Here is a 72,089-nt window from a genome sequence, read left to right as displayed (position 1 = left end):
CTAACTGAAAACCAACAAACGAACCCAACTCTCATAGACAAGAGTCTCTCTCAAATGCAGAATTTTTCTTATTCGACTAGGATAGGATAGGATAGGATCTAGCAAGTAAGATTTCCATATATATCTAATTACCTAGGATTTTGCCTTCTCCCATTATGTTCTAAAAGGGAACCAAGAAGGATGTCAAACTAACAAACTGTGATTTATATAAGGAAAAAACAAAAACAGGGAAACAACGAATTCACACTGGGTTATACTCCTGATAGTAAGGTTATATGCGGGAATGTGTGATTTGTATCACACTCCTTCCTTCGATAACAACATGGTTGAAGCTTCATGCAGATGCTTTAACACACATATCAAATCAGAGATAGATATACATCTTAAAACGATGGCCATGTACAGAATTATCATCCAACCTTAAGCCACACTAGGTCATGGTGAGCTTGTATTTCGCCTCCTCTACTCGTAACTAAAAAATTGCACTTAATTTGATTACATACTTTCTTATTTGGAAAAGGGAAACTATCTATTCCTCAATATATTGGATTAGTTAGCAACAAAGCTATCTTCAAAATTAGGGTAAATACATAACTCATACAAAATGTTTCACTTTTGTTTCATATTAATACAAAAAGTTCGAAGATTATATAAATCATATAAGAAGTTTCATCCATGTTTCAATTTAGTATATAAATAGTTATATGTGTTTAAACGGTGTTAACTTTTTGTCTATGTGAAGTACAAACTATAAAACAACGAATAAATTTTTTGTATCAATATGAAACAATCATATCTTTTTGTACCAACATGAAATAATGATGAAACACTTTATACTTCACATAAACAAAGAGTTAACGCCGTTTAAACTCATATAACAGAATGTACTAAATTGAGAGAAAATCGGATCTATGGGGGAGTCTACTACTACAATAACAAAAATGTACCCACTTTGTTAAGTGTTCCATATATGGGGAAAATACCAACCGAGCTGGCGTTTTATTAAGTGAAAACGCCAACTATGATGGCGTTTTACATTTAATTTGTGAATTTAAAAAAATATGGTACTTATTTAAACTCGCTAACTAGGTTGGCGTGTTTGTTTAAAAACGCCGTCAACGTTGGCGTTTTCTTCTTGTTTAAAACGGCATCCACGTGGGCGTGTTTAGTTTAAAAACGCCATCAGCATAGGCATTTTTATGTTAAAAACGCCATCCAGGTGGGCGTGTTAGCGTTGAACCAGATATCAGCAAGATTTCTCACAAAAATGCGAACCCTAATCACTTTCCCTCCACAATTGCGAAAACTCTCCCCAAATGCGAAAAACCTTAAGGAAACCCTTGTCGGGGTCGACACAATCGGTGATTTGAGGGTGAAGATTTCGATTTTGGCTCATTCTTCCAACCATTAGTCTTCCTATTCGGTTAGTATATCTAAATTTTGACCAATATTTGATGGATTTTTTTGATAGTATATATTGTAGTGTAATTAATAGAAATATTTGATAGATTGTTATGATGTTATATATTCTAGTATATCTAATTTTTTATCAATATTTGATGGATTGTTATGATAGTATATATTTGATGTAATTAATATATAATTTTTTTACCAATTTTTGGCTTACTCTATTAAATTTTTGGTTTGCATACTAAATTTAGAACGAAGTTGGAATTGAAGACAGCTGTGACTTTTTGGCATTTGGAAAAAATCCGACAATATACAGTTGCTGAAAGTAAAGGAAAGAGATGGCATGCAATTTGCAAGTGGCCACAAGGAAATCTGAAAGATAAGTCATTACCGAAATGTTTGTGGGAGTGTCAAGCAACATTGAGAAGGCATGATGAACACTGGCAAATTAGAGCGTTTAGCACTGCTCATACTTGTATGGGGGATCGTAATTATAATGGGCACGCTAATCTTTCGTCGTCGATGATATCATTGAGTGTTCGACATCAGATAGAAAACGATCCTACCTACAAGGTAAAAGCTATAGTGGCGGATATTGAAAATAGATTTAATGTGAAAATTAGTTACAAGAAAGCACGATATGCTCGGAGGACAGCTATTGAGCTTGTATATGGTGGATGAGAGTGGTCATTCAAAGTTTTACCGACTTATTTGAATGAAATGCAAAGACAAAATCCTGGTACAATTGTCGAATGGTTGCATGATTACAGATTAAGCCACGGTATGAACAAGGTATTCAAGTACGTATTTTGGGCTTTTGGACCAGCTGTGGAGGCTTTTCAACTATGCAAACCAGTTTTAACAGTTAATGGAACTCATCTACGTGGACGATATCGAGGTAAAATTCTTATTGTCGTTGGATTTGATGCTAATAAGAAATGTTTGTATGTTGCATATGCCATTGTTGATGAGGAAATCAAAGAAAGTTGGAATTGGTTTATGGAATGCATTAGACTTCATGTAGCAAAGCATGTGTCACGCCCGCATTTCCTAAGGATAGGAAGTACGGTGGACCGCGACTAGGGGAGGAATAAAGAAGCGGGGAAGAAAGGGGAGAACAGGAATATTTGACCCAAAAACATTTAATAAGAGGGAGTTCACTTCAAACATTGTACTAAGAAGACATTACTAAAGTTAATGTAAACAGAGTTAAATAAAAACAAAGTATCGGATTACAAAGCAGCGGAAAAGACCAAAAGACAGATGATGCCGGGTATGACGACACGACACCATCCAAAAGACCAAGTAAAACACTCATTTGGCTTTCACTGCTCAACATCCGTCATCCCCATCGCCGCTCAACCTGCACATTAAGAAAACAACATGCAGGGCTGAGTACTTATTGCACTCAGTGGACACACGCCAAAATCATAGTTTGTCATGCCACATCAGTGTAACCTTGGGGTTTTAAGTGTAAGAAAATAACCCAAGTACACAAAATATATTTCATAAATTCGACTGCGCAGTCATTTTCAGATATTGCCACCCTTATTCCCACCATCATACACTATCTGATCCAACGGTGACAAGGGGCGTGGCCACACCCCAGGTCAACTAGACCGGCCAACTTGCTCTCAGATGGCTCCCAGTCTCGTGTACACTAGCCTGAGGGTTCGCAGCCCAACAGACCCGAATTCGATTAAACATATGTGGTAAACCACTTCAGATAGGTTTCAAATCAAAACAATTGGCAAGACAAACAGTTCACCTCCATAAACATTTCCGGAACAAAGTCCGTATTTAAAGATAACCCACATAAAAGTAGGGTAGAAAAGCCCACCTCGATTGCTTAGCTTTTAAAATAGTTCCCTTCAACCACACTTTCCTCGTAAAAGATCACCCTTTTGAAAGATAAATAAATATCATAATTAGAGTCAGGGTAGACGATGTTTAACGACAATGCATGATTCCTACTTGGACGACTTCAACATCTAGCACGTTTCACGTACACACACTTAACAACATCTTATAAGTCAAACACACAAAGTCACACGTTCGAAACACACCCCGCACGCACCCGATACGCAAACGACGTACCCAAAACGCGCACACGTCACACACACACAGCACTCAAACTCCTGGCACCCACACTGCACAAACGGCTCACCTGGCTCGGAACAGGTTCGGGAAAAAGGCTCGGCGTCTCGGCCTGGCTCGGTACCTCGGCCGGCTGTCTCGGCCGCCTGTGTCTCGGCACCTCGGCCGACCATCTCGGCCGCCTGCTCGGCACCTCGGCCGACCATCTCGGCCGTCTGCTCGGCACCTAGTTTACACCCCTTTTCCTCTGACCCCCGATTCTCAAACCCTATACGACAAACACACCACGCATTCTACATCCCAAAACGCACCCAAACACCTGGGATCATCCCTTCCAGACTCTCCACAAAACTGCCCTAGGCTGAACCCTAAAACTCTCGGCCAACACACACGAAAACTCTCGAACCAAACACTGATTTTCCCGAGCCATCTCTTGGCCAAACACACCCACATACTTCACAAAACACAACACTCAGAAACACACCCAAAGCACATGAAAACATCTCCCAAAAACATACAATTCGTGAATCTGCGCAGTCTACTTGCAAAAATCATAATAAAATCATACGACATCCAATGAAGCTGAAATTTACACACCACACCGAAGACGCATCCAAGTTTATACGGTTAAAATTTCGTACCAAAAGGAGATCGTTTTCTCAGTCAAAACGGGGTCGGAACCCACTGTCAGTTACTATCAAAACATGCTTGACAACAACACATAATCACAAAACCTATTCAGCATCTAAACCTTCCCAAAAACGTCCTACATGCATGTTTTTTCGAATTTAACAAGGGTTAGGGTTTGGGTTACCTTTCCCGGATAGTTCAAACGTAATTCGAGCGGTTTACTTCTTCCTCCGACTCCGATTCACAACGAGCGAGCGTAACACCTTGAAGAATTCAAGATGATGATGAGGGGGAATGAATGGGGAAAGGTAAACCGAGAGGGAGGAGGAGAGAGGGAGCTTACCGGTGAGAGAACACTTCGAGAGAGAGATGAGAGATTGAGAGAGACCGAAGAGAGAAAAAGATTGGAAAAAGGGGAATGAATCGGTTAAGAGGGAGTGGGGGAGGTTGAGAAATTAGTGGGGAGAGAGGGAGGGTTTTCGAAAAAGAGAGAGGGAGAGGGAGAGAAAAACCGAGAGAGAGGGGGGGTTTAATTTATTAATTAAGATATTAATTTGCTTTTCAAATGACCATAAAACTAAATATTCACACCCATAAATAATATAAAACAAATAAAACATACCACACCATATCTTAAACAAGATATTCACAAAAAGCAAACACCCCTTAAATAAAAAAAAAACGGACATTACATTCCTCCCACCTTAAAAAAAAATTTCGTCCCGAAATTTGTTAGATTACTCAAACAGTTCTGGAAACATCTCTCTCATCTTATCTTCTAATTCCCCTGTTGCTTCCTCGACTCCATGATTCCTCCACCGTACCTTCACCGAAACAATTGACTTATTCCTCAATTCTTGCACCCTTCGATCCAAAATAGCCTCGGGCTTCTCCTCATAACTTAGATCGGGATTTAGGACCATCATCTCTTCTTGGTGAACTATGTGTGTGGGGTCAAACACGTACTTCCTCAATTGTGACACATGGAAGACGTTGTGCACATTCCCAAAGCTTGGTGGTAAGGCCAATCTATATGCCACCACGCCGACTCTATCCAAAATCTCGTATGGGCCGATAAATCGAGGTCTCAGCTTTCCTTTCACTCCAAAACGGGTTATTCCCTTAGAAGGGGAAACTTTCAGAAAGACCTTTTCCCCGACCTCGAACTGTAAATCGGTCCTTCGAACATCCGCATAAGATTTCTGTCGATCCTGTGCCTCCTTGATCCTCCCACGGATTTGTCGGACAATCTCTATCATCTCTTCTACAGAGTCTGGTCCGAGAATTCTTCTCTCACCCACTTCATCCCAATAAAGTGGCGATCTACACTTCCTTCCATACAATGCCTCGTATGGAGCCATCTTGATCGTCGCCTGGTAACTATTATTGTACGCAAACTCAACCAATGGCAACACTTCTTCCCAACCCCAGCCTCGATCAAGCACCACGGCTCGTAGCATGTCCTCCAAGGCTTGTATCGTTCTCTCCGACTGCCCGTCGGTTTGCGGGTGGAACGCTGTACTGAAACTCAACTTAGTCCCCAACTCGCGCTGCAGGCTTGTCCAAAATCTAGAAGTGAATTTAGCATCACGATCAGATGTGATTGTCGCTGGAACTCCATGCAAGCGTATAATTTCCCGTACATATACCTTAGCCAACTGATCGGATCCATAAGTGGCACGAACCGGCACAAAATGGGCAGATTTGGTGAGGCGATCTATAACCACCCAAATCACCGTGTTCCCTCGCTGGGATTTTGGCAGTCCTACCACAAAGTCCATTGCAATATGTTCCCACTTCCATTCCGGAATCTCGAGGGGTTGCAATTTCCCATAGGGCCGTTGGTGTAGCGCCTTTACTTGTTGACATGCCAGGCATCTCTCCACAAATGCCGCAACATGCTTTTTCATACCGTTCCACCAAAACTGTCTTTTCAAGTCTTGATACATTTTGGTGCTCCCTGGATGAGCAGCGTATGGGGTTTCATGTGCTTCTCTCATGATTTCCATCCTCAGGCCTTCATCCTTAGGCACACACAACCTTCCCTTGTAGGTGAGACCGTTATCCGCTGCCTCACGGAAACTTCCGGGTTCACCCGTCCTCACTTCTGAGCGAATCTTTTCTAGTAACGTATCTCGCCGTTGAGCTTCTACAATTCTGGCTCTTAAGTCGGGTTCCATTACCAACGTGGCTACTATTCCTTCCACAGTCTCGGGTATTCTCACTACTTCCAACCGCATCTTACTGAACTCTTGGATTAAACTCTCCTCGATAGTAAGAAAGGTGGCCAGCTGAGATTGAGACTTCCTACTAAGAGCATCGGCCACTACGTTTGCTTTTCCCGGATGGTAATTTATACCACAATCGTAGTCCTTTACCAACTCGAGCCACCTACGTTGGCGCATGTTCAACTCCTTTTGCTCAAAGAAGTACTTTAGGCTCTTATGGTCCGTGTATATCTCACAACGGACTCCATAGAGATGGTGTCTCCAGATCTTCAAAGCATGTACCACGGCTGCCAGTTCCAAGTCATGCGTCGGATAATTCAGCTCATGGGGCTTCAATTGTCTCGATGCATATGCAATCACTTTCCCCTTCTGCATAAGCACACATCCAAGTCCCACCTTCGACGCATCCGTATACACCGCATAGTCAGTCTCTGGCTCTGGCACGGCTAGGATTGGTGCGGTGGTCAATTTCTCCTTCAACAACTGAAAGCTCGCCTCACATTCTGGTGTCCAAATCATCTTGACTCCCTTTTTCAGTTGTTGCGTCATTGGCCTTGCTATCTTCGAGAATCCCTCGATGAATCTTCGATAATAGCCCGCCAGTCCTAAAAAGCTTTGGATTTCGTTTTGTGTAGAAGGTGACTTCCACTCCTGCACCGCTTCCACCTTGGCCGGGTCCACACGAATTCCATCTGAGGTTACTACATGTCCCAGAAAATTCACTTCCTTGAGCCAAAACTCGCATTTACAGAACTTGGCATATAGTTTCTCGTCCCTTAGAGTTGCTAGGACGGTTCTCAAGTGCTCTTTGTGCTCCTCCTCGTTCTTTGAGTAAACAAGCACATCATCGATGAAAACTAGGACAAACCGATCCAGAAATGGATGGAACACGCGGTTCATAAGGTCCATGAACACTGCCGGGGCATTCGTCAGTCCAAAAGGCATCACAACGAACTCATAATGACCATATCTTGTTCGAAAAGTCGTCTTGGGTACATCTTCTCGCCGAACCCTCAGCTGATGGTACCCAGACCTCAAGTCCATCTTAGAGAAGACTCCTGCCCCTCGAAGTTGGTCAAACAAGTCGTCTATCCTTGGTAGCGGATACTTGTTCTTCAGCGTCAGTTTGTTTAGCTCTCGATAGTCGATGCACATCCTCATCGTTCCATCCTTTTTCTTTACAAACAACACTGGTGCTCCCCATGGCGACACGCTAGGTCTAATGAATCCCAATTCCAGTAGCTCTTGTAGTTGCACCTTAAGCTCCTCCAACTCTTTTGGCGCCATCCTATAAGGTGCTTTGGATATTGGTGCCGATCCGGGCTCCAGATGGATCGCGAATTCTACCTGCCTGTCGGGTGGGGGTCCCGGCAATGCATCGGGGAAGACATCGGGATATTCACTCACTATCGCCACATCTTCTATCTTCCTGTCTTTCTTCTCCTCCCCATTCAAATAAACAAGGTACGCTGGACATCCCTTCCTCATCATTGTAGTGGCTTGCAGCGCGGAGACAATGGACTTGCGTCGGTTCAATGGGATTCCGTGAAACTTCGTCGGCTCCTTTCCGGGGGTTTCAAACGAGATTTCCCTTTCTCTACAATGAAGGGTAACGTGGTTCTCCGCTAACCAATCCATACCCAAGATTATGTCTACGCTACCCATCGTCATTATTTGCAAATTATGAGCCACTAAACTGAGTTCACCTATTCCAAAGTTCACACATGCACAAGATCGGGATATATCTATAGTCCCGCCTACCGGTGAGGTCACACTCATAGTGGGTTCGGTCTTAACAGTAGGTAATTCCAAAGTATCCACACAAGACGTTGATATAAAGGAATGCGACGCACCCGTATCAAACAAGACAACTATAGGCATATTGAGAAGTGTGCCCATACCTGCCAAGTTTCCTTGCCCAAAGGTTTCTTTCCCGTTTTCCGGCTGCTTCCCCTTCAAGGCGTAAGCCCTTGCTTGCGATGGTAATCCTTGGCGGCGTTGTTGCGGTGGAGGTGCAGGTAGTGCCTGAGATTGTGGACGGAAGCCTAGCTGGTTCTGTCTCGTTCCCGTTCCCATGTTCTTATTTGGGCAATTTCGGAGGTAATGCCCACTTCCACCACAGTTGAAGCACCTAGGGTCTCGACACTCTCCGGTGTGGTACTTGAAGCACCTTCCACATTGAGGGTTCCTCGGCGGAAAGTTTGCCCTCGGTTGAAAAGTATTCTGTCTCCCGCCATTGTAGGGTGGGTTCCTCATGTGTTGTGGCCTCTTACCACCATACTGAGCCTGGTCACCATCCCACCTCCTCTTCTCTTGGTGGCCTGACTGAGCTTGTAGGGGTGTCGCGTTTGTTGTTGCCACAACTCTTGGCTTAGGGAGTGCATCTTCCACGTCCAGTGCACAAGTCAAGATCTCCGAGTAGGAGAGTTCTCCTCGACAGGCCAATGCGGCCTTTATCTCATCTCTGAGCCCGGCCCGGAACTTCACCGCCCATTTCTCATCGGTGTCCATCAACTCGGGCGCATATCGTGCCATCTGCGCGAGGGCTCGGTCATACTCGGTTACAGTCATTCGGCCTTGGCTTAGTGTGTGGAACTCTACCACCTTGGCCCGTCTGCACGTCTTTGGAACATACTTGTTATCGATCTCTACTTTAAACTCCTCCCATGTTAGCGCTTCCAGGCGTGCAGGATCCATAGTTCTCTGCCGAGTCTCCCACCAGTAATCGGCAGCACCTGATAATTGAAAGGTAGCGCCAGCAATGCGCTCCCTATCTGTGCACTCCATGACCCTGAAGATACGCTCGAGGCCGCGTATCCACTCTTCCGCTTTTGATGGATCTCCTTGTCCATCGAATTTAGGAGGATTCTGCCTGGAGAACGTAACTATGAATCTTTCTTGTTGAGGCGGGGGTGGAGGTGGTGGTGGCGGTGGTGGTGGAGGTGGTGCCTCCACGTTGGGTCCTTGTCGTGGTTGGCGTGCACGTCTTGGCGGCATTCTGATTCAATATCCAAAAAGTGTTACTACAATTCTCATCCAAAATTACCACTTTCTCAAAATTTTCTTATAAAATCTTCATGTAGTATAAGATGCAACACATAGGATATATATATCAAAATCCAAATTCTCATTAAAAGAAAGGAGGTCAAACGTTGTTCTCAAGAGCAGATCGTACTGAAAACAAAAACTGAAAAGACAACGAACTATTCTAATTCTCGACTACGACTCTATCATCCTCATCCATAGGCCCTTCCTCTGGGTCTTCGTCATCGTCCTCCTCGGGGTTCTCTTGCAGAGCCACCTCGGGATTCCCTTGCGGAGCCTCCTCGGGTTCTTCCCCGTAGTCGCCTTCAAACCCTTGCTCATCCTCGTACATGCTCACATACTTGTCCTGATACACAATCCTCTCTGGCACATCCTGTGGGGGCTGTTCCTCTCGGGAGTCTACCAGTGCACAATACACGGCCTTCCGAAAGCCAGCCATGTCACCCACCATGTCATCGGTAGCGGGCTCATGCCACGTATACCTCCTCGCCGTTCTTTCGGCCCACTCTTTCCAGCTGTCGGGGAGCAATTCTATTAGCTTCTCAATACCGTCATGCTCTGTCACTCCGAACTCCTGAGCTGCCCTCCAGAGGGTATCGAAGTGTGCCACGAACTCGATCAACGGTACGTGATCCTTCTTCCGGTACACTCTATAATCTCTTAGCACCCTCTGTGCCCTAAGTCTATCGCGATCACTCCGTCGCGGGGTTCGGAACATACGCGCCATCTATAGAAAAACAGAAATAACCGCCTCGCGTATAAAAACAGAGTGCATAACCGAAGAAGAGAGAGATATGTGTATGCAGACGTATCGATGTTCTAACTCCCAACCCGCTGGTGTTCAAAGGCCAAACGTTCTTATCTACTATAGGTCCAAGAAGCACTAGTGAAATCCTATCACGTCTAAGTTCAAACATTCAAAAGGCCAACACATTCTCCCATAAAAGCTCACATCAACAATCACGTCATCAAATCATCATACATCAGCTACATGCTTTCAAGTACATTCGACACTCAATAACAGTTCATAATTCAAATAATTTCCAACTTTCCACATCACTTTGTACCCTTCCACATGTCTCAACATTTACTTAAACTTTACACAAAAACATTTTCGAACCCAAAATCACAATTTCCTCCACCTCCATATACTTTCCAAAAATTCAAAATTTTCATTACCTCATTTCAGGTTGAGTGCGATGAGTCGGATGTTGAGCCAATGACACTTTTGAAAACTTAGTCAATTATTTATTTTGATACAGGGATACACACTAAATCGAGACAGAAGAGACTCTTAGGTCCAGAGCAGAAAGAAAAACCTAGGCTCTGATACCACTCTGTCACGCCCGCATTTCCTAAGGATAGGAAGTACGGTGGACCGCGACTAGGGGAGGAATAAAGAAGCGGGGAAGAAAGGGGAGAACAGGAATATTTGACCCAAAAACATTTAATAAGAGGGAGTTCACTTCAAACATTGTACTAAGAAGACATTACTAAAGTTAATGTAAACAGAGTTAAATAAAAACAAAGTATCGGATTACAAAGCAGCGGAAAAGACCAAAAGACAGATGATGCCGGGTATGACGACACGACACCATCCAAAAGACCAAGTAAAACACTCATTTGGCTTTCACTGCTCAACATCCGTCATCCCCATCGCCGCTCAACCTGCACATTAAGAAAACAACATGCAGGGCTGAGTACTTATTGCACTCAGTGGACACACGCCAAAATCATAGTTTGTCATGCCACATCAGTGTAACCTTGGGGTTTTAAGTGTAAGAAAATAACCCAAGTACACAAAATATATTTCATAAATTCGACTGCGCAGTCATTTTCAGATATTGCCACCCTTATTCCCACCATCATACACTATCTGATCCAACGGTGACAAGGGGCGTGGCCACACCCCAGGTCAACTAGACCGGCCAACTTGCTCTCAGATGGCTCCCAGTCTCGTGTACACTAGCCTGAGGGTTCGCAGCCCAACAGACCCGAATTCGATTAAACATATGTGGTAAACCACTTCAGATAGGTTTCAAATCAAAACAATTGGCAAGACAAACAGTTCACCTCCATAAACATTTCCGGAACAAAGTCCGTATTTAAAGATAACCCACATAAAAGTAGGGTAGAAAAGCCCACCTCGATTGCTTAGCTTTTAAAATAGTTCCCTTCAACCACACTTTCCTCGTAAAAGATCACCCTTTTGAAAGATAAATAAATATCATAATTAGAGTCAGGGTAGACGATGTTTAACGACAATGCATGATTCCTACTTGGACGACTTCAACATCTAGCACGTTTCACGTACACACACTTAACAACATCTTATAAGTCAAACACACAAAGTCACACGTTCGAAACACACCCCGCACGCACCCGATACGCAAACGACGTACCCAAAACGCGCACACGTCACACACACACAGCACTCAAACTCCTGGCACCCACACTGCACAAACGGCTCACCTGGCTCGGAACAGGTTCGGGAAAAAGGCTCGGCGTCTCGGCCTGGCTCGGTACCTCGGCCGGCTGTCTCGGCCGCCTGTGTCTCGGCACCTCGGCCGACCATCTCGGCCGCCTGCTCGGCACCTCGGCCGACCGTCTCGGCCGTCCGGCTCGGCACCTCGGCCGACCATCTCGGCCGTCCGGCTCGGCACCTCGGCCGACCGTCTCGGCACCTCGGCCGACCATCTCGGCCGCCTGCTCGGCACCTCGGCCGACCATCTCGGCCGTCTGCTCGGCACCTCGGCCGACCATCTCGGCCGTCCGGCTCGGCACCTCGGCCGACCGTCTCGGCCGTCCGGCTCGGCACCTCGGCCGACCATCTCGGCCGCCTGCTCGGCACCTCGGCCGTCTGCTCGGCACCTAGTTTACACCCCTTTTCCTCTGACCCCCGATTCTCAAACCCTATACGACAAACACACCACGCATTCTACATCCCAAAACGCACCCAAACACCTGGGATCATCCCTTCCAGACTCTCCACAAAACTGCCCTAGGCTGAACCCTAAAACTCTCGGCCAACACACACGAAAACTCTCGAACCAAACACTGATTTTCCCGAGCCATCTCTTGGCCAAACACACCCACATACTTCACAAAACACAACACTCAGAAACACACCCAAAGCACATGAAAACATCTCCCAAAAACATACAATTCGTGAATCTGCGCAGTCTACTTGCAAAAATCATAATAAAATCATACGACATCCAATGAAGCTGAAATTTACACACCACACCGAAGACGCATCCAAGTTTATACGGTTAAAATTTCGTACCAAAAGGAGATCGTTTGCTCAGTCAAAACGGGGTCGGAACCCACTGTCAGTTACTATCAAAACATGCTTGACAACAACACATAATCACAAAACCTATTCAGCATCTAAACCTTCCCAAAAACGTCCTACATGCATGTTTTTTCGAATTTAACAAGGGTTAGGGTTTGGGTTACCTTTCCCGGATAGTTCAAACGTAATTCGAGCGGTTTACTTCTTCCTCCGACTCCGATTCACAACGAGCGAGCGTAACACCTTGAAGAATTCAAGATGATGATGAGGGGGAATGAATGGGGAAAGGTAAACCGAGAGGGAGGAGGAGAGAGGGAGCTTACCGGTGAGAGAACACTTCGAGAGAGAGATGAGAGATTGAGAGAGACCGAAGAGAGAAAAAGATTGGAAAAAGGGGAATGAATCGGTTAAGAGGGAGTGGGGGAGGTTGAGAAATTAGTGGGGAGAGAGGGAGGGTTTTCGAAAAAGAGAGAGGGAGAGGGAGAGAAAAACCGAGATAGAGGGGGGGTTTAATTTATTAATTAAGATATTAATTTGCTTTTCAAATGACCATAAAACTAAATATTCACACCCATAAATAATATAAAACAAATAAAACATACCACACCATATCTTAAACAAGATATTCACAAAAAGCAAACACCCCTTAAATAAAAAAAAACGGACATTACAGCATGAAATATGTGTAATATCTGATAGGCATGTGGGAATCATAGATGCAATGAATTCTCCCATATGGAAAGAAGAACCTAAAGGTCATCACAGGTTTTGCTTGGTACATGTTAGAAAGAATGTTCTGCAGAATCACAAAGGTATCATGGTTAAAAGATTGGTTTGGAAAATGGGTATTGCTACCAAAAAGCGCAAGTTTAAGAAAAGACGTATTTACTTCGAGACGTCAACAACGAGGCTTTGCAGTACCTTGATATCGTGGATAAAGAAAAATGGAATTTGGCGTACGACAAACACAAGAGATGGGGTGAGATGACTACTAATATGGTGGAATCTTACAACAATGTGTTGAGAGGCGCAAGAGAACTTCCAATCAAAGCTTGCATTGATATGACATTTTGGAGGACAATAGAATGGTTCAATGAGCGGGCAATTGCATCAAGACAGTGTGCGACACAACTTACCCCGTGGGCGCATGAAAAGGTGTGCAAAAATGATGCAAAAGGTCAGTTACATAATGTGAGAGAACCAAGCTCAATTCGAGGGATTTATGTGGTTCGAACAAGACGTCGAATTAAATCCCTCGAATTGGGAGAAAGGGGAGTAACAAGTGGAAGGTGTTGTATTTGGAGTCGAACTGCAAATGTCAAAAGTGGCGGATGTGGAGACTTCCGTGTTCACATGCAGCGGCAGTTGCGCGGTTTAGAAACGACAACATGATATCGCTTGTTAATCCCGTATACCACACAAGTGTTTGGGTACACCAATATTCTGGGGTGTTCAATCCACTTAGACACCCAGATTATTGGGACGTGCCTGAATGGACTTTGCAGTGTTCACGAACACAGTTAATGCCTCGAAGCCGCGGTCGATACCGTACAACTAGGATTCCTAATCAGATGGAAGTCCGTGAAGCTGACCAGCCACGAGCCAGACGCCGTTGCAAACAATGCCGTCAACCGGGTCACGACAGGCGCAACTGCCCAACTGCACGACAGGCGCAACGCTCAATCGTCTCGCCTTTTCCTCATAAACAGGCCACAGATTCCCTTCCCGATTCTGGAGGTAGGGAGTCTAGATGGAGGAGTATCTTGAACAACAACATTCTCTAAATCAACCCCAAAAAAATCGTCTCGCACAGAAGACCGAGGTGGAGAATGGTGGACATCACTGAGACCAATATCTTCACCTGTACTACCAGTGTGGCTGACAGAATGACGACCTCGAACTGCAGATCTTGGTGGAGGTGGGGGCATAAAATCGTCATCGGAATCATCTACCAAATGAGCATCCATCCTTGAAGATGACGACTCTCCACCAGTTTTCTTCTTTCCACGTCGCTTCCCTTTTTGCCTCACGAGCATGTCAATGTCCAGCTCAGAGCGCTGGGAAGGATGGTAGTCCATCATCTCAGCTTCCCCAGATATCTACAGACCATCTTCAACCATCTTTGAAATTGTGAACAAACCCGGTCGTCCTGTCATGTCTTGCCCACTTAGAAAGTGACATATTTTTTGAAGCGTCTCCACCTACAATTTTCAAAGTTAATTACATTTCATCATATGAATTTAAATAATTAATAGTTGTTTCAATTTACCCCGTAGCTATGAGAGGATGCCGTTTCATGGAAGCCCTCTTGAGCATGCACGCCAGGTTTTGTTAAGCACACCACGGTTATCCGGCGAAGCCAATCCATATACTCATCAGTTGCAATAGGCTCAGTTGAGTACTCCACATCAGTCAACACCATGTTGTGCCTATTGTCCCAATCCTGTATATGATTGGCGTGGTACTCAACCCAATTCCGGCCAGATTTGCCACGACGATCCTGTTTCACAAAATCAGTTCCGTGGAACCGGTTGACAAGCGGGATATACGGTTGGACAATCCCAAATTGTCGCAACACTCGCTATGGCAAGTGTGGCTCAATCAGATTCCAGCAAATAAGGGTTGTGATCGACGTCCATATAGGACGACCGTCAACACAAACATCCGGCAGGTTTCGCATGACATAAGGCATCCAAATAAACTACATATGAAACAAATTTAGTCAAAACAAATTCAATCAAAACAGGAAACAAAAAATAAATTAGGTTACGTAAATTACTTGGTTGGCGTGAATTCTGGAGAACTGATCTCTGAAATTTTCAATGCAATGCTCGGATGCTTTTACATATGATGTCGGACTAGTCCATCTAAAAAAATTAAATTATGAGCGAATAACACGGAAATTAATAAAAATTATGCTTAAAAAAGTAATTAGTGAACAACTTAAGCGACTGTACATGGTACGTAGTCTATAGGCACGGGATTTAGCATATGCGGTCTAATATTTGGGATTCTCTCCCAAGCCCACAATTGTAACAAAGTAAGAGCTCCCCCGACATCGGTCCTCCTAGCAAGGGCAGCTTCACATAGATTGTGGTACAAGCAAGCAAGAGTTGCACCACCCCAGCTGTAGCTAGCACATCGTTCTACATCCATGAAAAATTGCAAGTAGAAGAATGGAATTTTATTTCCGGATGCGTTCGGGATCTTCAGACCACCAAGTAACAGCAGACAATAAACACGAGCACGTTGAACATATATGTACTGGTCGTGTTAATCACTCAACTCAATCCTCAGTTGATTTGATAAGATTGTCTGCTTCCAAACCATTTCTTTCAAATCAACTGCATCTGGAATAAAGTCAAGATAATTCAGAGAAATTTGCTTCCAATAGTTGACATCCTTAGTGGGGATGTAACCCGTCAAAGCATCACCGTCAACTTTGAGGCCCCATAAGACCTCCACGTCTTCTAATGTCACTGTCGCTTCACCGACTGGAAAGTGAAACGTGTGAGTCTCTGGCCTCCATCGTTCAATCAATGCGGTGATAAGATGGTGGTCAATGTCTTTTGGTTGACCACACCTCAATATCCCGCCGAACCTCATCTCGTCTATTACTACCAAAACACGAGGATGTATGGGAACATCCCAAATGATTCCTTCGTATCTTCTGCAGCGTACGTCTTCTGATGGAACTTCTGCCCACATATTATTAGAGACGTGTTGTCTCTGAAGATATAATACGGAAGGGTCCTCAGGACCACATAAGAGTCTTCGACGAGAACTTGAAGATGATGTCATAGTTCACATACACAACATTCACAATTCAAATTAAACAATTCACAAACCTAAATAATTTCAATACTTGGATACTATTTAAGTCAATATCACAAAATGGAACACCAATATCAAATAATGTAACACCTAAACCCAAATAATGCAACACCACTTTAAAACTCATATAAACCAAATCAAGTTGCCCAAATTTTAAGCTAGAACAACACTAGGGTGTAAGTTTTTAATCAAATTTATACCCTAACTAAAGACCAATATATCAACTATTAATCAACTATAATGTCATTCAAACAAGCCAATATGCTAAATAATAATTCAACACAATATTTCAACTCAATTCACAACCCATTACAAACCCTAACTACTATCCAACAATTACTCTAATAATGTAAAAGATAAGCATACTAACCGAAAAGTATACGAAAATAGGGAAGAATAGCACCGATTGATGGAGGGAGGGCGAAATCACGGAGAAGAGGGCGAAATCGTGACGAAGAGGCGGTGCTTTGGATAAAATCACGAGGTGTGTGGTGTGAGTTTCGCGATTTGGGGGAGGAGAGGCTGATATATTATTCTGTCTAAACACGCCAGCCTTGTTGGCGTTTTTAAAATGAAACATGCCACCGTCGCTGGCGTATCTTCTTTAAACACGCCAATCTTGTTGGCGTTTCTAATTTGCTAAACACGCCAACACGAATGGCGTTTTTTATTTAAACACGCCAACCAAGTGGGCGTGTTACACTTTAAGCTGTATTTGTATAAAATCAGTCGAAATTGTAAAACGCCGACCGTGCTGGCGTTTTTACTTAATAAAACGCCAACGAGGGTGGCGTTTTTCCCATAGAATGAAGAAATAACAAAGTGGATACATTTTCGTTATTCTAGTTGTATACTCCCCCACGGATCCGATTTTCTCCTAAATTGAAGCACGAATGAAAAAAAATTATGACTTATGTAACCTTCAAACTTTTGTACTAATATGAAACAAATGTGAAACATTTTATATGAGTTATGTATTTATCCCGCAAAATTAACAAACTCAAGTATAGATGACAAAATTATGTAGGCGTATGTACAAATTGTAATCACTTTAAATATAACTCAACAAGCACCAGTGGTCTAGTGGTAGAATGGTATCCTGCCACGTTAGGTTCGATTCCCAGCTGGTGTATATAATTTGTGTGTTGCGGTGACGAGTCATCTGCGCCATCAGCAAGAAAATACTATAATAAAAATAAAAAGAACAAAAGAAAAAAAATCAAAATTTATCCCAACCGCATATTACACTATTTGAATTAAAATTTGATCATCCCATATTAAATTTTCATATTACTATATCTCAAATTTAGGTTTTCTCACCCTATCAGTTTTATTAAAGCATTGACACAGAAAATATATGAAGTAGTACTACTAAATTTCAGTGACTGGTAATTAGCAAAAAATATTAGACATTAATATAATTAATTTTGAAAAAAGTGAGTACTAAAGTAAAATGAGCAGTATATTCAAATACTTTCTTATTCATTATAAATAGCCATATCAATTTGTTTATAGTAAAAATCATGAATATTCGTAGCAGCTAGCATCGAACAAATCACATACATGTGCAATAGTCTTAGCAACACACAATATTTTAAATCTTAAAAGATTCTTGTAGGATTATGAGAAGTAGAGAAATTATGGAAAGTTGCAATAGATAGAAAAATAGTGATGGAGTTGAATTAAGTTAGACTTGGAAGAAATTTGAATGGGAATTGCGCTCCAACGTTACAAAGCAGTTCACAATACTCGTGAACAGCTCGCTCTACTACCACATCCAAACGCTCTAAAATTTTACATGTGATCCACTTCAATTTCACTACCAAGATTACAATTTTTACCACAATTTTAATATTTCACCCCCACTATAAATATGGGAGTGTTTCTTTTTCTGTCAAACCACATCATTTCATTTCATTTTCCCACTTCCTTTCCCAACAGATTTTTCCTACTACACTTATTTGCAACATAAAAAATTCCAAAAAATCCAGCTTTCAAGAAAATGCAGTTTGTGATGTGGCTTGTACTTGTGCCGATGATGCTGACATTCTTGAAATCAGCTTCTTCACAATCAGGAATCCCAGGTTGCTCACCTGCAGACAGAGCTGCTCTTCTTGGATTCAAGGCCAGCATTGTCAAGGACACCACCGGCTTCCTGTCCACGTGGACTGGCGATGACTGCTGCAGCGGCGGCTGGGAGGGCGTGGAGTGTGGCGAGGGCGGGAGAGTCAACAGATTGATGCTGCAGAGCCATGGTGGTGGTGTGTTGATGAAGGGAGTTCTCTCTCCCTCTCTCGGCACCTTGCATTTCCTGGAGATCATGGTGATCAGCGGCATGAGACGGATTGCTGGGAAGATTCCTGAGAGCTTCTCCGGTCTCACACTCCTCACTCAACTGGTTCTTGATGACAACTCACTGCAAGGAACCATCCCTTCCAGTTTAGGCAAGTTGAGGAATCTTCAGATACTGTCCTTGAGTGGTAACCGTTTTAACGGCCAGATTTCACCTGCATTGGGGAATTTGAGGAATCTCCTGCAGCTGAATCTGGCTAAGAATCTGCTCACTGGTCCAATTCCTCAGGCTGTTGGGAATCTCAGAAGCTTGCACTCTCTTGATCTCAGCTTCAACATGTTGTCTGGATCAATACCAGATTCTCTTGGACAGCTGCAAAATCTGACATATCTTGTGCTTACAAGGAACCAGTTCTCTGGGCAGATACCGGTTTCTTTGTGCAGTTTAGTTCGGCTTTCTGAGCTGTCGCTTGATCAGAATCGCCTGGTAGGAAGGATTCCTGCACAAATTAGGGATATGAAATCAGTTTCTGTGTTGAGACTGGGCTTTAACAAGCTCACTGGTCAAATCCCAGGATCCATTTCTGAGCTGCACAGCTTGTGGAACCTTAACTTGTCGAGAAATCTGCTGACTGGATCTTTGCCTGATGCAGCGTTTGCAAAGGGGCTCCCTTCGATTCTGTCTATCGATCTTTCCTACAACGATCTTGATTTAGGGGCGGTTCCTAGTTGGATCAGAAACAGGCAGCTCTCTGATGTCCATCTAGCAGGCTGTAAGCTACGTGGAGTGCTGCCAAACTTCACCAAGCCGGACTCCCTGGCCACATTGGACCTATCTGATAACTATTTCACGACTGGGATTTCGAGTTTCTTGGCAAGCATGGCTAGTTTGCGGACTGCAAAGATCTCCAACAACTTGATCAAGGCTGATGTCTCCACAGTGAGGTTACCTGGTCAGATTTCGTCTCTTGATCTCCATTCAAACCTCCTCTTTGGCTCTCTTTTGAGGATACCAAGCAGATACATGGAGGTCGTGGAGGTGTCCAACAACCAGATCTCTGGCAGGATTCCTGAATTCGTGGTGGGGATGAAATTGAAGGTGCTGAACCTGGCAAGCAACAAGATATCAGGTCATATTCCAGATTCAGTTTCAAACCTTGCCAAGCTGGAAAAATTCGATATTTCAAGAAACCTGATAACGGGCACAATCCCAGCTAGTCTAGGATCATTTGTGCGGCTGCATTGGTTAGATCTGTCGAGAAACGAGCTTACTGGAAGAATCCCGGACAGTTTGCTAGGAGTCAAGGCGCTGAGGCATGCAAGCTTCAGGGCAAACAGATTGTGTGGGAAGATCCCACAAGGAAAGCCATTGAACATATTCCCACCAGTTGCATATGCTCACAACTTGTGCTTGTGTGGAAAACCATTGCCGCCTTGCAAGAGAAAAATGGGCCAGTGATATGCTGAGTCTCTGTGCTCATTATCCCATGAGCTCAAGTTAAATTATCTTTTTTTCTTGTGAGTTTAGGTACACATTTTCCTACCTGAATAATTGCAGTAACTTACCATATTCTTCATTCAAAGGACTCCAGCTCAAAGTTAATCCAGTTTTCACATTAACCAACTTTCTACAAATAAAGATCAAATTATGACTTACCATTTTCTTCATTCAAAATTGATACACTGGAAAGATAAATGATACACAGGCAAAATTAACCAAAAAGCAAAAGTATATCAGTAGAATGGGGCAAAACACCAAATGCACCATTTCCCTTTCACAAAATTTCCTCAAAACAATATCAGCAGTGCACAAGTGAAGGTAGATATACAAGAAGCTTGCTTGAAGCAAATTGAGCATCATAAGGCCTAAAAAGCTATCCTAAATTGCCTATATTTAGCATTCAACTGGCCAGGTGGACTATTCATCATCTTCTATTTCTTCCTCTTTGATCTCTTCATCAGTTATATCATCCTTAATCTCTTTCTCAGATGTCTCCTTTGTTTCATGCTTGACCTCATTTTCAGCTTCATCATCCTTGACCTCATCTTCAGCTGCATCATCCTTTACCTCATCTTCAGCTGTATCATCCTTGACCTCATTTTCAGTTGAGTCATCATCATCCTATATATAAATAAACACCCTCATCAACAATGGCAAACCATATAAACATATCTACCACATAAATAAACCTAACCAAGGACATACATGCTCATTTTCAGCTTCAGTTGCCTTTTGATACTCTGCTTTAAGCTCTGCAGCTCTATCAGTATACACTTTCTTCTCCTATATATCAAGTAGGAAATACAAGTCAGTGAAGAATCTCACATTAGTTCACCACAACACACTAATACTTGTGAATTCTGACTTACACCATCATTCATTGATTTCCACTTCTCACCACCTTCCTTTGCAACCTATAAAACAAACAAAACAAATTCTTATGGAACTCAAATGACTGAAACCAGAATCATGTTTCTCAGATAGTTCACACAGTAATCACGCTCACTACAACATTACCGTGGCAACACTCTTGCAGTCAGGATTAGCCTCCTTGAACGATTTCCTAAAGTCATTCCTACAAATCATTCAAATACTAACATATTAACAACAGCACAAGACCGATTCATTTATACTCATAAAACAGATTCAAGGCAGCTGATCAGTGCATACATGAACAAGAAGAAAGCAGTGGGAGGACGTTTCTTCCCATTTGGATTTTTGGCCTTCTTTGGCTTCGAATCAGTTTGTTTTGTCTTCTTTCTGCATCATTTTAGGTGTTAATTAGCATCTATATCTGTATTCTCAAATCTCATACATAAAACAAAAAGACATAATTATAGCTTTGGAAAATTACTTCTCTGCTGATGCCTTCTTCTTCGTCTCAGCCATTTCCACAACCTGAGACTCTACATAAATAGAGATCGATAAACAGCAATTCACACCACAAAATAAACTTAAAACCAACAGCATAACGCCATAGATTAAATTTTTTGAGCAAAATAACTACAATAGGAAATAAAAATACAGAAATTGGAACTACCTAGATTCATCTTAATCTTAGCATCAAGGCTACAGTTGTGGAAGCTAATCAAAGCCACCGCCACATCCTTGTGGCATTCCTCGCTGCAAAACGATCTCTCGTATCAAAAAGTAGTAGAAAAACAGAATAAAAGCTACAGATTGACTTACAAAAGTAAGATTAACGGAGCAGAAGAGTACCATTTAGTAAAGGCGCTGCCGTCTCTAGCGCGTTTGAGAGAGGCGGATTCAGCCTCCACTCTCTTCCTCTGTCTCGAGGCGTTGGAGGATGCTGCGCCGCCCGCCATTTACAGATCTGTAGTTTCCGAAAAATGAAGGAAAAAATTGAAGGTGAGATTACAGGTTTGGACTTAGACAGACTTAGATGTGTGTATTTATACTCAGTGATAGAAGACGGAGAATCGGGAGGGAAGGCTGCAAAAATTTGTTTAGTTTTCAATTTTAGAGCCAATCTTCAATTTGAGTATTTTTGTGGTTTCGAATTGGCGCCAAATTTTTGTATTTGGGTTGGAAAATGAAAAAATTGATTTCGCGGATCGATGATTTGGGCACTGCCACAGCCGTTGGATATGATTGTAACTATGACTAAATAGTAGTATCCTTTAATTTTCACTACTGCTTCATATAAAAGTATACTTATATACTACTCTTTCCATCATATCCACTTTTTTAGTTTCTCTCGTTCAAAATGTAAATTTGGAAATAAATCTCTTTCTTAAAAATCATTCTCCCCAATAAACCTCATTCACTCCACTAATAATATTTCAATTACTACTATTTTTTCCTATTTTTCTCTTACTTTTTTTAATTATACTTTATTAGTTATGTAGTCGTATTACAATTTATATCATTCAAAAAATGTCTTTTTTATGAGACTGCAATTACAAAGCTATGAGAAAACTACAGATTACGAGCAATAACATTTCTAAAAAATGACACAAGATCTGGATTTAGCAAATTGCGAAAATTCCAAAAGTTTCAAGTAGGGATGTCAATGTAGCCCGCAACCCGTGGGCTGACCCGAATAGCCCGCCAAATTTATAGGGTTAGGGCTGAAAATTTCTAGCCCGATAAAATTAAAACCCGATTAGCCCGCACCCGATTAACCCGCGACCCGTTAGGGCTAGACCCGAAAACCCGATGGGTTGGCCCGAAAACCCGATAAAATTTCTATTATTCTATTTTTTACTCATAATTCGACATTTTATTGATTAATTTTATAATATAGATAACTAAAAAAATAACTTTCAATTTTATATTAAATATACAAATTATATATTGAATTTTTATTAATATAATAATTGATAAATAAATTAAAAACTTCAAATTCACTTAAAAAAATATTTAAATTTCTACAACATGCATTAAAATTTCTCGAAATATCTCAAATATTAGTATTTGATCATGTTTATGATTGAGTTTGACCATATATCTCAAATGTATCATAATTAAATATTTTACATTTTATGAATATAACTAATTTTCATCGTTATTTATTGGATTGATTGCATGTAAATCTTATCGGTAGCAACCCGATTAACCCGCTGGGCTAGCCCGAAACCCGAGCTTTTAGGGTTAGGGTTGAACTTTTACAACCCGAAAAAATTCACAACCCGATTAGCCCGCACCCGATTGACCCGCAACCCGAGTAGGGCCGGCCCGAAACCCGATGGGCCGACCCGATTGACATCCCTAGTTTCAAGTGTTGCTAATGGTACACGAGCTAGCCATTTAAAAAGTCATAAAAGAAAGCACAAGAAGGAGTAAATCTAAAGGTCCCATCTTTAATTGTTGGACACAATACCCTATATATGTTCTCTACCTCTACCATCACGTGCAATATGCACCACAAAGCCGCCTTTCAAACCATCCAACAATCCTCAAATGATGTCAGTTTAGTCAATCAACTCATAAAGACTGGGCCTCAATCATCGCATTACTGATTCTTTCACGAAAGAACGGCCACCAGATCTGCGCGTAGGTGAGAAGCTCATGTTAATATTAAGAAAGAACCATATGGGAAAGAGAGGGGAAGCTTGGCTTACGAGTACTCTAGATGAACATTCATGAACCGGGCATTTTCCAGGCTTTGTGTCAGTGTTACAGAACCTTCAATCACCTGATCTTGCTCCACCTCTATCGGGTCATAGAAGTAGATCAATGTCTGCCAATGTCAAGCATGTTAAATAAGTTCTAGTGCAAGACAACGATGAAGTAGTTAAGTGTGATGATGAAAGAAATAAGTTCTAGGTGATTCGATTTCAAGGAATTTGACAGCGTCAGCCACCAACCTATCCCTGCATATTAATTGCAGATGGGATAGGATAAACCTAGAGAAGGCTCACTTGCTGGCCAACCACAGTGGGTCGAAGGTTGAAATAATACAAGCTGTATATACTGATACTGGTCTCATGATTTGAAAACATAGTATTAGCAGGAGTATGCATGATAGGAGGAGAAAAAAGTGCACGATATATGGGACACCTGTTGCCAATGTGTTGGGGGAGCCTCAGGGGCGGTAGACAGCACAAGCCCTTCACTGGGATTGGCTCGCTTCTTTGTTTTATCAGTTTCCTTAGCTGTATCATCTGGAGCCGCAAGAAGTGCAGGTTGTGCATTGTTGCTCTTGGAAGTGTTTACCGAAGAAGTACCAAACTCCACATCAAACCAGAAAGCAAACCCATGAAATGGTGCTGCAAATGAAGAATAAAATTGAGGCTTTAATAGAAAATACATTACTCGTCTCTACATAGTTATAAAGGTAAACAAAGAATAGTAGTAATTTTATAGGAGTAACTATTTATGTGCTCAGAAAACAAAAAACTTAAAATATCAACCATAAGAAAATGCTCGAACCAATCAAAAGGGTTAGCAACAGAAAAGTATTACTTGCACATGCAGGAGAGTGCATAAACAAATTAACTCAGATGGGATCCAAGAAACAATGGAAGACTGAGAATGAGAATTTTACCCCGCATCATTGATTTAAATGTAAATCTTGTTGAAACAGTCTGTAGCTCCTCAATTGTAAGGGTCGAACAATCAACATGCTTTACCTGTCCCATAATCAAAACAAAGTTGCATAACTTATGGTTACTGATTGGTTAAAGCAATTGGCAGCATACACAATATTTTTGGGAATTTCAGAATGTCACAGTTATAGAAATTCATCAATGCAAATGGTTTCCATAAAATCAGAACGGACAGCAGTGTGTTGCAGATAGATTCTCAATATCAGTGCTCCAGAAAATCAGGGAAATCAGCATATGGTATTATCATTATTTTCTAGTACTCCCTCCGTTCCCTCATAGTTGAGGCAAAACTTTTCGGCACGGAGTTTAAAAAAGTGATGTTGAGTGTGTTAAATAAATAGATAAAAAAGTAAGAGAGATAAAAAAGTAAGAGAGATAAAAAAGTAAGAGAGATAAAAAAAGTAAGAGAGATAAAAAAAAGTAAGAGAGTGAATAAAGTAGAAAGAGTAAAGTAAGAGAGAGTAAAGTAAGAGAGAGTAAAAAGTTACTATATATGGAAATGACTCAACTATGAGGTAACTTCCCGAAATGGAAAAATGACTCAACTATGAGGGAACGGAGGGAGTATATTGTTAGTTGAGTATGTTAGTCCATAGATGGGTTATGGCTATTTTTGTGAACTCATCCATTTGATGTTTCTCCAGATTTCCTTGTTTTTTTATTGTGGTTATTCCTTTCCTTTAAACAAATCATTGTTTGTTGGTTTGAGTCCATTTTTGTTCCCTTTTAAAAACATAATGGGAGAACACAAGATACCCAGGTGATAAGTGGAACATGAAATCTTAGTGATGGCAGTATAGCAGAATCTGAATGCCAGTGAACCATTAACAAGCACTCTTTCATTGGTACAAACTACAAAGCTTTTCGACACGAGCATTTTGATAAGCATAAAGGAGATATAAAACACACTCAGAAAATATCTTCAATAATAACATAAACAACATGGTTGAAGTTTCGTGCAGATGCCATAACACAGAAAATCTCAAAGATAGATACATAGAATAGACAAGACATCAAAGACATGCATTGAACGACTTACCACATGAGGCCATGTCAATACATTTTCACCACTGATCATCTCAACAGACGGTTCTTCAAACGCACACTGCTTTGCTAAAGGCATCATTGCAGACACTACACATAAACATGAACCTTAACTTTTGCACTACAAACTCAAAAGATACATAAAACACACTTAACCATTCAACAACTTAAAGTGGACAACACATTCATGAATATGATCTTTGTTTTCGCATCAGAATTAATATAATAAACCTATAGAATGTTTATGTAACTCAAAACAAAATTCAGAAGGTCCGTCTAATTATAAGGCATCATTTGTAAAAATAGATTCCCCTTAGCAATGTGCCCTCAGCTTGCTTAGCCCTTACAAACTAAACTGATTGACTAGAAGGTCACAATTCATATTGTTTTGGAGGAAACCCTAGATTGCTGAAGACGTGTGACTGTGTGAGAATATGGGATCAAGAGTTGATGCAAGCTCATTGGTTAATATATCTAGTTTGCATAACCTGGTTTGATCTGGTGATGCACTGAATTTCTTCTGAATAGTTCACATGAAAATGAGTCTAGTCATGAAGTAATATTTTAATATAATTTCAATTAAGAACAGAACTACTACTATATTTCATGCAATTGGTAGAACCGTCACATTTGCAATCTGATGTTCTACCATATTAACAGATGACTGTGACTTCAATTATGAATTAGTTTTGAATTGGAACGACAGTTTGTGTAGTAAAGAAGAACTATATCTATAGTTCTATACATGTACATCAAATTACATTTGTATGACATTATACAAAGGGAGCACCTTAAGCATACCAAGAAAGTTATCTTAGCCTAGCAAATGCAGCAAATAACTAAATGTTTCGAAAAAAGAATTCAAAAGCACTCACTGTCAATTCCATAGACATTGCGCCAAAAATCAACACTTTCACTATATCGTTCTGGATAAGAGACAGGGGCCATGTACAACTGCAAATGTTCAAAAGACAACATTATACCCACTAATCCAGTGAATGTAAGCATAAGAAATCCCCACTAACTGTAAAATGCCTAAGATGATATTGATGCACATCACAATGTGATTGTGTAGTACACTATATCAATAGAAAGTTCTTGCATACATATATCAATTCATGGTAACAAATACAATAGCAATAAAATAAAACAAGTATAACAATAAATTAAGCAGAAGCTATAGCCGAAATCCAATCATATTCCATGCCATATTCCATCAATGGACCACATGCAGTTTGGGTAGCAACTAGCAAGAGAAGGGATAGGAAGAAGTAAAGTTATACCGTGGCGTATGATGGAAGGATAAGACCTCCAGGTTTCAACCATCGGTCTCTGGCAGTAATAACACTCCCCAGCATGCTCTGATGGTAGCGCAAAGCATATACCATGTTAGTCCAAAGTTTACAGTTTACACAAGTAATAGCTGAAGACTTAAATTTAAAATTGAAATTCATATCAATTGACATGTCTCGACTCTCAAGACAGTGCAATTATACGATTTAACCCAGAAAAAACTGGCAGATGTCATATCACCTCATAAAGAAGCATGTAGCCCATCCATTCAGAAACAATTACATCAACTTTCTCATCGATCTCGACATCCTGTAGTTGACAGCACAATGTAAATGCTCCTACCAACAATACATAATAATAAAAAGAAAAATTTTGAAATTCAAGGACATGATATGGTCACACTAAGAATTTATCAATTTATGGATCAATTTGGACAATTACCTACAAGGATCTAAGGATTATGAAACATATTGGCCTTTGGTGTTGATAAACATGGAATACAGAAAATTTTTGTATCACGTGATAATGTATCCACCCATACCAAGTACACAAAGTCGCAAAAGCTATTTATTCTGAACATTCAAGTCAATATCCTCATGCTAAGACCTTGTTACTTACTCCCTCCATCCCGCTTTAGGAGTCCCGGTTGAGTCGGGCACATGTTTTAAGAAAGTGTTTGAGTGTGTAATAAATAAATGTTGTAGTGGATGTTGGGACCCACTTTTAACATTTTTTTAACTTACTTTGTAGGCATTTTTTATTAGTTTATCCCAACTGGGACTCCTAAAGTGGGACGCCCGAAATATATCAACCAGGACTCCTAAAGCGGGACGGAAGGAGTATTAATTACCTCCTGGTATCACTTTCAGCTGGAGATATGTTCAAGTTATCTATTAGTACAAAATTTATGTAGTTTGATTCAGCTGTTATGAACACTAAGAACAAGATATAGCATACTTTAGTAAATAGCCTACCTCAACTCGTCCATGCAATACAATAACTGTGTCAGACAAGTTGTTAGCCTTGATTACTTCATTTGCCTGGAATGAAGTTTCAATAGTTATCATCAATCAGAACCACATGGAAACATTTAAATGAAGAATAGAATAAGCTTAAGTAAGCTTCACAACATGTCAGGAGCCTTTTTTGTAAAAATGAAAAGGTGTCATTGATGATTGATATGCATATACTTTGTTCCCCAAATCATAAAAAGCCAAAGGTCTATTTCGATGGATGCTATTCTACTTTCAGTTTAGTACTCCATCTATTATCCACATTATAAGCCATCATCAACAGCCTTTCCTCTTTTAAAGCCATCATTGTCAAAGTATATGCATTTCAAATTCTCCCAGCACACTGCTGGGATTTTCTGAATTCCAATATCCAAATTCTGCCCTCAATAGCAGGCAGTATGCCAAAATCTCATTGGGCGAAGACCAACCAAGCATATCTATATAGCACCAGATTATCATCAGTCATCACATAATGTTTCTGCTTTCTATTCGACACCCTTTCTCCTTTAACAGCTATATTCTGCAAACAATGGTATTTCAGTGTTCACCCAGCGCAGCTGTACAAAAAATTAGCTTCTGTATAGTCTTCCCTTGAAGATTGAGGGGAAAACAAATTTTCAAAGGTTGAATTCCTATAAATATAATCTGCATATATCCTTGAACAATCAATGTAATTACAATTGAGTTGTGGTCATCATTAGACAAGTTTCATTAGGTTAGTTAACTAATTTATAAGCTTATGGCTGCATCAAATAAAATTTTATTACAAGGCTTGATTTAAGAATGTATCTTGATTAATTGTCAGTTATATCCATTTTCTCATACAAAACTCTTTAAGAATAATCATACTTGACTTATCTAGTGTGGCAATGTATAAGGATTAAGGACATGAAACACAGGAAGCAATTGCATCACACCTTAGACCTATAAATCATTTTCTTTTTTAACCCTGCAATGGTGCAGGAACACCAAGAAGCATGCCATTTTTCAAGAGATGTCTGACATGTTCATTTATAAGGTTGAGTGGTTTAAACTCATTATTGGTTGGTAGTTAACCCTATTTCTGGTCTATTTGTTGCACAAAGCTAAATTTGGCTGGTCTTTAATAATAAGCTATAGATTTCGTTAATAAAAAATAGAACTAAGATTTTATTAAAAGATATGATACTTTATTGAAAGCATTCAAAGAAGTATGAAACGATACAAAGGACCCATCCTATCTTTAACATTCAACTCCAGTCTCAAGTTTCTTCAAACAGAAAGGGTCTAATATATAGATCTGAAGTTCTAGTTAGGATGGAAGAAGTTGAAAATTATGACTGTCCGAGTTCTGCACGTAATGCTTTCATTATTAAATAGTCCCGTAACAAGAAGGGATCTTTGCATGAAAATCACAGATTTGTAAAAGAATAACACAGTATTCAACAATACAATTTGATTGAGCATGTCTCAACAAGTATAAACTATAAATCAACAATCAACTATTAAGACAAAAGCACCTGAATTGCGATATTACTGGCATCAACTGCATACACCTGGAAGCAAACATGAAGAAGATATTACAGTCAAAATCTACTCAGAAAACGGAATCTCGGACAAAATACCATTCCTAGTATAGCGATCTAAGGAACACTTACCGATACCCAATTTCCAAGTAAATTGAAAGTGCAAAAAGTTAAAAATAAAAAACTAATTGAAGTGAATTAGTTTGAGCCCCTATCTCAGAAATATTTGGCATGTATTTCAAGGTTAACAACTGGAGTATGATTTATGAAGCTTGTCCATCTCATGGATCATTGCCGCTTTGAAACAAAAAGATGCTTGCATGGAATACTGAGTACAATTGTCTGATAAACATGTGTTAATTTTGCAGAACACAAATACAATATGAGAAGTATATAAAGCACTACAAGTGGCATTATAGACGTTCATTTTTATAAATCCATGCTAAATGTCCAGGGTTCTATTAGAGCATTTAAAAATCATACACTGGATTTAATCTACATATATGAATATCTGGGCTCGTAGAAAAAGCATAGTACATGATCACAACTTGAAGGTCGCAGTTCTTTCCAGCAGAATACCCATATATATGACAAAATAACATTTTTCGGTAAGATCCAGTGTCTTGACAGGGTCAGTAAATAGTAAGAGGATCATACCCGCTTTGCTCCAGCCTGGGCACAAAATATAGAGAGAATTCCGGTGCCACAACCAACATCAAGAACAACCTGAAGTACAAGAACCACCATTCAAGTTGAGAATATTTATAATTCAGCAATTAAATACCAGGAGTTGATAACTTTAGCCAGTATATCATTTAAGAGGGAACATAGAAATTAGTTCAAGGAGACATTATACACTTCGTCTCTTTTTCTCCATCAACACATATATCACTAAATTTTTAACTAGCAACTGTATAACAGGCATTTTCATTAATCAGAACGAAGCAGATACCAGCAGTGATGTGTCAATATCAGGATTAAAACCTGTCACAGACAATTTAATGATCAAAACACTTTATTGGCCACCAATCAAATGCTCACTTTTCCTGCAATTTGATCTTGATGCTGAAATATTGCATTTTTGTATGTATCAGTACGTGTACGGTCCTGCAAGATAAGATAGATATGTTCATATAGGCTCAACTTAAATATCTGCATAACTGTATTGACTATTTGACCGATGAAATCAGAGACATTAGATGCTAACAAGGTTTAAGGTGGACAAGAAAAATGATTGAAAAACTTCAAAGTACCATATGAGAAATTCCAACACCAGATAGACCCAAAATTTTCACCATAAGAATATGAATATAGACCGCAAAAAGCAAGGAGAAAACCCTCTGAATACGATAGTTTTTGTCTGACGATTAAGTTGCCAAAAATCTCTTCAGTTTTTTATTTATTCAAAGTATTTCTAAAAAGTAAAACCCTTGAGCTTTCAGCAGCATCTCTCATCTTCTCACCGAGCCTATGAACTAGTCAAAGTGAAACTGGTCTGGGCTTTTTCATTGATTAGATAAACGCTTCTATTGTTGAAGGTAGAGGACAGGTACTTATAGTGGTACATCATTGGGGTAATATACTGATAACTATCCTGCACATAATTTCCCTCCTTTCCTCATTTTTAGAGAGTTATAAGCAGAAGAAAGAACTCAATGGTCAAGGCTAAAAACTAAGTTAGCAAAACAAGAGCTTAAGAGTTCCACATCAACAACAAAAATGATGGTTATAATACCAGCACATATAAGTTCAAAACCAGTATTAGGACTCACACTTAGCTTATCTACTAATTAAGATTATGTGCGGAAAAGGAGCTTAGAATTGGACTTAAATTCAGTAGGCTATCAGGCCCAGAGATCTAGGCTTCCAAAGTACCTAAATGAATGGAGAATCAAATCATATACGGCCGTTGTGTGCGTGTGCCAATGTAAATGAACACATAAGATTTCCTTTACCAGTTAGGCTATTGCTTTTGTAGATTAACTAAGACACTAGAGATGGCTGTACTCAGTACGACTATGACATAAAAATGGTGTTCAATCTCGAACACATAACTCCCCAAGTACGTCCATTCTAACAAAATCACAAAAGATATTTCATAAAATAATAAAAGAGCAACAAAATCCTGCACAATGCAGCCTATACCATAGCATGAATGTTTTCATTTGATGCTTTACTTCCTTTTTCACATCTTTCCTTCACATAGTTCAAAAGTTCAAAACCAAACGTTGGCGCAAGGCGCACGTGCATTTGATTACAGTCCAAAGACCAAACGTTAACACCAGGAATCAACAACAGAAACGCAGTATTGATCACACGCAGAAGCCGTACCTTGATCATCTCTTCGTGAATGCCAAGGTGAGCGTAGGAGTTGAAATAGGCGACATCGAAGTCCGTACAAGGGCGAGGAGGCCGCTCTGTATCGTTGTGCTCCTGCAGCTGGGAAACCCTAGGGTCGGAATCGCCGCCGCCTTGGTCATGTTGCCTGCGGCGGGTGCCCCTGCGCGGGCGAGTTCGAGTCAATTGAGCGCCGCCTCCGTGGAGGAAGCCATTGTGGAATGCGGCATCGCCGCCTAGTCCAGCGCCGCCTCCGCTGCCATTGCCGCCGCTCGTGGACTGAAACATTTGGTCGACAGAGTTGAAGAGGGAAATACGAGGGCGTCTTCTCTACAGCCTTTACTTTAAACTACTTCTATTTCAATACGATTGCAAATCACAACTCAAGATAAATATAGTATTTAAGATTAAAAATAAGGATATTAAGAATTTCGATATATTTTTTTCAATAATAGTCCTGTCTATTTTAATGATGGAGTAAAAGTTGCTTACTTTATTTGATCTGAGTTCGATTAAAATTTTTGAATTAAGATTTCCTATTATGTTAATTTTTAATATCCTTTTATAGAGCATTAAAATGATTTTTAGATAAGTAGTAGTAGTATTATTTAATTTTATTTCATCATATTAGCATTTTTAACAATAATCTATTTTCGCTCGAATGGTTTGTAGGGGAACCCTGCCTTCTCTGATCCATTCGACACGGGCAATTTCTTTTCCGTCGATACGCCCTGCAATTTGTACTTGAATTCCTTTTGTATCTACTTTTTCAGTTAATTCAATAGCCTTTTTTCAATCTTAAATTAATTCCGTAAAGATATTCAACGTATTATTAATCGAAATTTAAGAATTTAGATCGGAAACTTGACTTATATAAACGCGGGTATATTGTGACAAAATTTTTAAAATTTTTCTCAAATTATGTGAAATTTTTACTTGATTAAAAAAAATAAATCAATAGCAAAATAAAAAACAATAAAAATTTATCAAATCTCATGATGTAATTCAAGAATCAACGTTTAAAAATAAAGTTGAAGGTCCCAATGGATACTCGAGAATCATCATTTCAATATTAAACTGAAACTCCATATGAATCGAATTAATGAATTCGAGCTAAACAATAATGGCATGTGAGTGGGCCAAAAATTAAAACAAAGCAGGGGGAGGAGGATCCCCTACTGTGCTATTAAACGCACACAATTGTTCTTGAAACGGCATGCAATTAGTTACTACAATTTCATTTAATCCATTTACTTCACTTTTCATGTTATATATTAAGTAATATATATATTTAGTAGTTTCAAAATAGTCCAATAGAAATATTAATTAACAATGTAAAAGTCAATTATGAACTATAACCAAAATAATGATAAGAAGCATATTTATTTCTTGATATACTAAAAAATGCTATTGAATACTTTTTTGTCGGCCATTATTTTGGTTATATTTCAATTTTGATTTTTACGTTGCTGATTAATATTTTTGTAGGCTTATTTTATCATAGTTAATATGCTTTTTTATGGTTATATTCATAGTATCTGATTTTTACATTGTTAATTACTACTGTATAACATTTCTATTGGATTATTTTGTCATGATTAATATTAAGTATTATTGCAGTATCTGTTTCGTTATTCATTTTAATTTTTAAGTCATTTAATAATTGCATTTTTATAGCAATATTAATATAACAAGAAAAGTGCCGTAAATGAATAAAATGAAATTGTAGTACTCCACTAAGTAATTTCATGTCGTTTGTAGTACTCCACTAAGTAATTTCATGTTGTTTTGAATATTTCTATTGGACTATTTTGTCATGATTAATACTACTGAAAACTACTCCTTCCGTCCTTCTTCCGTCCATATGTAGTAAATACGTTTTATTTTGAGCACTCGTTTTAAAAAAATTATAATAAATAGCTAAAGTGTAAAAAAAGTAAAGTAAAAAAGAGAATAATATAGTTAAGAGACTTCTCTATATTATTTTTCTCTTATTTTTCATTTTTTCTATTTTAATTATTTATTATCATTTTTTTTAAAACGAGTGCTCAAAATGAAACGCCACTACTACAGAGGGACGAGTACTAAATATATATATATTACTAATATAACATTAAAAGTGAAGTAAATGGATTAAATGAAATTGTACTAACTAATTGCATGCCGTTTCAAGAACAATTGTGTGCGTTTAATAGCACAGCACAAGTTGCTGTGTTTTCCCCCACAAAGCAGTCTAATTCGTGAAGACCATAAATCCTAAAATTGTGGCTTAATTTTCCTTAATAGTTGATTTGGTATTGCCTATTCAAATAGGATAAGTACATGGTAGGGATTTAGCTTGTTTCCTTATATTTTAAGTTTTCCTTTTATTCTTTTTTCTTTCCGTGGTTAGGTTTTTGTCTATATAATGAACACCTCGTTCTAAACGAAAGTTGGAGAATAATTTATCAATAAAAATTTGAGTTTAAAATTCCTTGTCTCATCTCCTTGAAGCATGGTGCTCGGAGTTTGATTTTCGACTTATCAAACGATTCACCATCCCAATTATGGCATCATTCTACAAATCCACGACCTATCAAACGGTTCACCATCCCTGTTTGTACCGTCATTCATCCATCCTATCAAGTTCTATCGGAGTTATTCAACTCGTTACTACTACACATCCTCGTCGTTGTACATTACCGATGAGGATCACATCAGATCATGTATTCTTGAACCCCACCTTCTCCCTCTAATACTGTTAACCGATACAAGGGGAATTACGGACATGGGGAAGATTACTTCTTTACATTTGTTTTATTCATTGTACAAGAAACTCCTCTTATAGAGGTTGATACATTGGTATACAAGGAATATTTCTAATTTACGCTAATTATGCTATCAATATTCTAAATTGATTCCCCAAATTATCTTAATTGATTTGGTGAAATCTTTCCATTCTAACACTCCCCCTCAAGCTTAGTAGTGGGGTTCACCAATACTTAGCTTGCCCAACGCGTCTTCAAAACTCCTAGTACTGACTGCTTTTGTGAGAATGTCCGCCAACTGATCCTCTGACCTCACAAATGGAAATTCCACGATTCCTTTCTCAATTTTCTCCTTGATGAAGTGTATGTCGACTTCCACGTGTTTGGTTCTGTCGTGCTGCACCGGATTTTCAGCGATGCTTATTGCCGCCTTATTGTCGCAATACAGTTGGCTCTTCTGAGGGTGAAAGCCAATTTCTGTCATCAACCTTCTTAGCCAAAGTAACTCCGTCAATCCACTCTTGATCCCTCTGAACTCTGCCTCCGCACTGGATAGTGCCACCACCTTCTGTTTCTTGCTTCTCCAAGTCACCAAGTTCCCTCCAACGAAGGTGAAGTAGCCGGAGGTGGACCGCCTATCTATTGGGTTACCGGCCCAGTCCGCATCTGTGTATCCACTTATCTCTAGATGTCCTTCCTTCTTGAACAACACTCCATGACCAACGGTTCCTTTCAAGTACTTCACAATTCTCAACGCGGCTTCCATATGATCAGTCTGTGGTGAATGCATGAACTGACTCACAACTCCGACTGCGTAGGCGATATCTGATCTAGTATGGGAGAGATAAATGAGCTTCCCAACTAAACGTTGATACCTATCACGATCTGCCAGCTCAGCATCTTCCACGATCCTCAGCCCATGATTCACCCCAATTGGAGTGTCAGGGGGCTTGCAATCTAACAACCCAGTTTCAGCAAGGATGTCGAGAATATATTTCTTCTGCCTCAAAAATATTCCTCATTTGGATCTCAACACTTCGATCCCTAAGAAGTATTTGAGGTCGCCCAGGTCTTTCATCTCGAATTCCTTAAACAAACTATCTCTCAACTACTTGATTTCTTCTGCATCATTACCAGTACTAATCATATCATCTACGTAAATGATCAGACAAGTTACCTTCCCTTCTTGCCTTTTGATGAACAATGTACGGCCCGAGTGACTCTGGTGGAATCTATACGAAACCATAGCATCAGTGAACCTCCCGAACTATACTCTCGGTGATTGTTTTAACCCATACAAGGTCTTCTTCAAATGGCAGACTTCTCCCTTTCCGAATCCCTGTGTGAAACCCGATGGTGCCTCCATATATACCCTCTTCTTCAATTCTGCATGTAGAAAGGCGTTCGTGACGTCGAACTGGTAAAGCGGCCAGTCTTGATTAGCTGCAATCGAAAGAAGAACTCTTATTGTGTTCATCTTTGCGACTGGCGAAAAGGTCTCTGCGTAGTCCACCCCATATGTCTGAGTATACCCCTTTGCTACCAGTCGTGCTTTATACCTTTCAATGGATCCGGCTGGTCTCCTCTTAATTGTGAACACCCATCTGCAACCAATTGGCCTCACTCCTTCTGGCAACTTACTCTTATCCCACGTCTGATTTCGAGCTAGGGCATCCATTTCCTTCTGCATGGCTGCCCTCCAGTGTTTGTGCCGCATAGCTTCTTCGGCTGAATATGGTATCTCTTCCTCCTCACATAGCGCAGCTTCAAATGCTCGTGCCATCTTCGACAAATGACTGGTGGCACTATTTGCTACAGCATAGAGTGTATTCTTGCCAATCTTTTACGGGGAATACCTTTTTCGTGGAACTCCTCTGTTCGCCCGTGGTGGCAATATGTATCGCCCGGTATCTTCATCAACTGTATTCTCCTCTGTTCTGGAGATGTTGTCGGCAACTCCTTGCGACTCATCTCCCCCTGCCTCATTACTACCAAATCCAGGTGAGTTAGCAGTATCGGAATCGGGGAGAATACTTACATTGGATATCAGGGGAGGATCTTGACCCGGGGCACTGAGTTGGCTGGGCTGTTCCACTGAGACCTGCTCGGTGGTTCCGACAACCTCCTCGGGTGGGTCCGCAGCGAGGTAGCTTGGTAATGGCAACCAACTTAGTGGGTCACTATTTATGCTCTCCCCCTCTCTCCTATCACTCTCCCCCTGACCACTAAGGTGGTGGAAAAAATATTCTGATTCCAAGAAATTGCAATTCATCGTGACATGGATTCGTTTGGTTTTGAGGTCATAGCAACGGTACCCCTTTTGACTCACCCCATACCCCACAAAAACACATTTCACAGCACATGGTGAGAGTTTGGTCCGTTCATGTTTCGGAATATGGACAAAAACTGAGCTTCCAAAAATTCTAGGTCGGAGGGTCAAAGGTTGTGGAACTTTAGCTTGTGTCGAGAGGACTTCCAGAGGGGTTTTAAACTTCAATGTTCGGGTAGGCAAATGGTTTACTAGGTAGGCTGCAGTGGCTAAAGCTTCAGGCCAGAAATGTTTTGGTGTTTGGGATTCAAGGAGCATTGCTCTAGTCATTTCAAGGAGGATACGGTTTTTTCTTTCTGCCACACCGTTCTGTTTCGGTGTGTGAGGACAGGTGGTTTGATGAACAATCCCATTATCCCTACAAAAGGCTTTCATACCCGAGTTGACAAACTCCCCTCCATTGTCAGACCGAAGAGTTTGGATATTTTTTTGGTACTGATTTTGTACAAGTTTACAAAAGTGTATAAAATGAGACACAACTTCGGACTTATGCTTCATAAAATAAACCCATACCATACAAGTGCAATCATCCACAAAAAGTAAGAAATATCGAAATCCTTGACCCCCCACCACTGGTGCGGGTCCCCATATATCATAATGCACCAAAGAAAACAAAGTCTCAACCCGTGTGTTACTTAACTGGTAAGACTGTCTACGGCTTTTGGCCAAGATACAGGTTTCACAATGCAAATTCTGGGAAAAACTGGGAAATAACAAATGTAAATAACTTGCAGAAGGATGACCTAGGCGACGATGCCACAACCAAGCCTCTCGATTTGCAGACCCGTGAGTCAGTAACGCGGTTCCTTTTTGAGCTATCTCGTCGACGTAGTACAACCCATACCCATCCTTCTCAGTGCCACGTCCAATAATCTCCTTCGTCCTGATATCCTGCAATAGATAAAATTTGGGCTGCATTAGTAAGGAACAATTAAGTTCTCGGGTGACATGGCTAATCGACAATAGCTTATGTGATAGAGACGGGACATAGAGACAGTTTGACAATTTTAATGTCGATGATATATTTACTGTCCCGGCTCCTTCAACATTCGACACTTCTCCACTGGCTGTTTGAACGTATGCCTTTCCGGGTTTCATGGGTTCAGTGATGTCGGAGGCATCATAGGTCATTGTATCCGTTACCCCACAATCAAAGATCCACATGTCATTTTTTTCCTCACAAGAAGATACTGGACACGCAGTTGACAAATTTCCGAGTATTTCAAAGCGATTCTTACAAGAAATAAGTTCAACACCATCTCCTTTTTGACAAATTGGGGCATTACTTTTATTTTCGAAAGTATTGGGGTCGAATTGGGAGGTTTGCATAGTTGAGGGATCTGGAGGTAAACCATGGGGTGCAATATATGTGGTTTGAAAACTAGAGGGACTTGATTGCAAAAATGCATCAAGCCCTAATTTCTTACCTCCCGTCTGCGCCGTTTTCTCATTTGCCCGACTTGCCATATTCGCACTTGCGATTCCTCCTCCGGTCATCTCCTCCGTCGGTCGCCGGTCGCCACTGTTGCCTCGGTGTTGCCCCCGACGGCGGCGGGCGTTCGGTCTCCAGCCACCGACATGACTACCCGACCGCCGCCTCTGCCTGGTGCCGGTTGTCCTCCTCTGCTTGGGTTCGGGGGCGGTGGCTGACCGTATTTGGCTTCCCACCACTCCGGGAAACCCACCACTTCGAAGCAGGTCTCCTTGGTGTGTTTCTTCCGGCCACACACCGAACACACCATCTTGGATCTGTCTTCCTCCGTCCGTCGATTCCAGCCATTATCGCCGCCGCCGCTCCTTTGCGATTGGGGCGGTCTACTTTGCACCGCTAGGCCGACACCTACTCCCGGCAGTGTACTTTTCTCCTCGTTGTAGGCCGGTTGGAGGACGCTCATCCGTGCATCCTCCCTCCTTATCGCAGCGTACGCCTCATTGAGAGAGGGAAACAGTTCCATCTTGAAAATTTCCCTCTTTGTATTTTCATACTTGTCGTCTAGGGCAGTGAGTAATTGATACACTCTATCCTCTCTTGTGTACGCTTGTCGTAGATCTCGACATCCTCCTGATACTTCATCGGATTTGGTGACTTTTGGTCAATCGCTAGCCATAGTTCCTGTAATTGTGTCCAAATCTCCTCTAATTTTTCTCCTTTCTGTTTCAGAGTAGTTGCTCGGCGGCGGAGGTCATAGACCTGTATTCTGTCCCGCCGCTGGAGTACGTCACGGCTAGGCTCTTCCACACTTCCCTGGTTGTTGCGTGTTTGGATATTCGGCTTACGATCTTTGGTTCAATGTTTTGAACCAACCACGTGAAGACACAATGATCCGCCTGTTGCCACCGTGCAAAGGCCGGATCTGTCTTCGGTGGAGGAGAAGGATGCCCGGTGAGGTGGGAGATCATTCCCCTGCCACTGATGGCTCTCTCCATCAATACGACCCACAACGAGTAGTTCTCGTTGTTCAGTTTGTAGCCGATGTACAATGGTTTGGTGTCTACCACGATCTCCTGTGGTGGGTTATGTTGTTGGTTGATTGGATCTGCTGTGTTTGACGTGGCAAAACTGTTGCGCAAGAAGTTTGCAAACATCCTTGCAAACTCCTCGGTCTCCTTTCTGTCGGTAACGATTTGTCTGGTTTCATCGGATTATGACACCTTTTTACTGGTTTTTCACAAGTTTTGGTTACAATTGGTCGGGAAAGGTATAGACGATGATGAGATTTCTCTGAGTCACAGGAAGAAATCCCGCTCTGGTACCATGTTAACCGATACAAGGGGAATTACGGACATGGGGAAGATTACTTCTTTACTGTTGTTTTATTCATTGTACAAGAAACTCCTCTTATAGAGGTTGATACATTGGTATACAAGGAATATTTCTAATTTACGTTAATTATGTTATCAATATTCTAAATTGATTCCCCAAATTATCTTAATTGATTTGGTGAAATCTTTCCATTCTAACAAATACTCCCGCTCAATTTAACCAACCCCCTCTCCTCTCTCTAGTTGTTGCTCTTGGCATTGAGGTTTATTTACAGATTCAACGACGAATTCATTTTTATTCAGATTGGATCCGAATAAATAAATTAAGATTTATGAACATACATACATGGTAGTGATAAAATGCAAACCCATATATTGTACAAACTACAAACTTTTCAACACAATATCAACACAACGTTAACACAATATCAACATAGTGTAAAATTTCAAGATTTTGATGTCAATACAATGTCAATACAATATCAACATAGTGTCAACACGGTATCAACCGTTGACACTGTATTATATTTTCCGTTGCTATTATTTTATAATCTGTTGACATTTTTTAACGGTTCAGATCATAGTTTAGAGTTTGTATAACATTTAGAGTTTGCATTTGATTACATTCTCATACATATAAATGTATTTCTACAACTATAGCACAATTAATTCATGCATAAAATTAAACACACACAAAATCTCTCGAGATTAACCTACGAGAAATTAACCTAACAAAGATCTCCAAAGATCTGGCAATGACTTGCACTTCTTCACAAGAATATTAGTAATCAATCTTCAACCTTGTGAAATATTTCTACATATCATTCTTGACCATTACATGATCGCCAAAAAGAGGATAACTGAAAAATAAGAGAAGAAGCTATTTAATACTCACATAATTCACATCTGACAAAACAAACACCAGCTGATATACTTCAAAAAACGAATAGTCACTGAAGAAGAAGTCGTGTACAATGTGATCGAGATGAACATGTGTAACGAAGAGAAAATTCTGCTGCACAGCCTTGGCGGGTTTAGTGATATCATTTGGTTGCTTGTTTTGAGAGGGAAAGAGAGACGGTTGGATGACTGTTTTTGGTTTATCAGTAAATCGTTGCATTTCCTTTTTGGTTGGTTTATCAGAAAAATCGATAATTTCCTAGGTATATTTCAGGATCAAAACTGCAGAAATATGACTCTTATTGTGGGACGGAGCAAAACATGAATTTTATGGTGGGATGGAGGGAGTATACATCACGATAGATTTTGTAGATGATTAAACTAGTCATTTAATCATAAGATACAAACATTATGAAGAAGGATCAAGATACATTGTCATAAACAAAGCTTTTGAAATAAATGCAATCTAACAAGAGATAGATGAGATTAACCACGACCTTTAATCACAAATAATTAATAATGGTGTTTGATTACAAATAATTATAGCAACAATCACAAATAATTAATAATGGTGTTTGATCACAAATAATTATAGCAACCGAACCGCCGGATAATAGATGATAAATTAGTATTTCAAAAAATGATGTTTGCCAATAATTCACTGATTAATATATCAATCCCCTATAAAACTACAAGTAAATTATGAGAAATCATGGTTACAAATAACCTACACCTTTTTTGGAGGGGGGAGGGGGTGTTAAAGTATAAGTTTGAGGAACAAAATTTTAGAGTGTCACTACCAGCAGAACTGCACCAATTGTTTGAGGTGAAAGGATTAAAGAAGCATACTGTATTTCTGAGTGAAACCACAACCTTGGCTGCCACCCAACCGTGGGTGGTTCTAGCGGAATTCATCATGGTAATCATAATCTTCGTCTTCGTCTTCATCTTCATCAAATACAGCACTATAGAAAACATATGGGTTCTCAACCATCTCTAGCAAGCTCAGACGCCCATCGTTATCTGTATCAGCCTGCAAAATTACGACTCAAACTTCAGTGGTGTCTGAATAGGTAGCTAGTCTTTCAGGGAAGGCTCAAGTTAGAGGTTCTGTAAGGTATGTTAATGCCAATGGAGAGAGGGTGAAATTATTTTTGGAGAAAAAGCACAGAGGAATTGGTAAGTAAAAAAGAAGAAAGGACCAAATGGCAGTATAGAATGAATGAAAAAATGTTCTGAAATATAAGATGACATGTAACTCAGCTGTACAACTGGTTCTTACATATAGACATCAAAGCAGTGACTTTTTAAGAAGCACACAATAACATTAGATCTTAAACGTTAAAAATAAACCACGATAATTATTACATATTATTTCTAATCTTTACTTCTTACTAGTACTTCCAAATCAAAGACCATCCAATGAAAAAAACTAGGAATAGGCTGGAAGGCTGGATTTTTCTTCACATATTCCTTTATAAATATAATACCATCATAATAAGAGGGCTAACCTAGAAGAAAGCCATTTAAAAGATTGATCAGCCACCGTGAAGTTAACTCTATTGCTCTTGAGTTATGTCACTTTTTTTAATATTGAAAAGGGCCCACTAATTCATTCAAAACACTAGTTGAAGAATTTATCTGCCGGTGAAACACAAGATCCATACATATCTGAAATTCAAGAGAGGAGGAAGCAAGCAGAATGCTTTTGTTGTAATAAACTAATCACATTGAACAATTGTATACATTGCGACAAGTCCATTTCTTTATGGCCCTTTCCCACAGAAACTCATCAAAGTGCTGAGCAACGAAGAGCATGACTATCAATGTGTTCTAAATTACTTCTCCACAAAGAAATTGAACATAAATGCAAAACATACCTGCTGCATGATGTACTCTGACTGCTGTTTAGCATAATAGAGCTCCGAGGGATGTATTTTTTGAATAACCGGTAGCAATTCTTCATGTGACAAAAAACTGCAACACGAATTTCTAGTCATTTCACAATTTAAAAAAATATTTGTCCCGGATGATCAATCAACCATCCAATCGATTCAGGACTAGATGTATCAGTAGATTACCCATCACCATTTTTGTCTAGCTGACTGAACAATAATTTTGCTGGGGCCTCCTCAGCAGGTTCATGTGACAAATCATGAACCCCTTCATCATGTGATCTAATCAAGTCATAAATTCCATGGTAGAATTCTTTAAAGCTAATCTTCCCATCTTTGTCGGTATCTCTTTCCCTTAGGTGAGTAGATGGAAATGAGGAAATTAGCTATGTATCACCTTCAATTAAATCATACAGAAAATGGAAAAACATATAAAGCCTGCTTCACAAAAAATAGAAATTATTGGCTATCTAACCAGAGAAAATCTTTTACTGCATTTAACTTTGTACATGAAAATGAAAGAAATTCATAACTTATAGGAGTATTAATGATGCTGATATTTAAACATAAAATATGTAGTTGGACGTCTCTTGCCCTTCTACCACCACAAGAAAAACTCACTATACATCATAAAAAAAGCTGAAGCATAAAGGTACAGATGCAAAATATGAACCAAATAGTCACATTTTTGCCATGCTTAGTAGTGATCCATTCTCTATCTCCCATACAAATATAGAGAAACTTGAGGTCCAGATACCCAAACACACCATAAAGCATCTTGACTAACCTGCAATCTTTTCTCATAAATTTCTAAACGCAACTAATTGAAATAAACATCTAAAGTTGCACAAGAGGTCTCCACTTAGTAGTTTATTATTATCAGCATGCCTTCTGAACAGCATGCTAATTGCTTGGTTGCACACAGTACTTTTTAAAGAAAAGTCATCAATAATCAAATCTAAGACTTTTTATTTGCCCACAACACAATGTTGAATGACCAGCTCCTTACTGCATTAACTTCACACCCAACCAGATATGTGAGATACTAAACAAATTGTATTTATTTGTAATGAATCAAGTGAGTGAGACCTAACCAAAACTATACCAATAAGATACCTCACACTTATCTACAGAACTTATCCAAAAGCAAGCTAATGAGACCATTTGCTAAAACCATACTGATCTAATATTGAAAATTCAAGACAAGAATCTACAAATTGCACTATAAGAAATAAATGGATAGTTCATCAAATATTTTGAACTCGGTCTCTGCACTGTAAAAAATAAATGGTTGGGTCATCAAATATTCTGAAATCGGTTTTTGGACAAAGAAACTGCTGAAATAACTTTCTAGAAATAGTCATTATCCAGTAAATTGGATGTAAAATGATAAAGATTTCCTGCAATGTGTTCCCTCTAGCCCTGTGGATTTTATTTTGCGTCAAAAGATCCACTCATGAGTCAGAAACGATAGTGCCAATATCCTCTCTAAGGAGATCCTGTGATTGCTTTTTAAGCATACTCAAATAATGTAATCATCTTAGATTATAAAGATAAAACTCTTCTGGCTTAACTTCACATATTCAAAGTTAATATAATTAACTAAGACCAAAGGTGAACATAATTTTATGCTTAAAATTTAATAATTTGCAAAGGCATTTCTATCACAAACCCTTCATTAAGGGTAGAAAGAAAAACAGAATAACATCAATATTAAGGACTGTTCTGATTTTGCCTATTCGATATTAAGCAGAATTGTATTTGAAACTTGTCAATGATTAGGCAAGCAGGCCAGGACAAACCCAAAGAGATAAAAAAAAATAGCAGCCAGGAAGCAGCAAAGCAAGGCGTCAAAATATTCTCTCCGGGACTCGGCCCAGAGCAAATCATCATAATTCAAGAATGTTCTCACAAATAGAGTGTGTGGGTGCATTTGTATATAACTGTTTAATTATTGAAACCTGACATGAATAAGAATCAGTATGTATCCACGAACTCAAAATGAGTGTATTTCAACAAGTAGTGTTATTTCTAAACAACTATTTTAATCATTTGTCTTCTTATTATTGTTATCTCAATAAGCAAGATCAGGATTGAAGACGTTGTGTATTTCAACTTAAGCCTGCACTAGTGAGACACTTCCTAGTCAAGCTTCATTACAATTTAACTGATGACTTTAATCTAGTTGTGATATTTCAGCATACATCAAATATTTTATAGTTAAAACCAATACAACTTCAGACAACAAGTAACTAATTAACTACTCCCTCCGTCCCACATAATTTGACCCAGTTTTCCATTTTGAGCCGTCCCACATAATTTGACTCATTTCACTTTTACCATTTTTGGTAGTGGACCCCACATTCTACTAACTCATTCCTACTCACATTTAATTATAAAACTAATATATAAAAGTAGGACCCACATTCCACTAACTTTTTCAACTCATTTTTCATTACATTTCTTAAAACCCGTGCCCGGTCAAAGTGTCCCAAATTATGTGGGACGGAGGGAGTATTAAATTGGTGAAATATAAAATGTATGTGATGCATGTCACAACAACTTTTCAGACAAAGAATGAGAGATCTTCTGCAATAATCAATAGAAGCAAGTCATTCCAAAGACAACAAAGGCTGAGAAATGCACAGTAGGATTCAAATGGTACATCTTTTTATGTTAATACATTTATGCTTAAATCATAATAGTTGAGAGGTTTGTAGCTTGTCCTATGTACAGTTCAATTATGATCATGTCATTCCAAAGATGGTATTACAACAGTAACCCACAATTTCAAAGTTACTTATAGAGTCAGAGCAAGTTCATTCACCAACCAATCAAATGTCATAGTCAACTCATTGGGCAAAAAGCACAAATCATGGCGTATGGAAGGTAAATTATGGTTCAGGCAGAGTACCTTATTTCTTCCTTGCACAACCACTCAAGCAATTTGGGATTGGTTGTATCAGATGGATGCAGAAAACTACAACCAAAAAGGAAAATGAGTTAGGCTGAGTAGCTGACAAAGAACACCAACCGAAACAAATCCCAGAAGAAGAATACATATTAATCTCCCACTGAATATTAAGCTCCCGAGCTGGTCAGAAACTTACTCATTGAACTCAGTGATATTCAACTCGCCATCTCCATCTGCATCTGATGCATTAAAATGATCCTCTTTCCACCAGCCCATATCATATCCAAATGTGTTATTGTCTGGATTATGCAAAAAATCAAACATTACCAATCAATTGCTATGTTTTGAAAGTGACAAAGCTCAGTACTCTGGTCCTGGTCCAAATCTAATTTCATAGAAACCCAACATGCCCCTACAGTTGTTACCCTAACTAGTTGTTATTAGACTAAATGCTTTGTCAATATCATCACCAAATCTTGATCAAAAAAGAACATAGTAAACACACAAAACATCACGAAATAGACTAACTGTAGACAAGCTAAATTTCAAACAACCAAAAAACTAGCAGTCAGGTATAACTTTAGCTTGAGTTCAATGGTGGAGTTGCTATTGCATTTAAAATCTCAGCCATCATATTCTCAACATTCAAGCAAAATATAAGATGAGTGCGCCAAAAGCGCTAAAAAGATACCAATACCAAATTCAACTCCGAATGCTTGGAAACAACAAAGACAGAAACTTTCAATCAAAATTGACCTGAATTTACAACCCAGGTGGGCGGCTCATACTCAGCTAGAGTGACGAATCCATCTTTATTCTTGTCGTGAACCTCCATCTCCCTCTGGGTCCTATGCAGCACCTCCTTCTGGCTCTGCTTCAAGTTCCACTGAGTCAACTCGGTCGCACTGACGTAGCCATCGGGCGGATCGAGATCAATGCTGGGGAAAAGGAGCACCAACCTGCTAGTGACATTGAACTTCGCCTCGTCGTTGAGGTAATCCTCGGCGTTCATGAAATCCTCCCACTCCGGCTCGGCCGAGTCGGCGGAGGTCGAGTTAGGGTGGTGAGCATGGATGTACTGGTGCTCCCACTGCCTGTCCTCGCGCTTGCGCTCGATTTCGGCGACGACGGGGTCGAATGCGGCGGCGGCGGGGGCTGTGAAGGTGAAGTTGGAGCGGACCTTGAGGCGGCGGTGGCGGTGGCGGTGGGATTTGTTGTTGGAGGAGCGCGAGATGAGGAGCAGGACGACGACGGCGACTGTGATGTAGACGATCAAAGAAACTTTGCTCATTTTGATCGCCGAATTAGAGGAAGAAGCTTCACAATGGCATGTACCAATTGCGTCGCATCTATTTACAGAGAGTGGAGTGGGGAAAGGGTAGATCTAATGTAGATGGAAAACGCGGGAAAAAAATTCGATGGGTTTATAATTTATATAGTTTGATTGGTATGAACAATTGGATGTGGATGGATCATCGGTCGAATCCAATAAAATCAATATATTCGAATTTTCTTTTTTAATTATTCACACCCCAATTTTATTTATGTTATCTGTTTTAATTTAATTAGTTAAAATTATATTTTAATTTATTGGTAAAGAATATCTCCTGAGAATCTGAGATATTTATGGGGATTATAGATCTACAATATATGATACATATAAATCTATAGATTCGTATCTCCCATATATATAAACAGTTTTGCTTGTTTTCTGTGATTTATGCAAGTATTTGTTAAACTGGAAATTGCTGAAACCAATAAGTCATGTTATTATCCATTTTGGACTGAGGGCATCCGCAGTGGTGCGGATGTCCCGGCGGGATTTCTCGCGGAATTCCCACTGCCACGTTATAAGGACTTCCCACTGCTCTGCCACGTTATATGGACTTCCCACTGCACAGTGGCGAAATTCCCCTGCCGAATTCCCGACGGAATTCTCACATTAAAAAATTTTCACAAATTCATAAATTAACCACTTTCCGGAAGTAAATAATTTATGGAATTAAAATTTCGACGCGAATTGGGAAAAAAATCCATTAAAAAAAGAAAAGTGCATTTCACCAAATAAAAAAATACATTTCAATAATTACAAACTACATCAATGACGACCCCTACGCTGCCACACTTCTTCAATAATATCGTTCTAGAGTCGAACGTGGACTTGTTTTTGGCGCATGTCGGCAAAAAAAAAATCGGAATTCCACGGGAGTCGACGCAATGGCGGACGTCCCTGAGGAATTCCGCAGAAGGCCGCGGACCTGCGACGTCCTCAGCTCAATTCCGTATCCGTGCCATTCGTGCCTAATGGCGGACGTCTGCCACGGAATTCCGGCACATCCGTGGGAATTCCGCGGCGAAGTCCGCCATTGCGGATGCTCTTATGCCGCTTTCTTCTTTGTTTGATATTGGTCCTTTTCACTCTTCCTATTAATCATACTCTTATTGGCTTCACTTCAATTATATATGTCCATCTTCTCGAAAACTATAAGTTGATAACGTTGGGAGATGTTTTCTCATGGTCTAACCAATCTCCTTTATTAATTTAGGGGTGTATTCGACTTGTTCAGCATGTGGTTCTTGAAGGCATCCATTGCGGTTGTTGTTTGAGGCCTAACAAAAGAATTCAGATCTGAAATATTTGGATTCAGAACAAAGCCTGTGGGCTTTATTTCAGGGATTTGTTGTGGTTAGCGGTTTTGGATTTGAATTTGGACAAGATGTCGGCTGAGGAATCAAGTGGCTCCGTGTGGAGTCCAATTTGAGAATGCAATAGCTTCGTATGGCGAGGACTGTTCGGACAGAGGTGCCTGGTAAATCTGTGGAAGAGGTTAAACACCACTATGAACTTCTAGTCAATGATATAAAAGCAATCTATGTAGAGATTCCATGTTATAATTCTTGGTCATATGGTTCGACTGGTGAGGAAGCAACTACCAAGAAGGGCACCAATTTTGGAAATTCAAACGGTCACTCCAGTCACAGACGCAAGTATTCTAAGCGGGAGCGATGTAAGGCGATTGCTTGGTGTTCATCATCTTTATGACACACTCGGTGCTCCAAAAACAGGTTGTTTCTTATGGGGATGGACAAATGCGGTAAAGGTGACTGGAAAACCATTTCCCGTAATTTTGTGGGGACGAGGACGCCTCTACAAATTTCCAGTCATACTCACTCCATGAACAAACAGAGGATGTGATCAAGCATCCATGACATCACCAATGTTAACAATGGTAATGGTGATGTTTCAGTTCTGATCACAGGCCAAACAAATGGTTTGGCCGAAGGAGGCTCATCTGGAAACCCCTAACAGATCATTTCCTCAATCTCATGTTCATGTTTTTGCCACAGGAGTTGTTGGGACAACCAATCGGCAGGCCTCTTGTTTCAACAGTCGGCACAGCAGTGAATCTCCCACCACTGCCACCAGTATATCTCCCACCACCACCACACTTGGCATATGGCGTTGGCGCTCCAGTTCATGGTTCCTGGTGCTCGGATGAACATGGTTCCCATGTCTTACTTGGTTCAACAATTGTTCGAGCATAGGTAATACCGGCGTATTCTGTGTGGCCTTTACAAGAATATTTATTCATGAGCTTCAAAAATCATTTGACCTTTACATTTTTTTTGTGTAATATGAAATTTGAAATTACCATTAATAGGATCAACTGCATCCCATCTGTATAAGCAAATCGTGTCTCAAAAATGAGTATCCGTAACTTTAGAAATAGCACATTTTGATAAGCCAATAAAATTATAAAGCTTGCCTATGTTTTAGTGTGCTTGTTTGTATATAACAGAATGTGAAAACATATTTAGTTATTTACAAGAGGAGTTTTAGACATTAAAGCCAAACTACAATCCCAAAGCCAAACTATAATTTGGGTGGGTTGCGCCGGGTCATGACGCCTACGTGACACTCGAGAGGCCAAACGATAAGTTTCCATGGTGGTCATTCCTGCTCAAAAATTAAAATTTATATTATATGAATTTAAAATAAATTTAATATCATATGAATAATGATGGTCATTCCTGCTCAAAAATTAATATCATATCAATCGATATTAGATATTAAACCAATAAGAACAAATACTATACTTATCTTAGCAAAATAAAATATTCTCAAATTTGATATATTTTTTTTTCAATTTTCGTTACTTGTAAAATGTCACTACATAACTCAAAATTTAAAAATTCATAAATATGATGATGTAAAAAAATTGCTGCTAGCAATGTACATGGCAGTTTGCACAACACTGCAACAAACATATTATATGCACCAGCCGGGAATCGAACCCGGGTCTGTACCGTGGCAGGGTACTATTCTACCACTAGACCAATGGTGCTTGTTAAATTAATACTTCTAGTCAAACAATTTGTTTAGTGCACATAATTTTGTCAAGTTAATATGCTAGATAGCTTTGTTGCTAGTACTACAATAATCAAGCTTGTAAAAATCATCGAGTGGTAATTCAATTTATTGATGTATAGTTAGTTTCTCTTTTCCAAATAAGAAAGTAAATATTTAATCGAACTTGCTTGCATATCTGGGTCAAGATTGAAATTGATATTGTTGAAAGAAGTGAATTGAGAATGATTTGGAATGAAAGTAAACGTGAATTATAAATATATTTAAAGACAAAAATTAGAATTATACCCACACTTTACCCCTTCCAATGCAGTCCAGAGTCATTGGATGCACCACACCGCCATCCATACCCGACCCCAGTCCCGTACCTAGTCTTGCAACATGGCAGGACCAAACAACACCAACAATCCACATTGTCTGGTCCCATTTATGGTCACGTTAATGATGACCTTACTAAGGAATCAAAGTAATGTTGATTTAGTGTCAAACGTAATCAAATAGTTTAACACAAAGGTGCAATGGCACCCCCTTCCTCACTTAGCAGTACAACCACATAAATAGTTCGTGACTGTTGCGATGTTAATGCTCTAATAACTAATGATTAAAGAAAGTCATGATGAATCGACGACACACATTATCACATATATAGTTTATGATATTCTAGCAAAATGACTCAAAATTACTGTTGTTTTCCTCTATTATTTTCTTTTAACGTATAACTCTTGTCTTTGATACATCAAAGTATCATCATTAAAGAGTTTCAAAGTTCTCTAATTTCCTTCTTTGTAGAATATTTTTTAAATCAACTAAGAAATACCAACTTTAGTAAAAAATAAGACTGAATTAATTTTTACTTGAATAGGTAAGGGCTGCGCATGACCTTCTCTATCACAAATCATGACATATGCTTGAACCACTTGGGCAGATCTTAGACATGCACTCCGCTTAACGCAACAAAGGTTTCCAACCTAGGCTAGATCAACCAATGACCCCTATCCAGTAAGTATGAAATATGTGGTCTTTAATTTCCTTTAGTACGACATTTTACTACATCTCTCCAACATTTTATTCGTATATTTTCGACGTTGAATATCAATTATTTCATTTTTCTTGCACTTCATTTTTATGACTCTCACAAATTTTGCTAGTGGTTTTGTATTTACCTTCACATTTGGCACTCAATTCAAAAATTCTTTTTTAATTTGCAAAGAACAACATTCGTTCCAGAAAAATAATCACTTTGGTCGAATTCTGTGTGATTCCATAATTTTAAATAATGATTGACTATATCTGAACTTTGACATTTTTCACAAGTGTCCCATAATCTCATGTTTGAGAGAAAGTACATATGATGTGGCAAACGAGAAATACTACGTGGACAAACTGTTCAACTACTTAAATGACATCATTTAATATACTTAGTTAGTCACGCTTTTAATTTTTACACATGTACACGTTACTTCAATGAATTTAGACATGTACGCTAAAAAATTTCGTCATGGACCAATTAAGAAAAATATCAAAGTTATGATATAATTGGTCATTTATTAAAGTTGCAGGATTGACCAAAATTTGACTAAACTTCTTGATTTTTTTGGCAATTTGCCCTATAATTAACTATTGAAGTTGAGTAGTTGTATATTACTACATCTATCTCAGCCTAAGTGAGATATTTCTATTTTGATAGATGAATTTATATAGTGGTGTTTAGTGAATTAAATTATACTAAAAGAATAAAAAGTAGAATAAAACAAGGGAGAAAATAAACTATAAAAGATAAAAGGATAGATTAAAAAAAAGATGGAGTTAATTATTGCCAAAAAAGAAAATGTCACGCTTAAGGCACAACATCTTAGAAAGGAATACGCCTCATTATTGGGATGAAAGGAGTACAAATCTGCCTCGAAACAACACCTGTTGATGGAAGCCAATCGTCTCCGCCAAGGAAGGATCCAACCGTGTAGCTTCTTGCATACTCCAGACTGTTTTCAACTTTAAGCCCTTTCCAGTGAACTCTCTTTATAGTCACAGCACCCAGGCCAGCAATATTGTACTCGACATACAGTATAGTATCAGGAACACCTAGACGAGGATCGCTTCCTCCCCATGCTCGCCATCCCCCGAGATCGATGAAGATTCCTAGTTGGCTCTCCATTATCACGACGGTGGAGTAGTTGTGCCAAGGCCGCCCCAAGAATGTCTCCACGCCGTCAAGATTCTCAGCAGCTAAGACGAATAGTTGTGTATGGATATGCCTGATATAGACCGAGGGGTTTGTTTTCCCTGCGCAGTTATGATGTTGGTGTTGGAGATCCCTCTCTTGAGGTATATGTTGTTGTTTTGGATGACAATAGCTGCGTCTCCGAATATGAAGTCCATTGTTCCGTATATGTCGCACTCTCGGTAGAACTGGCGATGGGAGCGCGCGAACAGAGTGTCTTGGTATCCGTCCACCATGTATCGGTAGAATACAGATCTATCGGATGCTGAAAACAATGCCACGACTTGATCCTTTTCCGGACCAGTTGTGTTCTCGAACCCCATGTCCATGGCAATGAAACCAAAACCTTGTACAGCTGCACCGTACATCAAGATGTAAGGCGAAGTGAAAGCATATTCGATTTGCCTTATTCGTTTGTCCATGATTAATTGTCCAATTTATATTTTACTATTTTTGGTAATAGACCTCAACGCTCCCACTAACTTTATTTCACTTACATTTTATCATAAAACTAATATATAAAAGTAGGACCCACCTCACAACTTTTTACATCTACTTTGGATTACATTTCTTAAAATCCGAGTCAAGTAATGGTGGATGGAGAGAGTACTTACCAAAGGTAGCAGATAGCATGATCGTTGATCCCGTGGCATTGGTGAGACTGGCGGAAACAATGGTCTTGTCCGTGCCATCACCGTACATTAAGATGTTCCACTTGTTCATTCCAACCAACACATTTTCAAGGTAAATCCCTTCCTTCACCTAAATAACAAATCTCTCATTACTCCTTGAGGGCGCAGTGTTGATCGCCTCATTTATGGTCAGGTAGTTGCCCGAGCCATCTGCTGCCACGACAGCATCAGGCTGCATCCCCTGCTTTGTGTTCTGCAATGTCCGTGTGTCGTTTAAATATATTTGAGCCAATGGTTTTTCATGAAAGTTCATGTAAACACCAATCTTTGTTATGATGCCTAGAGTAGTGCTAACAAGCTGAGTTTATCTCTCCAGATTAGCGGCTATCGGCTTCCTTATCGCATCTGGTGTCCGCTCAAAGGCATCTAAGCATGTCTGCAGGTCGGCTATTGTAGCACTCAGCCATGTTCTAAAGTTGGTTCTAGTTCGTGCTAATGGAACATTGTCGTCGGTAGGTACCGACATGTTAAGATTGTGAAGCACCATGGAAAGAAAATCGCGACATGTTTCATGTGGCGATAACAAGATTATATCTTTTCCATGATTCTAGGAAAAATTTTGCAAGACTCGAAAAACCTCGTTTTTCGACATTCGGACAGAAATGTAAATAATATGAAGGTCATAGGTATTTTTGGAGTCAAGCAGAAGGGAAAGGTTATCTAAACAGGCTTCGGAGTAACGTATGTCATCACAAAATCATTGAAGTGATGTGAATAAAATGTCTTGTGCTTGGCTTTGTGGAGGTAGGAGTTTTTTTTGTATTTTTTTATATGGGTGTTCGTGTTGTGAACATGCGATGTGTTATGCTAGGTCGAGATACCAGGTCCTATGAATCCACTAGATCACTTGGTCTAGGAACTCAATGAAACACGGAATACTCTGTCGTTGTACACACAAAACTCCCCTTCAAAGATCCCTCAACCCGATTACTATAGATTAGTATAGAGAAGCAGGGGTCGATCCCACGAAGATGGACACGTAAGAAAGCGTTTAGAGACTCTTGACAAAGGCGGCTGCTGCCACGCAAACTGGGTTGAGGTATAACTACTACTAGACCTAGGCAAGAAATGTAAATACTAGACCTAGGAAACTGTAAACATGCTGATATCAAACATCATCTAGACTACGTGATATTAAATTCCCTTCCTCGACTGTGTAACGGCTACCTAATAGAACTAGACAGAAGGCATATAACAGTGGGGACTATAATTCCAGAATTAGCAAGTACGGCAAAAAGGCTGCAAATAACAAACTGAAACTCTAACTAACAACGACGTACATTTTTTTAACTGAATCACAAGCGAAAATGAAGAAAACAGAGCACGTACCTAGATTCGAACAGAATATAAAATTGGGTCGTCGGAAACTTGCAACAAACCGGAAATAACAATGATCTACATATACTAGACGAAATGAAATGAAAACACGAAGGCTAGGCATAAATTTAAACCAACTCTGCTCGGATTCACGTCGGATGCTTAATCCACTCCGGATCCAAGCGATCCGAACCAAACAACAACCTCAATCAACTCCATAACTTCCGATCTAATAGATCTAAACCGATCAACTCTGAATTTAAACGATTCCACTCAACTCAGCTACAACACCAAATTCAAACCTCCGATTCAACCAGCAACAAACTCTGATCAACCCGATCCAGCCATTACTCTGCACAGATTCAGTGAACAATTGCGAAACGCATCCAACACAAGTAAACTAACTCAAACGTCAGATAATCACAGAAATGGAATCAGAAATCAACATCAACGACATGACAGAAAATTAAACTTGCATTAAACACAGAAATATTCAGTAAAACAGAGGGCCGAGCTCCGAACAGAGAAGCTCGGTGAAATCCACAAAATACGAGAAAATAAAATGGAACTTATTTCTTCGCCCTCGACAGGACGGTGTTACAACCCAACTGAAATACGAGAAAGCGAAAATTGAAAGCAAACACCCAGAATTTCCCTCTAAAGAACCCAAGTGTGTAAAAGAAAAAGTGAGCTTCGAGCCACAGACTGTTAATGAGGCCTCCACCGAGAAGGTCCCTCCAGAATGCATGCTTCCTCCTTTATATAGACGCAAACTTAATCTTCTAGAACCTTCGTAGAAATCTCCATTCTACCCTTCGGCTCCGAGATTTCCTCCGTCTTGCAATTTTCCTCCATAATGCTCACTTCTTCGCCAGTTTCCTCGGACATGTGATTGTCCTCTTCTTTTCCTGGGCCTGACGAAATTCTTCTACACACCTGGCTTAAAACGTGTGTTAGACCCAGTAAATCCTCGAATTTATCCCCTAGAACTATGCATGAAATTAGCCTTATCACTTTGATAAAGTATGAATCTAAAAATAAGAAATAACATTATTTTTATTTTCAAGTAGAGAAAAGCCATGAGGGCTGATTGTTTTTAATTTATTTGGCGATGACAAATTATTCGAGTTACAGCACTTATATACATAATTAGTTTATGCTTAATAAATGAGATATTCTAATAATGATTATAGCAAGATTAGAATATTTTGATTTTAACATAAGCATGGGGTGATTAATATGTTCTGATTTTAATAGAAATGCACAATCACTCATAAAAGCAGATTTATGTTGTTTGTTCTTGGAGTGGCTTGGCTGTTGAAATTAACCTGTCCCACATCGTTGGCTCGAAGCTATATGTGGAAAGAGAGTTGGAAATAAAAGAAGAGTTGAGGTAGTGGAAAGGCATACCTTTCTCGGCCTTTTGGCTAAGATCAAGTGTAGTATCTGTTCTTATCAGTTTAATATCTGATACGTGAGTCATTAACTCACACGATATTAAATTTATTTTTTGAGGGGGAGAGTCTGTAACGGCAGCTTGCTGCTGGGCCTCTCAAGTGTCGCCTTGGTGTTGCACTGCTGCTATGGCCTGGCGCACCCCACCCAAGTCTCAGTTTTAATTTTGTGTTTTTGTATGTCTGCGATTTTATTGTTGATTATACAAAGCATCTATAGATATTCCAATGTTCTATGTTTTCAATCAATAACTATATCTATTTGAAGCACTTCTTTTGCCTGATCCCAACTTCTTCACACAATTTTCCAATTCAACAAATATATAGAGAATTATGAGAAATGAAATAGAGGCCAGTCTTTAAAAAAACGAAGCATTCTAAGACAACAATGGTTATCCAATTAAATCATTAGGCAGATACTCCGTCGTAAAAGGTTGTTTTGGTCTAGCGATAGAAACGGCTTTAATCGACGTTGAAGTCGTCGGTTGTTTGCTCACCCCCGATGCCTTCTTTTTCACTTCAGCCATTCTTTGAATTGAATACAGAGTATTAGAGAAAACATTTCATATCTTGTAATTAAGCAAAAAAATATTTCGAGAAGGGTATAATCGTAGCAGATGTCGGAGAAAACCTGTAGACGTTGCTTTCTTCACTTCATTCCGTCGCATGCCTGCCATTGCTTCAGATTTTTAGCATCAAATTTATTAATGCATTGTCTCTATTTATTATCTATGTATTGTTCCTTTGCCTTTATCATCATGCAGTGGCATACACAAGATTTTGATACTGGGGGTCTAAACGACGTTAACAATTGTTGCATATTTTTAGTATCAATAACGCCAAAAACAATTCACGACATAAACAGTATACATAGTGTGAGATAAATAATTTGAAAGTGAGTAATATATGACAATGTCAACGTCGAAATAATTGAAGAATAAATTTTTAATAAAAAAGCGTAACATTAAAATTAAACCATAATTATTTTTATTCTTAGATTCTAAAATTACTACTTTGTGATGTTAGTGTTACAATAACAATATTTACATATATAAAAAATAAACTAAATTATACTCCCTTAGTGCATGAAAAATAGTTCAATTTTAACATTTTTTGATGTCTATAAAAATTAGTCTCATTTCTAAAAATGGAAAGTACTATCTCTCTTCTACTTTACTTACTTTTCTTTTCTATCATACTTTACCCTTTTTTCCCATCTCTCTCTTACTTACCAATTTTTCATTAAAACTCATGTCGTACATAAACGAGACTATTTTTTATGGACAGAAGGAGTATAAAATTACTAGTGAGACAAAACATAAATGAATTAATTATTAGCTAATGAGTTAACTATAAGAATCGGGCATCATTTGGATTAAAGGTTGATTGCCTTCTTCTGTGGATGTAGGGTTTACAACTAAACCACAGTAACTCGTTTAGCTAACTTTTTAAAAATGATAATAATGTCGTAATGTATCCAAAGACATGAATTATATGTCAAAGAAAGTCACAGAAGAAAAGGAAAAAGCCATACACAATGAGTCAATGACTGTTGGAGTGGTTTGGCTAAATTGTCCCACATCGTAGGTTTTATGCTATGTGTGGGAGGCCTTTTGGCTAAAATCAAGTATAGTATTTGTTCTTATTTTTTGATATGTGAGTCATCGACTCACACAATATGTAGGTTTTATGCTATGTTCTGATATTTGAGTCATCGACTCGCACGATATTTAATTTATTTTGACTAAGATCAAGTGTAGTATCCGTTATTATCAGTTTAATATCTGATATGTGATATTAAGTTTATTTTTTGAGGGGTAGGGTCGGTAACTGCTGCTTTCTGCTGGGCCTCTCAAGTGTTGCCTTAGTTTATGAAAGTTGCAGGATTGATGAAGTGGGACAAGTCGGATCGTGTCTTCGTGTGCTTACAGGGAAAACTATGCAAGTGCTTGGTCAAGACACCGCGCTTCTTAAATCCGCTGGATCACTAGGTCCAGGAACTCAAGGAACACAGAGTGTTTTTGTCGTTGGACACACTCGACTCCCCTTCAAAAATTAAATCCCTCAACCCGAATACTATGGATTAGTATAGGGAAGTGGGGTCGATCCCACGAAGATGGAGTCGTGAAGTAGTGCTTAGAGACTCTGGAAACAAGCGGCTGCTGCCACGCAAAAGGGTTGAGTTTTAAACTACCACTAGACCTAGGCACGAAAATTAAATGCTAGACCTAGGACACAGAACACTTACTCACTAGACCGTGTAAATGACTGACTAAATATGACTAGGCAGAGAGAATTAAAAAGTAGGGACCATGACATTCAAATAAGGTAAGTACGGAAAAAGCTGCAACTAACAAACTCAAGCAATTTCCTAACCAACTCAGACGCGTAAATGAAGAAAACAGAGCATACTCCTAGATTCGAACAAAATATAGAAATCGGGACGCCGGAAACTTGCTACGAATCGGACGTACGCCGGATCTACATAAACTAGGCGAAATGAAATGAAAACACGTAGGCTTGGCATAAAATTAAATCAACACGGCTCAGATTCACGTCGAATGCTTAATCCACTCCGGATCCAAGCCATCTGAACTCAACACCCAGCAAAATCAACTCCATAACTCCGATTCTCACAGATCTGCTCAGATCGACTCCAAATCCCAACAATCACAGACAGCCTTACAACATCAGCAAGTTAAAAAAAAACCCCGATTCATCCACAAACAAACTCCATTCTCCCAGATCCAACCACGAACCTGCAATAATCCAGAAAACAACCTCGAAAACAACCAACTCCAACAATCCAACTCAGAATTCAAGTAAACATAATCAACAAACAAAGATCAACACAATCGGCATAAGCTAAAACGAAACTTGCATAAAAACAGAGAAATATCCAGAAAACAAAGAGGTCCGAGCTTCGAACAGCGAAGCTCGGCGAATTCAGCAGAAACCAAAATGGAAAATAAATTGTTTCTTCGCCCTAAAGAAGGACGGTGTTACGACCAGATCGAAATGTATGAAAACTAGAGGTGAACCCCAAGTACGCCCTGAATCTCCCCACGAAAGAACCCAAGTGTGTGAAAAAGTGAACTAAGCTACAAGCTGTTCTCGAGGTCTCCAACCGAGAAGATCCCTCCAGCGTGCATGCTTCTCCCTTTTATGAGAAATTAAATCCATCATGAGAAATAACACTGGGTGTTAGTAGACTTGCCTGAAGGCTGTGAGGCTTTAGGGTGCAAGTGGATTTTGAAAAAGGAAATATAAACCCGATGGTACTATAGATAAGTACAAAGCTCGCCTAGTTGTCCAAGGCTTTAAGCAGAAAGAAGGGTATGACTTTTTTTATACCTATTCACCTGTTACGAGAATCACGTCCATTCGGGTGCTTCTTGCGATTGCTGCTTTGCACAATCTTGAGATTCACCAAATGGATGTGAAAACTGCGTTTCTGAATGGTGATCTGGAAGAAGAAATATATATGGATCAGTCTGAAGGGTTTGTTGTGCCTGGACAAGAGCGTAAAGTATGTAAACTGGTAAAGTCATTATATGGGTTGAAGCAAGCACCATTATAATGGCATTTGAAATTTGACAACGTGGTGTTAGCAAATGGATTCACTATTAATGAATGTGATAAGTTTGTTTACATTAAGAACACAGATAACGGGTTTGTTATTGTGTGTCTGTATGTTGATGATATGTTGATAATGGACAACAATAGTGCCATTATTAACGAGATAAAAAATATGTTGAAAAGAAATTTCGATATGAAAGATATGGGTCTAGCTGATGTGATTCTCGGAATCAAAATATTGAGGACTAATGAGAGAATTTCCTTAACGCAATCTCATTATGTTGAGAAAATGCTTAAGAAATTCAACTCGTTTGATTGTACGCCAGCAAAGACTCCTTTGGAGCTCAATGTCCATCTGAGCAAGAATATGAGTGATTCTGTTGCTCAAGAAGAGTATGCAAAGGTCATTGGAAGTTTGATGTTTATCACAAACTGTACTCGACCTGATCTTGCTTGTCCTGTAAACAAGTTTAGCCGATTTACGAGCAATCCTAGCAAAGCACATTGGAAAGCTCTGTGTAGAGTTTTGAGATACTTGAAGTATACTATTAACTTTGAGCTGCATTACACAAGATATCCCCAAGTACTTGAAGGGTACTGTGATGCAAATTGGATCTCTGATTCAAAATACTCATTTTCGACAAGTGGGTATGTGTTCACTATGGGGGGGCGGTGATGTCTCGTGGAAATCAACGAAACAGACGTGTATTGCTTGTTCCACCATGGAATCTGAGTTTATAGCATAGGATAAAGCAGGGGAAGAAGCCGAGTGGCTCAGAAATTACCTAGAATGTATTCCATGTTGGAAGAAGTCAGTGCCCGCAGTATTGATACCCTGTGATAGCAAAGCAGCTATAGGTAGAGCACAAGGTGGCTTTTATAAGGGTAAGTCTCGACATATTCGTCGGCGACATAATACCGTCAGACAATTGATCACAAGTGGTGTTATCACAATTGACTATGTAAGGTCAGTAGATAACTTAGCGGATCCGTTAACAAAAGGTTTAAACCGTGATCAAATGCATAAATTGATAAAAGGAATTAGACTGAATATCACATCTTAAAAGATGAGTATAGTGGTAACCCAACCATACGATTGGAGATCCCATAGGATTGGTTCAATGGGAAAACGAAGCTATACAAATCTAGATGTATCACTCAGAAGATTTTAATCTTCTTCCATTATTTAGAAAGCATTGAGTGTTGCAACATGCACTTGGTAAGAGGTTAAGTCTTTTGACTTTTAATGATTCTTGAATCTCAATGAGATGCAGTATGGCAGGATACTCATGAAAGAATCACCTATGTAAGTGAGAAGTGAGGTCGCTTCGTGTGTGTGAGTCACTTATGAATTCCAAAGAGGTGCTTCAACTCGGTAGGAGGAAAGTCGTTTCATCTTTGGGGACGTTGTGCCAATCCGTGAGCACTAGCCGGGGCGTATCTCGTCTTGCGGAGAGAGTGATACCTCGACTCGACTTGAAGAAGACTATAGTTTGCATCTTGTTCTTTTTATTGTACTTACTTCGTTTTATTTACCTTCTAGTTTGTTGTTCTTTTGTAATAGCAAGAGTTTGTCCGTGTAAAGGCTGCAATATTTCCAACAAGGTAAATATAGTTTTGGTAATCCAATATCTATAGTCCTGTTCGGTGATTAGGACTCCAAAAACTTGGTTTGCTTTTGCTTCTTACATCCTGGTTAACGCAATGAGTTGAGTCAGCTGAGATGCAAACTTGTGAGGCAAAAGTAAAGGTTTGCATGAGTCATCTCTGGTGTCATCCAATAGTAAGAGTAAAGTTATGATATCTATAAGATGAGATATTTAATTTCCAAGCACTCCATTTTTACACTCTTTCCATGTTCCAAGACTTGGTATATAAACAAGATGGGTAAGAATAGACTATAAGTAACAAGATAGCAATCAAGGCAATCAAATCTAAAACCCCACGAGCCACCAATAAAATTGGCCCTATAGCTCAGTGGTAGAGCCAAGAGAAAATCATATGATGGCATAACATAGTTTTTATAAAAATGTCATAACAATCGCTTCTGTTAGTCACCAGTATTAACCTATCTCAGTGATACCTTTTTTGTAAAAAAGGTCTAAAAAGAATAAAAAGAATGTTGCTCAGATGCACCGGAATAATCTTCTGATTTCAGAAGGCGCAATGGACCCAACCCATCGCTGATGGCACAGACGACTCGTCACCGCAACACATATATATATTAATACGCACCAGCCGGGAATCGAACACTGGTCTGTAGCGTGGCAGGGTACTATTCTACCACTAAACCACTGGTGCTAGTCGTGTTGAGACTTCAAGTGATTACAATTTGTTTCGTACTTACATAATTTGGTCAATCTTTACTTGAATTAATTTTGCAGCTAGCTTTGTTGCTAATAGTTAAGCTAGTAAAATCGTGGAAATTTTAGTTTAGTTAGAGCATCCACAACCGTGCTCTTGCCAGCGGCACGGTTGTGGGCCCGGGCGGTACTATTCATGCATGCTCTCTGGCAAGAGCACAACACCCACAACTGTGCTCTTCCGCAAGGACGAGCACAATTAATTTAAAATTCAATTAAACAATAAAATTTCCATAATATTAAAATTCATTTAAAAATCACAATAAATATTACAAATGACAAATAAAATTAAACATTACATAATTAAAATCCTAAAAATGAAAAATTACATAATTAAAATCCTAAAAATTAAAAAAACCACTACTCGTTGCCGAATTTCGCCCACATGTGGTTGATTAGGTCTTCTTGTAGTTGATTGTGGATTCGAGTATCGCGCATTGTGTGTCTTGTCTCGATCCTCTGGCCAACCGTCGTATGCTCGCCTCGGCATGGGGGAGACCTCGCTGTTGAGCTTTCGGCTTCGTCCTCGTCGTAGAAGCTAGCCGCCCTCGGCCCTTCGTCGGCTATAATCATGTTGTGTAATATAATACACGTGAACATGATGTCGGCGATATTATTCACATACCACAGCCGAGCCGGGGCCTTCACAATGTTGAATCGAGCTTGAAGGACCCCGAAGGCTCTTTCGACGTCCTTCCGCGCTGACTCTTGACGCTGCGCAAAACGAACCCGTCTCGGGTCGTGCGGGTTGTGGAGCGTCTTCACGAACGTCGACCACCTTGGGTAGATACCATCGGCGAGATAGTAACCCATGCGGTATGTATTTCCGTTGATGGTGAAGTCGATCGCCGGTGCTACACCATTCATCACATTATTGAAGAGTGGTGAAGAATAAAGCACGTTCAAGTCGTTGTTGGATCCGACAACGCCGAAATATGCATGCCAAATCCATAGGCGATAGTCGGCGACCGCCTCAAGGATAAGTGTTGGGCCGCCACCTTTGTGACCGCTTAAGTGTTGCCCCCTCCAAGCAGTCGGGCAATTCTTCCACCTCCAATGCATGCAGTCAATGCTGCCAAGCATTCCGGGAAAGCCATGGACTGATTCGTGAAGACGAAGCAACCGTTGGCAATCATCGGTGGTGGGTGCCCGAAGGAATTCATCCCCAAAAGCAGAACGAACGCCCTCGCAAAAATTCTTTAAATAAAGGATTCCAGTGGACTCACTGATATGCAAATACTCGTCGAAGATGTCGGCCGTTTGCCCAGTAGCGAGTTGTCGGATGGCACACGTACACTTCTGCAACGCCGTGATACTTTGCCGGCCGGCTACATCTACACCTGTTTGAAAGTATTCAACACGTGCGGACAATGTGTTGACAATTCGCATGAACAAGCGCTTTGACATGCGAAACGGCGCCTGAAGTAATCTGCCGGAAACCGCGGATGGTCGGCAAAGTAGTCGGCAACGAGCCTTTCGTGGGCTCCCTCCCGGTCACGATGGATGTAGCGGCGATTTGATCTAGTGCGTTGAGGAGGATGAGCGGGGGTATTCGCCGCGACATATGCTTCGTAAACGGCACGATGTTGTTCGTAGTATTCTTGTTCTTCGTGCTCCGCTTCCGCCATGAGATGAGTGAAATCCATTTGATGTTTTGAGTGAAGGTTGAATGTGTTGATAGTTTGTATAAGAATTATGAATGAGAGATGAATGAGAGATGAATTGATGTGATAAATGAGTGATGAATTGATGTGATAAATGAGTGATGAATGTGTGTATTTATAGATGATTTTGGGAAAAAAATAAAAAAAAATCAAAAAAATTTAGAAAAAACGGGAAAAAACGGCCATATTTTTGGGATTTGGAAAATATATTTTTTTTTATTTTTTATCATTATTTATAATTAAATACCGATTTTTTAAAAAATAAAAATAAAAAATGTTTAAACACAACGGCTATGCCGTTGACGAATGGGAGCGCGCCACGTGTGCGTCCGCTGGCACGGACGTGCTCGATACATCGAGCAGCGCCGTGCCAGCGGCGCGAGCGCAGCGGCGGCGGATGGCGTCCGTGCCAGCGGCGCGGACGGCGGTGGCGACAGACGCCACCGCTGCGCATGCTCTTAGTTTCTCTTTTCCAAATTAGAAAGTAAGTTTATACAATCAAATTTAGTACATTACATTTTTCAGTTATGACTTATGACTAGAGGTGTCGAAATACTACAAACTAATCCTCTGTCTCCGGCACAATCTGACCCAATGTCACTTAAGGCAAAATTCCGGTGATAATTTTGTATATAGCCATTGCTTTTCTCGTTACAACACCCATATTTTAAAAAATGATATTAATATTGTTAATGTAATACATTTACGTCTTTTTTCTAATGTAAAATTTAAAAATAAACATTCAGACAAACTTTTAAAAATCATGCCTACCACATCTCGAGACTCTTGTGGTTATTCATCGAGCATAGGGCATCAACAATTGTCAAACCTTCTCAAATGCAAGTCACGAAAGGTGTTGAGAAAAGGAAGCATCAATAAGCATTAAAGAAGAATAAAGTTCCAAGAATATAGTTCCAAGAAGCATTGAAGATGTGCATGCCTTGTTCCAATAATAGTGTAGTTCCATGAATATACATTTATTGTAGGATCTCAAAGGTCACCAACATCCCTATAAATATATGGGTGTTGAGTATCATTTCATCATTCAATCAAATACAATAATCTTCTCTAATTGCTTTATTCTCTAAATATGTTGCCTATACCATTTAACTTGGTATCAGAGCGGGTTTGGACTCAGATAAGGTATCATCATCGTCCTTGATACCTTTCTCGGCCCCATCCTGTTTTTTGTTTTTTTTTCTCCTTTTTCCGTTGTACCTGTAACCATAAGCCAAAATGTCAAATGACAACTATATAGTAACCGAAACCTCAGATTCATCTATGGCAGATGAATTTGCCCGGGAGTTTGCCAATTTTATGCGCAATAGTTTTGCGATGAACCAACCAAATCCACCAGAAACAGCTGCTGTGCCATTCAGAATTGACACGCAGCCCCTCCACATTGGTGGGAACAAGTTGAATGGAGAAAATTACGCCCTTTGGTCCGTATTGATGAAGACGGCAATAAGCGGTCGGGGAATGGTCTCTCACGTCACCGGAGTGCCTCCTCCCCCACCGCGAACCGATCCAGCCTTCATACAGTGGCAACAAGCCGATCACTGTGTGATCACTTGGTTAATACAAAACATCGAGCCTCGACTGGTCAGTCGAGTTTCACAACATCTGACGGCGAAGCCTATCTGGGATGCGTTGGCCGTCACATATGGGAGCGGAAGAGATAAAATCCAGGTGTATGATCTTCAGTTCAAAGCAACCACACTGAGACAAGGAAGCAGTTCATTAGAAGAAATATGGAGTCGGTTGGGAGAAATATGGATTTCAATCGACCAAAAACAGACGAACCCAATGAAATGTCCAGAGGATATGGAGATTCATAACAAATTCATACAAGATCAGAGAGTATGTCAGTTTCTCTATGCAATTGATAACAAATATGAAACAACCAAGAGGGAGATACTGAAAATGGACCCGCTTCCCTCCATCGACTATGCGTACAACCTGATTCAGCAGAAGGAGACACGACTCCGAGTGTTACAACAGGCAAACATCGGCGGAGCAGTGGCTCGGATGGAATCGGAACCGGCCTCGCCATCCGAGGGTGGCAGAACCCTACCGGTGGCTCTCGGGGTGGCGATCGCGGCAGCAACGGTGGTGGTCGCGGAGGCGGCAATGGCAGAAATAGGCGAAGTGATGAAGAAGACAAGTCAAAATTGGTGTGTTCCTACTGCAAACGGAAAAGACACACAAAAGATTCATGCTTTGAACTAATTGGGTATCCAGATTGGTGGGAAGAGAAGCAAGGCAAGCCGCCGCAACCGCAAACAACCTGGAACCGTGGCGGGCACGCCGCCGCAGCAGTTGGAGGCGACGAAGGCAACGCCGTGCAGGGGGTCGCGCAAACCGCTGGTGCTGTCCAGCCAGGAGGAAGGACCGAAAATGAAGCTGCTCAGCCGGCGAACACAACCGGGGCAGCAAACTTCGTCGCCGGCAGAAGTGGGAGTGTAATTCACGATTGGAGTGAAGAATTGATGAGAGAAGAGGCGGCGCCCGATTCAGGTAGATTAGGGTTAGGGGGCTCTTTTATTAGAAGCCCCCAAATCTTTGGGAAATTGCAGGTTTTACCCCACCAAAATTCTCAGTCACAATTAGCCCCCAAATCTCCTGAAAATTCTATAATTTCCCAAACTACTTGCCAAAATCGATTTCAGCCCCTCGAGAAGCATGGAGTTGTGTGTGCAGTATCTAATGGCCATGAAAAAAATGATAAATGGAATTTTGACTGTGGGGCAACCGATACCATAACATATGATGCCTCAGACCTTACCAACCTTCAGAAACCTCTAAAATCTCATATCCAAACTGCCAATGGAGAATTTACAGTGGTTGAGGGGGCTGGAACTGTTAACATTTCCCCAACTTTGCAGTTATCAAATTGTCTCTATATTCCTTCGATATCTCATAAGTTATTATCCATTAGTCATGTCACAAAGGAATTGAATTGTACGTTACTAATGCAACCACAATTTTTTCTGTTGCAGGATATCTGAACCGGGGAGATAATTGGGAGTGGCACTGAACGTGATGGGCTTTACTATGTGGATGAGATAGCTCAAAAAGGGACTGTCATGTTAACTCACGGATCAGCTGACCGGAAAGCTTGGCTTTGGCATCGGCGCTTGGGTCATCCATCTATCGGTTACTTAAAATTGTTATTTCCTAGTATTATTCCTAAGCATGACATGCACTGTGAAACTTGCCTTTTATCCAAAAGTCATCGGAACTCTTACCCATTAAGTAATACTCGCGTTGAAACCTCGTTTGCCTTAGTACACCTGATGTTTGGGAGCCCGCACCAGTTATTGGGGGACAAGGTTTTCGATATTACTTAGTTTTTGTGGATGATTGCACTCACATGACCTGGATATATTTCATAAAACAAAAATCTGAAGTTTTGTCACACTTTACCCATTTCTATAATCTTATCCAAACTCAGTTTCACAAAACCATTCAGGTCCTTCGGTCAGATAATGGGGGGGAGGGGGGAGTTCGTTAATTCTAACATGAAACAATTCTTCCAAACCAAAGGCCTTATACACCAAACCACATGTGCTCATACTCCCGAACAAAACGGTGTGGCTGAAAGGAAAAATCGATCTCTCCTCAAAATGACTCGTTCTATGCTTATAGAGTCAAAAGCCCCGACACACTTCTGGCCAGAAGCCATTGCCACCTCAGCCTATCTCTTAAACCGATTGCCCACAAGTATTCTCAAACACAAAACTCCCCTACAAGTCTTGTCCACCTTCACAAAAATTCCTCCGCCCTTGACTCTTGAACCTCGCGTCTTCGGATGCTCCGTTTTTGTCCACATTCCTAAACATGAAAGAACTAAACTATCCCCATGCGCTATTAAATGCGTATTTGTAGGATATGGGGTAAATTAAAATGGGTATAGGTGTTTCGATCCAAAGTCCAATCGGATGTTTGTTACAATGAACTGCAACTTTCTTGAAACTGAGTACTTCTTTACCCATCTTAGCGGTCAGGGAGAGATTAATGTTAGGGATAACAATGATACGGACCCGCTAAGTTGGATCTCAATGCCACTGCCAACGCCAAGCAATCCTGATGCGGATCTAACAGATAAAACAGTAAGCAATTCCGCTGAGCAAGTCTCTGATGTGGTAGAGTCCATTGTGGAAGGTGACATCGCCTTAAATATTTCTCCGTTAAGGTTATCCAATGTAAGTACTCCTGTGGATACAGATAATTGTTTGGCTAACACTGTAAGTGCAGAAGAAAATTCAATTGAGGCCGAAGAAAGGGAAATCGAGGAAGTCGAGGTCGAAGGAGTTGACCCTGACACTGGGAGATACATACTTCCACCAAGGTCAAACAGAGGAGTTACACCCAAAAGGTATACACCCGAGAGGACTGACAGGAAAAAGCGATACTCTATTGTGAACCTAGCCAAAAGCCATTTATCAGAGATGGCTCGGGCCTTTGAGAATGCAATATATGAGGAAGAAGAAATACCACAGACATGGGAAGAAGCTATGAAATACAAGCATTGGAGGGAAGCAATGAAGAAAGATATTGATGCACTGATTCGAAACCACACATGGGAGAAATGTGCTCTACCAGAAGGGAAGCGACCAGTGGGTTGTCGATGGGTCTTCACTATCAAAAGAAGACCTGATGGCTCGATAGAAAGGTACAAGGCACGACTTGTCGCAAAAGGCTATACTCAGACATATGGAGTTGACTATTCTGAGACCTTCTCTCAGTAGCTAAGATGAACACTGTTCGGGTGTTGCTATCTATTGCTGCTAATAGGGACTGGCCATTACACCAGTTTGATGTGACGAATGCCTTCCTACATGGAGAGTTAAAGAAGAAAGAAAAAGTTTACATGGAGGCACCGCCAAGATTTGCAACAGATTTTAAAGTAGATGAAGGGTGCCGATTGAGGAAGACCTTGTATGGATTGAAGCAATCTCCAAGAGTATGGTTTGGAAAGTTTGTTGGGGCAATGATTAGCTACGGATATACACAGAGCAATCCAGACCATACGCTATTTTTTAAGAAGCAGGGTGATAAGATCACATGTTTAATCATATATGTTGATGACATGATTATTACAGGTGACGACCTAGAAGAGATTGAGGAATTAAAGAAGAATCTTTTTCAGGAATTTGAGACGAAGGACTTGGGGAATCTCAAGTACTTTCTTGGGATTGAAGTGTTAAGGTCAACTAAATGGATTTTTCTGCGACAAAGGAAGTATATCTTGGACATCCTAGCAGAGACTGGCCTACTGGAATGTAAACCAGCAGACACTCCTCTGGCAGTTAATCACGGATTACAAATCAGAGAAGGAGCCAAGTTGGCTGACCGTAGTCGATATCAGCGACTAGTCAAAAAACTCATATATCTCTTGCACACTAGGCCAGATATTGCCTATGCAGTTGGGGTCGTAAGTCAGTTCATGCATAAGCCGCAGACAGATCACATGGAGGCAGCACTTAGGATTTGTCGGTATTTGAAGGGAACTCCAGGGCATGGAGTATTGTTCGCCAAAAATGGGCATCTTGAGATTCATGGTTATACAGATGCTGACTGGGCAGGAAACCCAAATGATAGAAAGTCTACAGCAGGCTACTTTACCTTTGTTGGAGGTAACTTGGTAACATGGAGAAGCAAGAAACAGAAGGTGGTGGCTCTTTCGAGTGCTGAAGCAGAATTTCGTGGGATTAAAAGTGGGTTGACCGAGATTTTATGGTTAAGGAAATTGTTGAAAGAAATTAATCTCCCTCCAAGCAAGTGCCAGTTGTACTGTGATAACAAAGCCGCTATAAACATCTCACAAAATCCAGTACAACATGATCGAACGAAGCATGTGGAGGTTGACAGACACTTCATCAAAGAAAACATTGAAAATGAGATTGTTGAACTCCCTTTTGTTCGCTCTGAGGATCAACTTGCCTACATCCTAACTAAAGCAGTCAACTCAAGGAGCTTTGAAGATGTGCTTTCCAAATTGAGTTTTGGAGATCCCAACACTCAATTTGAGGGAGAGTGTTGAGAAAAGAAAGCATCAATAAGCATTAAAGAAGAATGAAGTTCCAAGAATAGAGTTCCAAGAAGCATTGAAGATGTGCATGCCTTGTTCCAATAATAGTGTAGTTCCATGAATATACATTTATTGTAGGATCTCAAAGGTCACCAACATCCCTATAAATATATGGGTGTTGAGTACCATTTCATCATTCAATCAAATACAATAATCTTCTCTCATTGCTTTCTTTTCTAAATATGTTGTCTATACCATTTAACTAAAGGCTTTCACAACATTGTAGCAAAATCTCTTGTGGATAGTTATTTTAAACATGAAACCGTTGGTAATCTTCCTCGAGTTTAATTTTTTTTTTCAATTTAGATGACTTAATCAATATTATACTATCTCTATGACTCCGTTCACTACAAATAGATAAAATTGTAAATAACACGAGTTTTAATGCGCAATTGGTAAAATAAAAGAGGAAAAAAATAGTGGAAGTAATATCTGTATTAATAGATTGTGGGGTCCACATTTAGAGTGATGCGTATGATTAGTATTTGTTTAAAAATTTCCATATTTAGATGGTCTAATTTTGGTGGACTACCCAAAATGATAAATTAGTCTATTTTTTTGAAGGAGATATTATAAAAAAACTCAAACTTATTTTAGTGTAAATGTCACATCAAATATGATTTTACTCCAACCACTTACACTAAACTCAAATTTAAAAGAATTTTCTTTATATTATATTTTTTTTACTCACAAAATTTATAAAACTTTTAAGTTTAGATTTAGTGTAAACTTAAAAATAAGTAATTTTTTTCTAAAAAAACAAAAACGGAATTGGTTTTGGAGTACTATTGGAGTTAATTATCTATATCCCATTTTAGGTTTTAGTGTATCCTTGGAGATGGTCTTAATACAATTTTAGAAATTTTAATTAAGTAATCTTCAAGTTTTGAGTTATTTAATTTATATTATAAATAACAAAGATAAAAAAATAAGTCATATCAAAATTTTAGTATCGTATCAATATTAAAATAAATCATAGTATTAAAAAGTCGTTATAGCGAGAATTTCTACAAGGTATAGTTTTAGTAATCAATTTTCGCTACAGTAACAATCTATTCTTATTTAGGGTTTAAGTGGAATGCTAATTGCTAATAGTATAATGTTTGAAAAAGTTCTAATATGATTTGTAGCATGGAATAATGATGTATTGTTGATCACCTAAGTAAATATTACATCCTTCATTATAAATATTATCTTGACTGAATACTAATTTTAAGAATTGTAAATTAAAATGAATGACATTCAAGTTAAATTTATACTCTTTTCCTTCCATTCGATGATTTGGGGATTTGGGAATTACATATATTTTAATGTGTAGGAGAAAAGATGAAAAAGTAGAATTATAAAATAAAAAAGAATAAAAAATAGTTTTAATAAATGAATATGAACTGTTTTTATAAAACTAAAAAAAATGAAATTTAATTCTATAACAAAAAATAAGTGAAATAAATGAATAAATATATGATCAACACCAAAATTAATAAAAGTAAGAATAAAAACTTGACCATATCTAAAATTACATTATATTCCTAGAAGAGTTCAAAATAATATCGCAACTATAAAATCTAGCATTTGCGACACAGTGACCAGAAGCCAAAAATGGAACCCTCACCGGACCACCACCACCACCACCACCAAGAGCCGCACTCATCAGTCTGCGCCAAGTGCGGTGGACCCGCCGCCTTCCCCACCCCTCCGCCCCCCTCCGACACCCCTTCCTACATCCCCATCCGTTTCCCCGCCGTCAACCTCCCCCCTTCCCCCACCAACACCAGAGAAACCATCATGCGCACCCCCGTCCCCCACGCCGAGAAGGTCCAACCCCTCACTCTCCCCCACCAATTCACCGCCCCCTCCAAGCGAATCCGCTCCCCCGACGACCTCTCCACCTTCCACTCCTCCCCCTCCTTCCGCAACTTCCTCGGCTTCGTCGTCTCCCTCTCTGAATCCACCAAATCTCGCAAGCTCTCCGATCCCTGCCACGTTTCCCCCACCGTCCAAACCCTAGTCTCGATTCTGCAGAAACTGACTGACTTCGTCGACGAAATCCCTCCCGCGCCGCAGTCTGCTCGGTATGGAAACGTCTCCTACCGTGTGTGGCACGAGCGGATGAGTGCCGAGGCCGAGGCGTTTATGCTCATGTTTCTGCCGCCTCAGCTTCGCGACGCTACCGTGGAAATTGTGCCGTATTTTACCGATGGATTTGGCAATGCGCTGCGAATCGATTATGGTAGGAAACATGTTTCTTTGATTGTGGATTGGTACCTTTTTCAATAGATTTGATTGAGGCCATTATTCATCAAGAGTTTATTTTACTAAATTCATTTCATAGTTATACACTTCTAAACTGTACCTTCTAGGGTTTTTTTTTCTGTGTCACTGTTTTACTTTTTGTATCACTGCGATTATTTATGCAACTAATATAAAATTGAGATTCATGAGTATTTGATGCCTTTGGTGAAAGTAAGAGAAAATCCAATAGTATTTATGTAACTGACTGGAAACAAAAATGAATCATTGTTCAAGCTCTATGGAGTATACATTAGTTAAACATATAGTTTTGTTTTATTCAAAGAGGGCAAAATTATAAAGTTAGAGATTCTGAATACTTTTAACTTGTTGAATAGTATTTTGTTTAATTTTTAGGTTATTTAAGTGTTAGAAGATGCTGCTTTGGCACATCTCAATACTGT

At 39.8% G+C, this 72,089-nt stretch overlaps 5 protein-coding genes, 1 non-coding gene and 2 pseudogenes across 6 annotated transcripts in view; 5 read left to right on the top strand and 3 right to left on the bottom strand.

Moving 5' to 3' along the window:
• Window positions 1-18,460: 18,460 nt before the first annotated feature.
• On the top strand, window positions 18,461-20,485 carry LOC121756861 (DNA damage-repair/toleration protein DRT100-like). The gene has a single exon (XM_042152272.1). It carries the CDS (start codon window positions 18,542-18,544, stop codon window positions 20,288-20,290), a length of 1,749 nt encoding a protein of 582 aa, XP_042008206.1. The 5' UTR covers window positions 18,461-18,541; the 3' UTR covers window positions 20,291-20,485.
• Window positions 20,486-20,581: 96 nt separating this feature from the next.
• On the bottom strand, window positions 20,582-22,280 carry LOC121756862 (high mobility group B protein 7-like). Its single transcript, XM_042152273.1, has 8 exons — window positions 22,052-22,280; window positions 21,873-21,955; window positions 21,687-21,738; window positions 21,503-21,592; window positions 21,350-21,407; window positions 21,202-21,246; window positions 21,038-21,115; window positions 20,582-20,953 (listed from the first exon to the last, which is right to left on the bottom strand). Exons 1-8 carry the CDS (start codon window positions 22,156-22,158, stop codon window positions 20,750-20,752), a joined length of 717 nt encoding a protein of 238 aa, XP_042008207.1. The 5' UTR covers window positions 22,159-22,280; the 3' UTR covers window positions 20,582-20,749.
• A 1,321-nt stretch (window positions 22,281-23,601) lies between these two features.
• LOC121758188 (probable protein arginine N-methyltransferase 6) lies at window positions 23,602-32,448 on the bottom strand. The gene is made up of 13 exons (XM_042153612.1): window positions 32,090-32,448; window positions 30,800-30,865; window positions 30,416-30,484; window positions 29,753-29,788; window positions 28,215-28,280; window positions 27,481-27,549; window positions 27,231-27,308; window positions 26,823-26,901; window positions 25,943-26,037; window positions 24,843-24,927; window positions 24,356-24,564; window positions 23,917-24,035; window positions 23,602-23,842 (listed from the first exon to the last, which is right to left on the bottom strand). The coding sequence occupies exons 1-13, from the start codon at window positions 32,381-32,383 to the stop codon at window positions 23,800-23,802; spliced, it is 1,308 nt and encodes a 435-aa protein (XP_042009546.1). The 5' UTR covers window positions 32,384-32,448; the 3' UTR covers window positions 23,602-23,799.
• An 8,975-nt stretch (window positions 32,449-41,423) lies between these two features.
• On the bottom strand, window positions 41,424-47,030 carry LOC121757109 (calumenin-like). The gene is made up of 6 exons (XM_042152600.1): window positions 46,400-47,030; window positions 45,840-45,942; window positions 45,644-45,709; window positions 42,916-43,083; window positions 42,715-42,811; window positions 41,424-41,867 (listed from the first exon to the last, which is right to left on the bottom strand). The coding sequence occupies exons 1-6, from the start codon at window positions 46,932-46,934 to the stop codon at window positions 41,736-41,738; spliced, it is 1,101 nt and encodes a 366-aa protein (XP_042008534.1). The 5' UTR covers window positions 46,935-47,030; the 3' UTR covers window positions 41,424-41,735.
• Window positions 47,031-48,360: 1,330 nt separating this feature from the next.
• On the top strand, window positions 48,361-49,193 carry LOC121757486 (annotated as a pseudogene).
• Window positions 49,194-55,648: 6,455 nt separating this feature from the next.
• On the top strand, window positions 55,649-55,844 carry LOC121759831. Its single transcript, XR_006041769.1, has one exon. It is a non-coding gene; the product is annotated as a U2 spliceosomal RNA (small nuclear RNA).
• Window positions 55,845-57,422: 1,578 nt separating this feature from the next.
• On the top strand, window positions 57,423-57,563 carry LOC121759850 (annotated as a pseudogene).
• Window positions 57,564-70,976: 13,413 nt separating this feature from the next.
• LOC121759084 (serine/threonine-protein phosphatase 2A activator-like) overlaps window positions 70,977-72,089 on the top strand; it is a 3,591-nt gene continuing 2,478 nt past the window's right edge. The window contains exon 1 of the mRNA XM_042154586.1: window positions 70,977-71,626. Within this exon, the coding sequence (XP_042010520.1) occupies window positions 70,996-71,626 (631 nt within the window). The 5' untranslated portion in view covers window positions 70,977-70,995. The remainder of the gene's footprint in view (window positions 71,627-72,089) is intronic.

Source organism: Salvia splendens, chromosome 12 (genome assembly GCF_004379255.2).
Source record: "Salvia splendens isolate huo1 chromosome 12, SspV2, whole genome shotgun sequence".
In the NCBI taxonomy this organism is placed as follows: Eukaryota; Viridiplantae; Streptophyta; class Magnoliopsida; order Lamiales; family Lamiaceae; genus Salvia; species Salvia splendens.
Note: the sequence above shows the minus strand (reverse complement) of the source record. Positions and strands in the feature narration are given on the sequence as shown.

Bases quoted from the DNA above. Each gene is read 5' to 3' on its own strand.
- LOC121756862 (XM_042152273.1), bottom strand. From the start codon at position 22,158: ATGGCGGGCGGCGCAGCATCCTCCAACGCCTCGAGACAGAGGAAGAGA. The intron at 21,593-21,686 runs GTAATTTTCCAA...AAAATGATGCAG, and splicing joins AAGAAGGCATCAGCAGAGAA to AAAGAAGACAAAACAAACTG. The intron at 21,408-21,502 runs GTATGCACTGAT...AATGATTTGTAG, and splicing joins ACTGCTTTCTTCTTGTTCAT to GAATGACTTTAGGAAATCGT.
- LOC121757109 (XM_042152600.1), bottom strand. From the start codon at position 46,934: ATGAGCAAAGTTTCTTTGATCGTCTACATCACAGTCGCCGTCGTCGTC. The intron at 43,084-45,643 runs GTACTCTGCCTG...TACTCACCTAAG, and splicing joins TTGTGCAAGGAAGAAATAAG to GGAAAGAGATACCGACAAAG. The intron at 41,868-42,714 runs GTATGTTTTGCA...GTAATTTTGCAG, and splicing joins CAGAGTACATCATGCAGCAG to GCTGATACAGATAACGATGG.
- LOC121758188 (XM_042153612.1), bottom strand. From the start codon at position 32,383: ATGTTTCAGTCCACGAGCGGCGGCAATGGCAGCGGAGGCGGCGCTGGA. The intron at 30,485-30,799 runs GTGAGCATTTGA...CTTGTACTTCAG, and splicing joins AAGATCAAATTGCAGGAAAA to GTTGTTCTTGATGTTGGTTG. The intron at 27,550-28,214 runs GTAGGCTATTTA...TGTCAACTACAG, and splicing joins TATTGCATGGACGAGTTGAG to GATGTCGAGATCGATGAGAA.
- LOC121756861 (XM_042152272.1), top strand. From the start codon at position 18,542: ATGCAGTTTGTGATGTGGCTTGTACTTGTGCCGATGATGCTGACATTC.